Below are 72089 nucleotides of genomic sequence, written 5' to 3' on the forward strand. Positions count from 1 at the left end.
TGCCACGGTGTGTTATAAACCGTGCTGGTTAGATATGTGGCGTGTGTGTTGTAGTTAGACTAGGTTAGGTTGTTGTGATTAGATCTTGGTAGTTAGCTTGAAGACCAATCCACACCTAACCTAACCCTAACCTCCTTGTAATCTTGGCGCCGCATCTCTGGTCTTTATAAACACGCAATGCGCCCCTGCCCCGGTATGCGCTTCCAGCCTCTCTTTTAACATGGTATACAGAGCCTAGTTCTTTCACACATCTAGATCATGTCATCTTCCTCCTCCTCCCACGCCATGGCCATGCCCTCGCTCGCCTCCCTCGGCCACACCATCACGGAGAAGCTCACCCGTGACAACTTCCTGGTGTGGAAGGTCCAAGTCCTTCCGCACGTCAGGGCCGCGGCGATGATGGGCTACCTTGACGGCTCGATCAAGGAGCCCGCTGCTGTCATCGTCACCGAGAAGGAGACCAACGGGAAAAAGGAGACCACCGAGATGCCCAATCCAGAGCATGCAATCAGGGTTACTCAATATCAACAGGTCCTCACTTTTTTGCTCGCATCTCTGTCCCGTGAAGTTCTGATGCAGGTGTCCAATCACACCACGGCCGCGGGCGTCTGGCAAGCCCTGGTCGAGAGCTTCTCCGCGTAGTCCCGAGCATGCCAAATTCAGCTTCGCTCGGCGATCGGCAACGCCCGCAAGGGCGACCTCTCCGCTTCTGCTTACTTCATGAAGATGAAGGGGTTAGCAGATGAACTTGCTGCTGCAGGAAAGCCCCTCGAGGAGGATGATATCGTCTCGCACATCCTCGAGGGCCTCATGCATGAGCCCGACTATAACGGGTTCGTCACCTGCATCTCCACGCGCGCTGCCACCGATCGGCCGATCGGTCTCAGCGAACTCTTCTCACTGCTGCTCTCTGCGGAGGCCCGGATCACCGCCCAGCACGCCGCCTTCTCCGCTCATCACTCCGCCAACCTCGCTACGAAAGGTGGTCGTGGTGGCTACGGCGGCGGACGCGGTGGTCAGGGTGGTGGACGTGGTGGCTACGGCGGGGGCGACTACCCCGACAACTCAGGCAATGGTGGTGGCGGCGGTGCGCCGCGCCAGCAGAACGGTGACCGCGTGACCGTGGTGACCGCGAGCACTGTCAAATCTGCAAGGAGGAAGGCCATGGTGCGTGGCACTGCAAGAAGCGGTTCGATAAAGGCTTCAACAACAATGTACGCAACCCTGCAGGCAGCGGTGGTGGCGGACGCGGCGGTGGTGGGCGCGGTGGCGGCGGCGGTAGTGGTGGCAACCCACGCTCCGCCAACTCTGCCCACTCCTACGGCGTGGATACCAACTGGTATCTCGACACTGGCGCCACAGATCACGTTACCGGCGAATTGGAGAAGCTAGCCGTCCGTGATCGCTACACCGGCACCGACCAAATTCACACGGCAAGTGGGCAAGGTATGGACATAGCGCATATTGGTCATTCAGTACTATCTACTCCCTCTGGTTCCTTACATCTCAACAACATTCTTCATGCTCCTAGTGCCGACCAAAGCCTCCTTTCTGCCTATAATCTTATGCGAGATAATGATGTGTTCATTGAACTTCATCCTGAATTCTTTCTTGTTAAGGATCAGGCTACCCGGAGAACAATTCTGCAAAACAAGAGTAGATGGGGCTTGTTCCCCGTGACCGGACGGCAAAGTGCACCTCCACGCCAAGTTCTTGCTGCCATCAAGCCTTCCACATCTCGGTGGCACAAGCGCCTAGGGCACCCTGCCCTTCCGGTAGTTCAAAAGATTCTACGTGATTTCAATCTTCCTGTTTCAAATAAACAAGACCACCTTCTGGTGTGTGATGCATGTCAGATGGCCAAGAGCCATCAGTTACCTTATTCTCGTTCAACTAGTGAATCCACAGCTCCTTTAGAGCTGATTTTTTCAGATGTTTGGGGTCCTGGACCCGTCTCTGTAGGAAGACAGAAATACTATGTCAGTTTTATTGATGATTTTAGCAAGTTTAGCTGGATATATTTGCTCAAAAATAAATCTGATGTCTTCGAGAAATTTCGCCTTTTCCAAGCTCATGTTGAACGTCTCTTTGATCATAAAATCATTGCCATGCAAACCGATTGGGGTGGGGAGTACCAACGGTTGAGCTCATTTTTTGAACGCATTGGCATCACACACCACGTTTCGTGTCCGCATGCTCATCAGCAGAACGGCTCCGTAGAGAGAAAACATAGGCACATCGTGGAAGTTGGTCTCTCTTTACTTGCTCATGCATTCATGCCCCTTAAGTTTTGGGGCGAAGCGTTTCTCACTGCGGTCTATCTTATTAACCGTATCCCTAGTAGAGTTATCAAGAACTAAACACCTCTAGAACGACTCTTTGGCACCAAGCCCAACTACTCCTTTCTCCGCATTTTTGGGTGTGCCGTCTGGCCAAACTTGCGCCCTTTTAACAAGCACAAGCTTGAATTTAGGTCCAAGCAACGCGCCTTCTTAGGGTACAGTACCCTTCATAAAGGCTACAAATGTCTTGATATCTCTTCTGGTCGTGTGTACGTGTCCCATGATGTCATTTTTGATGAGCAAATTTTTCCCTTCGCAAGCCTTCACTCAGATGCCGGTGCTCAACTTTGCAAAGAGTTGCTTCTCCTGCCCTCTCACCTCTTGCCGTCTCCTGTTTTCGCTCAAGGGGGAGCTGATTTTACTGCTGATAATATGTCCTTGTCCAATGCTAATGACCCAGCTGAAAGTGTGCAGGAAACAGGGCAGCCAAACATTGAAGACTTTGGTGAAAATTCTTATGATTTTATGCAGCAAACTGAGGATTCTCATGCAGCCACAGAAGATCCGGTGGCCTCGAGATCAGCGGCTGCAGCCGCGCCAGGCGAATCGGCCGCGGGATCCGCGTCCGCAGCGGCGCCAGGCGAATCCTCGCCGGGATCCGCGCCAGCAAACAGGCGGCCAGGCGGGCGCCTTGTCCCGCTCTCTTCTGGTGGGCCAGCCAGGCGCACTCCCGCGCTGTCCCCGGCCTGGGAGGGCGTGCGGTCTCCTGGTGGGTTGACCAACCCGGCCGGGCGCGGCCCACCTGGCCCCCACGAGGCGGGGCGCACGGACTTTGGCGTGGCGTGATCTTCCTCGAGGGATGTGGCCGCTCCGGAACTGCCAAGTGGCAGTTCGTCATTGGCTGCCGCACCGGATCAGCCTGGGTCGCCGCAAGAGGGAGATTCGGGATTTTCCGCGTCTGACTCCGCGGTCTCCTCCACGCAAAATCGTCTACAACTTCTGCAAGCTCAACCAGCTCCGCCGCCTTCTGCCCGATCACATACTCGGTCGCAAAGTGGTATTGCCAAGCCCAAGGTATATAAAGATGGTTGTGTTCGTTGGGGCTCCTTTTGTGCCACAGGTGAACCCAAGAGTCTGCATGATGCTCTTGCTGACTCCAAGTGGAAGCAGGCTATGGACGAAGAATTTTCAGCCCTCATAGCAAACAAGACATGGCACTTGGTTCCACCGGCCAGAGGGAGAAATGTGATTGATTGCAAGTGGGTGTACAAGGTAAAACGCAAGTCTGATGGCACGATTGATAGGTACAAGGCACGTCTTGTGGCAAAAGGCTTTAAGCAAAGGTACGGAATTGATTGCAAGGATACCTTTAGCCCTGTGGTAAAAGCTGCTACTATTAGATTGATTCTTTCAGTTGCAATATCTAGAAACTGGTGCATGCGACAACTAGATGTAAAGAACGCGTTTTTGCACGGTGTTCTGGAAGAAGAGGTGTTTATGAGGCAGCCTCCTGGGTATGAGAATTCAGCTTTACCACGACATGTCTGCAAGCTTAATAAAGCAATCTATGGTTTGAAACAAGCACCCAAAGCCTGGTATTATCGTCTGTACTCCAAGTTACAGTCTCTTGGTTTTGCTGCTTCCAAGGGAGATACCTCGTTGTTTTTTTATCATCGGCATGGAGTGACCATTTTTATGCTTATTTATGTTGATGATATTATTGTCACCAGCTCCTCCACTAAAGCAGTTGATGCCCTTCTTCAGGATCTGCGCATGGATTTTGCTCTCAAGGATTTGGGTCATCTTCATTTTTTTCTTGGAATCGAGGTGAAGCATGTGGCTCGTGGAATCATTCTGTCCCAAGAAAAATATGTACAAGATATCCTTGAGCGAGTAGGCATGAAAGGTTGCAAACCCTCTCCAACCCCTTTGTCCACTACAGAGAAGTTGTCTCTTCATGATGGAGAGGCACTTGGAGCCGAGGACTCCACCAGGTACAGAAGTGTGGTAGGAGCTTTGCAGTATTTGACTTTAACCAGGCCAGATATATGTTTTTCAGTCAACAAAGTCTGCCAGTTTCTCCATGCACCTACTAGTACTCATTGGACAGCAGTAAAAAGAATTCTTCGGTATCTCCAGGCAACCAAGAGTCATGGTCTCAAACTTGCCAAGTCAGACTCTATACTTGTTAGTGCCTTTTCAGATGCAGACTGGGCAGGTTGTCCCGATGATCGGCGGTCCACTGGAGGTTTTGCAGTGTTCTTTGGTGGCAATCTGGTTTCTTGGAGTGCACGTAAGCAAGCCACCGTGTCCAGGTCAAGCACAGAAGCTGAGTACAAGGCCTTAGCGAATGTCACTGCTGAGATTATTTGGGTTCAAAATATGCTGACAGAATTGGGTATTCGTCATTTGCCTGCAGCCTCACTGTGGTGTGACAATCTTGGAGCTACTTATCTCTCTGCCAATCCTATCTTTCATGCTAGAACAAAGCACATTGAGATTGATTATCATTTTGTTCGTGAAAGAGTTGCTAACAAGCTTTTGAATATTCGGTTTGTTCCTACTGGTGATCAAGTAGCAGATGGCTTTACTAAACCATTATCGCTGCGGCAGCTGGAGGTCTTTCAACGCAATCTCAACTTAGATAGTTGTGATTGAGGGGGAGTGTTAAACATCATTGTATGCCACGGTGTGTTATAAACCGTGCTGGTTAGATATGTGACGTGTGTGTTGTAGTTAGGCTAGGTTAGGTTGTTGTGATTAGATCTTGGTAGTTAGCTTGGAGATCAATCCACACCTAACCTAACCCTAACCTCTTTGTAATCTTGGCGCCGCATCTCTGGCCTTTATAAACACGCAATGCGTCCCTGCCCCGGTATGCGCTTCCAGCCTCTCTTTTAACACGGCTCCGGTCCGTTCGAGGGCCGGGGCGCGTGCACACGACACACCGGCACGGGTGCCGCGCGCCATCCCGCCACCGCCACGCGCACCAACGGAAAGCCGGAGCCATGAAAGTTGCCGCCGACTGGTCCCCGACTCCCCGGCCGGACCACCATCCACAACTTGCACCAACGAAACTACCACGGCATTCGCTGGTGCTTTGGTAGAGCCGCAGCGCACCCACCGCCCCGTCCATCGGCGCATACCATATCAGGCACAGGCAGGGCGTGGTGCCATGCTGCCATCCATCACATCACAGTGAAACTGTGATGCCAAATAATCCATCTGCGTCAACGCTAGGCACTGTAATTATCTAACATGGCGGCCGGGGACGTCACTGTCCACCAGCCGAGATTCGGTTTGTTTCGTCCTAAACAAGAATGAGGCTGTGATCTTGAGCTTTTTGGCACGTAATTTGGACCTTGACCCCCTGCCCGCGAGTAGGGCCCTGCATAGCCTTTTGACTTGGGACATTTGTCACGCACGGCCACACGGGTGGGGTTAAAAGTGAGCTACTACGGCTCAAAGGTCGGCGACAAGGGGCACGTTCCGTCAACCATATATGCACGACACATGCACGCGCACAAAGTAACAAATGTGCATGTAGAGGCGGCGGCCCAAACACACACACAAGCATGGGTAAACTGCAGAAAGAAACATGGGTAAAATCTTTCCAACCGTTGCATCATGCTGCTTGATTTCTTCATTGTTATCTTTCCACGCTTACAGAAAGAAACCATTTTTTCCCCTAAAAAAGGAAGAAGACAGAAGAAATAAACTGCCTTTTGAGTTGTCGGAATTCGGTCTTGCCAATTTCAACCGGACTATGTTGGCATGAGTAAACTGTCCGGAATTATATTTCACTTGTTGTCAGTGCTCTTGCTTTCGGATGGCACCCTTGGCACCGGATCCGTATGGCAAGTGTTCCTTGTCATGGCAAAAGGCCCTTTCGATTTGGCATTCTTCCATGTTTTTAGGGTTCCTAATGACTTTTTAAGGACTTTTTCTAGTCTCTGGGACTAAAAAGTCCCTGAACCAAACACCCCTTTACCATCACAAGGCCAGCGCATTAGCCCATCAGTATTATTGTATCAGTTTTAATAAGGATGATGTCATGCATGCCCTGTGCCGTTACTCGGCAGCCCCATGCCATGCATCATGATTCATGCTCGCCGGCGCATCCACTGACCCAAGGCGGCCACTTTCGCAGCATTGAAGAGCTCCCTTCCTCCAGTTGGGAAACCAACCTTCTACTACTAAACCGTAGTGACCTAACAGCATGGGTATCACGGCCTAATTAATCCCTGATGATTACTCGACCATGTCGTGTTCCTGTAATAGTGCATACAAGGTTCAGTGCGCCCCGGAATTCAAATGGTTTCTTCCCCGCGAGCTCACGCTGACGCTGCCGAATCCGGGCCGTTCTTTTTCTGGCAAAGGCAAAGGGAAGACAGCTTTATGATATCACATGTCGGTGTGTACTTTGGTTGCCCTCGGTTGATTGATCGAGAGCTACCACCGAACACACCTAATTAATTTGGTTACAGGGACGCTTACTATACTTGCTCTAAAGGGAAGCTGTTGTGCTCGATCGACTCTAGGTGGTTGGTTTACAGGCATTGATTAACTCTGCCAAAGTAGGCAACTTGTAAGGAAGCTGTTGTGCGCAACATGGAATGGACTTGTCGGGTTGTTCAGCCCAGCTTGGGTCTGCATCTCACATCAACCTCTAAACACACAAGGGACTCGTAGGAATGACACACCTTGCATTGTAAAAAAAGGACCCAATAACGCCCACACGTGTGGCATATTAGATATCCGCCCATACACCGTGTATACACCGTGTGTGGCATGAGCATCAGGCAGCCCATACGGGCTGTGTGTGGGCGAATATTAGTATTGCACACACATATGGACACAGCTACTTCGTGACACACGTCCAACAAATACTACTCATCTTCACCCCGCGCGTGTGGCACAAAGCAAAAATGCCCACACGTCCTGCCGCAACTACGTTAGGTACCCCGCGGGATGACGATTTAGTTGCCATCCGGGATGGCAGATATAGTTATCTGGGATGGCAAATGTAGTTGTAAAATTATGGCAACTCTATCTGTTTTGGTTAACTATAGTTGCCATGTCTAATTTATGATAGTTGCCGCGTGTAATCAAACCATAGTTGCCATGTGTGATTAACTACTTGCCACATATGGTCAAACAGTAGTTGCCATGTGTGTTTACCTAGTTACCACGTGTGGTCCAACCATAGTTGCAATGTATGGTTAATCACAGTTGCCATGTGTGTTTATCTGATTGCCACGTACGCGCAACTGCAGTTGCCGTCTAGCAACGAATCATAGTTGCTATGTGTGTTTACCTAGTTGCCACGTACGCGTAACTGCAATTGCCATCCAACAACGTACACGTGTCGTGTGGGCGAAAAGCAGTTCGCCCACACGCACATGGACTAGGTGATGACTGTGTGGGCAGAAACTAGTTCGCCCACACAGCACAACCGACAAACCGCGTGCTGCAGGGCGTGTGGGCGAACTCCCCAATGCCCACACACCAGCCCCGTCCTACGTGCCATGCAAAATCCGCCTCAATGTGTCAAGATTCGTGCAAACTCGACTGGACGGTGATCCACGCGTGTGGGCGAGTTGCAAAACTGCCACACGTGTGGGCGTTAGTATTTTCAAAAAAAGAAATATATATTCCTTTACTTAAAGTCAGATCTAAGGAAAACTCTAGTCGAGCCCTCAAAAGGGTTTAACTCATCAAATGATTCATTTTTGAGAAGTTAAACCGGAATAGCTGAATCCCCAAAGTGTTCAACTCTCAAAAGAAAAAAATGCCGTGTCGGTCGAGTCTGAAATATGAGCGGTCGCAACAACTTCTCAGCAAAAATATTCCCCTTCCCCGTTGATAGCCGCTCTTCCTCTCTCGTCCGCATCCATGTTGGCACCGCCCTCCTTGCCTCCACCGGCCACCACGCACCCCCACTAACATCTCGTAGGCCCTGCCACCCTCCCACGCTACTTCGATTCGCTCGTCGGTCGACGTTGTGGCCGCAATCGACGCAACTAGGCCCGATGTTGGATTTGACGTATCTAGGCCTCAACACCGTCACATTTCCTTGGGATTTGTCAGGAACGGAACCGCGTAGCCACCCCGAGCGAAGGAGAGCTCCTCGCAGGATGTCTTCCTCCTCTGGCGGTCGGATCTCACCTATGCTCCAAATGTCGGCAGATCCTCGTCCGTTGGTCGACCGGGCTCAGCCGTCACCCAACAACTTGTCAGCTCGCCTCTGCCACTCAGAAAGTGTGACGATTGCTGGTCGCTGGTGCTGCCCTGGGTCTCCACAACGGAGAACCACCTTGGATGTGTCTTCCACAAGTGTGAAAAGGACAAAATAAGTGCAATATTATGCATGTGTCCTTCGGTTCAAGCAATTTGAGCACATTGTTGGCTTAATATTATGCAAAATGGTTGCAACGTTTGGTACTAAAAAGAAGTATACATTGGTCTATTCCTCAAGAGGGGTCTACTGGATGTTGGTGCACTAGTTGTTAGAGATCAGACCACGGAGGATGCAATGTCCAAGTTTCTTCATGAGAAGGTAGAGAAGAAACAAGCGTGCAGACTAGAGAAGTCAATAGAGAAGGGCAGAAGTGTTGGTAATGAACTAAGGGTCCTTATAAAAATATTCGAGGAGTTAAAATTTGAGAGGGCATATGAGGGGTCAAATTCCCGCTAGAGAAATAAAAAAAATGAGGGGACAAATTATACGAGCTCGGCTAGAGATGCTTAAATAAGTTTGTTTAAACGAAAGCATAAGATTTGCTGATATCTACTACGCAACCTTCTTCTTGTAGATGTTATTGGGCCTCTAACTGCAGAGGTTTGTAGGACAGTAGCAAATTTCCCTCGAGTGGATGACCTAAGATTTATCAATCCGTGGGAGGCGTAGGATGAAGATGGTCTCTATCAAGCAACCCTGCAACCAAATAACAAAGAGTCTCTTGTGTCCCCAACACACCCAATACAATGGTAAATTGTATATGTGCACTAGTTCGGCGAAGAGATGATGATACAAGTGCAATATGGATGATAGATATGAGTATTTGTAATCTGAAAATATAAAAACAGCAAGGTAGCAAGCGATAAAAGTGAGTATAAACGGTATTGCAATGCTAGGAAACAAGGCCTAGGGTTCATACTTTCACTAGTGCAAGTTCTCTCAACAGTAATAACATAATTGGATCATATAACAATCCCTCAACATGCAACAAAGAGTCACTCCAAAGTCACTAATAGCGGAGAACAAACGAAGAGATTATTGTATGGTACGAAACCACTTCAAAGTTATTCTTTCTAATCGATCTATTCAAGAGTCCGTAGTAAAATAACACGAAGCTATTCTTTCCGTTTGATCTATCCTAGAGTTCGTACTAGAATAACACCTTAAGACACAAATCAACCAAAACTCTAATGTCACTAGATACTCCAATGTCACCACAAGTATCCGTGGGTATAATTATACGATATGCATCACTTAATCTCAGATTCATCTATTCAACCAACACAAAGAACTTCAAAGAGTGCCCTAAAGTTTCTACCGGAGAGTCAAGACGAAAACGTGTGCCAACCCCTATGCATAAGTTCACAAGGTCACTGAACCCGCAAGTTGATCACCAAAACATACATCAAGTAGATCACGTGAATATCCCATTGTCACCACAGACAAGCACATGCAAGACATACATCAAGTGTTCTCAAATCCTTAAAGACTCAATCCGATAAGATAACTTCAAAGGGAAAACTCAATCCATTACAAGAGAGTAGAGGGGGAGAAACATCATAAGATCCAACTATAATAGCAAAGCTCGCGATACATCAAGATCGTGCCAAATGAAGAACACGAGAAAGAGAGAGCAAACACATAGCTACTGGTACATACCCTCAGCCCCGAAGGTGAACTACTCCCTCCTTGTCATGGAGAGCGCCGGGATGATGAAGATGGCCACCGGTGAGGGATCCCTCCCTCCGGCAGGGTGCCGGAACAGGGTCCCGATTGGTTTTTGGTGGCTACAGAGGCTTGCGGCGGCGGAACTCCCGATCTAGGTTATGTCCTGGGGGTTTATGTATATATAAGAGGTTTTGGCGTTGGGAACAAGTCAGGGGGGTCTCCGAGGCGGCCACGAGGTAGGGGGGACGCGCCCAGGGGGGTAGGGCGCCCCCCACCCTCGTGGGTGCCTTGGGACTCTTCTGGCCCATCTTCGATACTCCGTGGGCTTCTTCTGGTCCAAAAATAATCTTCATGAAATTCCAGGTCAATTGGACTCCGTTTGGTTTCCCTTTTCTGCGATACTCAAAAATAAGGAAAAAACAGAAACTGGCACTGGGCTCTAGGTTAATAGGTTAGTCCCAAAAATCATGTAAAGTAGCATATAAATGCATATAAAACATCCTAGATGAATAATATAATAGCATGGAACAATTAAAAATTATAGATACGTTGGAGACGTATCATTTGCCTCTTCCATTAATTAAGGGAATAGAGTTTGAATTACACATGCACATGCGGACATATGCCCCTTAATACAAAAATCGTCACTCTCCTGGTAAAATATTCTCTGGTTTCTTGGCTTTCGCGATGGCCCCAAAGTTTAGTTTCAAATTTCGTGTTGTTGAGACGGATTGGAGGAGTGCTCTCGAAGATATGTGCATTCAGTTCATTCAAAACGACCTAAAAATGAGCATTGTGAGGGAGGCCATGGCTTTTCTATTGGGTATGCATTTGGCGGATAGATTGACCCAACATTCCTTGAGGGAACACTCCAAGTGCCAAGTAGATGTATCAATGGCTCCAAGATGAAGCAATAGTGAAGCGACCCTTGAAAAAAAGATGCATTCCGGATTCTTGCTCCCTCTTGCAAAAAAAGGTAAAGATCACAATTTATCAATTCTCGCACGGCCAATCGATCGCTGGTCCAAAACCAATCTTCAATGGCTGGCCAAGTAAAGAGCTTGACCTTTGGTGGATCCCAAGTCTTCAAAACCATGTGCTTCATAGGCGAGTGTATGATTCCCAAAAATGCACTTGAGCGTGCCTTCCTTTGGTCTGGTTCAAACAAGACTGCGGGTCGTGGCGGAGCTAGAACAGATTAGGAGCTGGGGCAAGAAATACCAAGCAAGGCTCAAGAACTATTAGCCCGGTCTAGTCGTACTATATTTAGCTAATAACTACATCAAGTTGTAGTTATGTTTATATGGCAGCTCGCCGACGAGCCCGGGCAGTTACCCCATCTCGCCGGGTACTGGCTCCGCCACAGACAACCGTTGCAAGATGTAAGGTCAATTGGAGTAGTTTGTAGGCCCCTTAGCCATGGGACAAATCTTGATCGAACCCCTTTGATTCCCTCTTAATAGTACGTGATCCCTATAACTCAAGATTAAATGAAAAAGCGCTCGCTTCTTTTCTCATTACATTCACGCTTGAGTCATATATAGTTTGATGGGCCCATGATCCCTACACAATGATGTCAAAGGGACGAATATCATGTATACACTTAGCAAATACAAGTAGTCCTCTACATATATACTGTCATTAACATCAAAATAAATTAAGGGCATGATTGCACTTTCAGCTGCATCACCCCTACTAAAACAACCGACAGACAGCAAGCGGACACGCGCGTCCGTTTTTGTCCGTTGCAAACAAACGTACGATTTTGTCTGTTGCAGACCATTTATGGCCCATATTTGTGTCTAGTTTGGGTCGGGGCGGATAATAAACGGACAGCAAGCGGATACGCGTGTTCGTTTGGGTCGTCCCTTTAGGCCAAGTTTTCTGTCCGGATAACCCAAACGTACAAAATGAATCGTTACGTTTGATTTGCTCTTAGTTCTCAACTTGGGGCAATTGGTTTGTAAAACTGTTTTCTTATTTAACGATGAACGTGGTGAGTCTTTTACCACTTTTTTAAAAAATAGTACCTATGTTTTTAAATGTAAGATGTTTTGACGGTTCATGGGTTTTTCCCTAGCTTCCGGGTACCTAGGTGAAGCTCAACATTAACCGACGTTCGTAACTAGGTTGACCAGACCACGGCGTCACCATCCAATCTTACCGGAGCGCTGACATAAGCCGCCCCACTCTGGCACGCGAACCTTCCTCACACTTTTTTTTTCCGGAAAAACTTCCAATCTGTTCATCTTCAATTATGGCAGTACAACGAACACCAGAAATAAAAATTACATCCAGATCCGTAGACCATCTAGCGACGACAACAATCACTGAAGCGAGCCGAAGACGCGCCGTCATCATCACCCCTCCATCGCCGGAGTCAGGCACAACTTGTTGTGGTAGACAGTCAGAAAGTCGTCGCACTTTTACCCCCAAGATCGCACCTCGCACGCTAGGGCTCGACCGATCGATCACGATCACACTTCACACCGATGCCGTAGCGCGAGGTACCTCCAAGCGTTCGCGCTGCGCCGACGACGCGCCACCGTGCCGTGACGCCGTGTGCACCGGTGCATCATCCATCGGGCCTCTGCCTCTCTGCGTCGGTCACGGGGATCAACCAGAGCCCAAGTACGAACCAGAGAGCACTCCTTTCCTTGTGTCAGAGCGATCGCCATCCCGGAATCGGGAAGCCCCGGGCAAGGTGGCCACGGGCGAGAAAGCAGAGGACGTCGAAGCGGCGGCAGTTGCTTAAAGGCCACGAAGGGTTGAAATTTCCCGATGCCATTCGATGCGGACAGGAACGTCGCGCGCGACCTCCGTGCACCATGCGAGTTACGTCGGGGATCGCCCAAAAGAGGATACTACCACCGGCTAGCAGATAGCTTGGAATATGTAGAGAGCGCAGTGAATTTCTCTCCTAGGCTGCATGTGGTGACGGCCGAGAACAGTTTGCTTGAGCGGATCGATCTCCAATTATTTGCCAGCGATTTGTCGTTTGATTTGGGGTTTCGGGTCCAACCTCACCTCCCTTCGGGACGGCGTGCCGGGCTTGGCTCATCCAGGAAATCCGAGCTGCGTGGTCGCCTGAAGATCGTCCTCGTTGCTGCGGGGACGCGAACAGGGGATGTGAGCCAAGCTTTTGGGTCGCTTTCCCTCCCGAAAACTCCTAATCACTTCCTTTGGCCGCTCATCATTGTGTTGTCGAGGCATGATGATGCGTATGCCCTGGCAATTGCAAAGTGCTAAACCCTTTGCTTAGGAAGGCCCACTTTAATTTGATATACTACTTCAAGACTATGTAATGTTCCTTGTTTCAAAAAAAAAAACTATGTACTGTTTTCGTTTAGATCCTTTCTAATCCCTCCGTATCTAAATATATGTCCTTTTAGATATTTCAATAGGAAATACACACAGCATTTAGAGGAAGAGTTTTTTTTTTACTTTCCTGCTATTGATAGGCACTGATTCCCGAAAAAAAAATTGATAGGCTATGATTGCAACTCTAGTGGGGGGAATAAGCAAGATACTCGCTTCCTTTACAACCCCAATGGAGTAAATAGCAAAAAACCACGACAACCAGTATTAGGTCTTAACCAACCATCACTTTTATTTTTTTCTTAAAATCTATCAGTATTGGTAAAATTTAGCAAAAAAACAATGATGGCTTCTAAATTACTACGTTTATCTTGCACAATCAAATTAACTTCGAGCCACGGTAAAAATCAGGTTATAATCAAAATAACTTCTAAATTACTCTCTCCGTAATTTAATATAAGACGTATTTTGACACTATGACAGTGTCAAAAAACATCTTACATTAAGTTACGGAGGAATACTAAGTTTAAGATGGTACAAGTATCTGAAGTCGGGGGAGTTCCACTCCTTAACCATGAAAGACGATAATATGTATATTACTTTTTCGTTATACTGTATGCAAGTTTGAACCTACTCTGTAAAATTAATACCAGGAATATACTCCTTCTGTAGACAATTGTAGGGCGTCTTTTCATCTTAAATTAAATTGCAAAAATGTCTTATATTTATGTACAGAGGTAGTACAACCAAAGGAGAAAACATGTAACTAACAGTTAAACCTGTTCGAGTCGGACATTTTATCTTCCACGATCAAGTGATGATGATATAACTTAAGTGCCAATAGATTTGCTGCAGTGATCGAACCTAGCCTAGTAAGAGATATGTTGATCTTTTTTATCTTACCCATTTCATTTTCCATGTAACATATGAAGAAGAATCCAGTTACCTTCGTACTGCATTATCTTTGAGTTTGTGCAAGATGCATCATATTCCTTTTTTCTACTCATGTACTGATGTAAAATTACTTCTGCCACACCATGCAAGTTCCCCTCGGTGCCACAGTGAATTCGTTTGCCAACTGAACCTCGACAAATTTGGGTAGCTTTGCTCATAGGCATAAATTCAGTACTGCACTCATCTAGAAGGCATGTCCTTACAATGATTATTCAGTTTGTTACTGAAAATCACATGCACGCCTAGCTTAGCTAGTTGAACGATTATAGACTACTGTCTCGTGTCAGAAACCTTGTCGTTTGGCTACATTCTTGTACAAAAATCGGCGGAAATGAAGGATTTTGGGAGTTGGAACAGAGTTCAGTTAGCAGGCAGACGTTCAGAACATGAGAGCTATCTCCGCAGTTGTGCATACGGATCTATATATTCATGTCTTTTTCAGCAGTTTGTTACTGGTAAATCTTAACATGATCTGTGGAACAGGATACTATACTTCAATGATTAATCTGCAACCAACTTTGCGCAGCAGCTTAGAAGTTAAGCGCCCGAGGAGAATGGCTAGCTCAGCAAGCGTAAACCAGCTCCGAGGGACAAACACATTTGCACCAAGTGCAAGAATGGGAATACACCCACCGAGGATGACTCACTGTCACCATGATTGGAGCCACGTACCGGACGACACCTATGTGCGGGAGCATATATGTCCCGAGCCCTCGACAGCTACGCCCGCCTCGAAAAGACCCGGCTTTCCGCCCGCCCCGATCTCGGGACATATCCCCCGTAGCTAGCATCAGGATCAGGACACCGATCGCGCATACAGATCACCGATGCGTACAGGACACTTGCGACAGGCAGCCGCCCGTATATGCTGAAAATGTGTGCACCACCCAGCGGCTCACTGCTCATGTCGACCGTGGGAGTCGGAATCCGATGCCCTTTCCATGTCGACCAGCCATGCAAAGGGAGGTGCATGGACCGATCGGGTGATGAGTGCTGGGTGCACGCACGTACAGGGAAGGGAACCACTGGCTGGTGGATGGATGGATCAGTGCCGTGCCATGTAGCTAGCTAGTAGCTAGTGGGATCTATCCATCCATGTCCATCTCCACGTACGGATCCAATCGAATCGTCAAGTTAGAAAATTAGCAGCAATGAACTGAGGAATGGCTGAATTCCAGTACCAAGATCCATGCTGCTACCGAGGAGCAAGGCAGCGGGATACCTAGAACTAGAAACAGCATCACCTGATTAAGCAATTCCTCCTATGATTCGCTAGGTCTCATCAGTGACCAACAACGGCCGCTTTAAATTCTTTATTTATGCAAAGTTTTCTCATGAGAAAAGGCGGCAGTGCAAAGTACACTGGCAGTAGATTCTCCTATGTTTGGTTATTGTACAGTACACTGCTCTACGTACGATCAAGGCCGGAATAGTTTTTAAGACGGTGGTAAGTTTCGCGAAAAGGTTGCACCAACCAGGGAGGAGCATGTCTATCTACTCTACATACACACTTTATCATATTCGTGCCAAGGATAGGTATGCGATGGTCGACAGACGACGTTATATTCCCGCCCGCTTTAATTTGTACGCCACATCCTACAAAGCCCAGCTTTATACTGTCATGTGGCGCTTTGTCTGATTCTCCTCGGCCCATTTCCGCGGATGCCACACGAAATGAAAGGCGCTTTTAAGATTGCTTTGGCGCTCTGCCCGTTTTGCATGGCCGACTGTCAATTGCCTTTCTAAACCGGTCTTAAGCGGAGCGACAATCACCTCCCAGCAAGCTAGACAAGTACACGTGATTGGACAAACACACATTTGTAATCAAGCACAAATTACATGATCTTTTAAACGTAAAGTCTATCGTTCCTTTTCTGCAAGGCATAAAGTATGATTCGACGCAATATATACTTTTCATATCTGAGCTTAAAATGTGGTCGAGGTGAATAGGACATGCGGTGCTGTATATGGGTCGGTGCAGGATTTAATTTGGAGGTTGAATATTTGTTTTCTACGAGCGGTCAATTGCATGCGCATTATCTTGGGCATATAATGAATTGTAACCTCAACTCTCTCACAAATCGATGGGTGGACTGGTTGTTTGGAGCTAGTGAAACACGCTTCTCTTAGCAGTGTCACCATTGACCAACATATAAGCAATCTTATTGTTTTTGATTGCCACATTTGCATTACTTTGAGTATTCTCATCAATTTGAGCATTTATTTGTTTTAGGATAATGTAGCCTAAGAGATGTACTGCAGAATGGACAAGTTGAAGGGTTGTTTGGCCTTCAACAATGTTGCAATTTGTTGGAACGCCACAAGCAGTAGAAGTCGAGGATTGGCGACGACGGTCCGAAAAACTGGGAAGCGCAACAATTCCTCTCCAGAGATGGACGATGGTGAAGATGATGATAGTCATGGAGAGTAAAGTGTTCCTAGAATTCCCACTCTGACATCTAGCGTAGGTCGGCCTGACGGGAGAAAGAGAGGGAAGGAGAAGCTAAGAGAGAAGGAGAGGTGGAGACGACGAAAAAAAGGATCGATGAGTTGATGAGGACAAGAACGAGTACGCGAGGATGTAAGAAAAGATAGAGATGGAGGAGAAGAAGATTCAAGAGAAGAGGATGAGATGGGATGTTATGTTATGCAAGAGAGCAGACGACGTCGAGAGGAGATGGACACACATAGGCTCGAAATTGAGGAGCGTTGAGCGACAACTGAACGGATAGCCGAGGAGAATCGGTTCATCATGTTGGATGCAAACTCCATGGATCCAATGACGTGAGAATTTTGAGAGAAGTCGCAAATGAAGATCATACGATCTAGGGACGCCGTGGGAGGGGACAGTGCACATGCTGGCAACATGTGATTTGTACATGCTTTTGTTCACACAATTTCCTAAAAAATATGTGCATGGTTGCTTTTGAAATTGTGTGATAAAACCTTTGATTTTGGAGGCAAACAAAGTGTTTGAATGAAAAAATGGCAAAAATATTTTGAAGGACGACTGTGGATATGGCGACTCTACTAGAGTTGCTCTTAGGCTTCAACCCACCAGAAAAAAAGGCATACTGCTACTCCATTCTTATGCTTCATGGGGGCAGAGGGTGGGTAAAAATATGTTGTAAATGTCAAACAAACACATCCTATAATTAAGATCTCTTTGGCGCTCTGGCCATTTTTCATAATCAACTGTCAATTGCCTTTCTAAACCGGTCTTGCCTTTCTAAACCGGTCTTATGGGGAGCGACAATCACCTCCTAACAAGCTAGACAAGTACATGCTGATTGGACAAACACACATTTGTAGTTAAGCACAAATTACATGATCATTTAGACATAAAAGTCCATCGTTCCTTTTCTACAAGGCATAAAGTATGATTCGACGCAATATATACTTTTCAAATCTTAGCTAAAAATGTGATCGAAGTGAATAGGACAAATGGTGATGTATATGGATCAGTGTAGGATTTAATTCGGAGGTTGAATATTTGTTTCTACGAGATTGCATTGCATGCACATCATCTTGGGCATAAAACGAATTGTCCCCTCAAGTCTCACAAATCGATGGGTTATCAAGAGATTTGCAACCATTGGGCACGTTGTTTGGAGCTAGTCAAGCACACTCCTCCTAGCGGTGTCACTATTGACCAATATATGTAAGCAATTTTGTTGTTTTTTACTGTCACATTTTTATTACTTTGAGTATTCTCGTCAATTTGAGCCCAAGAGATGTATTGCATAATGGAAAAGTCAAAGAGTCGGTTGGCCCCGAACATTGTTGGAATTTGTTGGAAGGCCACAAAAAGTGGAAGTCGAGGAATGATGACGACAGCCAAAAACAGGGAAGTGCAACGAGTCCTCTCTAGAGATGGACGATTTTGAAGATGATGTTGGTGATGAAGAGCAAAGGGTTCCTAGAAGTCCCACTCCGACGTCTAGCATGGTTCAGGCTGACGGGGGAAAGAGAGGAAGAAAGAAACTCAAGGGAAAGAGAGGTGGATGTCGGTGTCGAAACCAGCGGATCTCGGGTAGGGGGTCCCGAACTGTGGATCTTGGATCAATGGGGAACAAGGGACGTGGGACATAGTATTTACCCGGGTTCGGGCCCTCTCTGGGAGGTAAAACCGTATGTCCTGCTTGATTATATTGCTTGTGTATATGAGGATTACATAGTCGATCTACCATGAGATCAGATGAACTAAAACCCTAGACTAATAGGATTAAGGATGTTCTCTAGCCTCTACGAACTAAGTCCCCTGGTTTATATAGACACCAGGGGTATTAGGGTTACACATAGTCGGTTACCATAAGAGAACAAGCACGCCGAATCTTTCTCCTGGCTTGGAGTACACACCAAGGCACAAAAGGTCTCCTGTCCGGATAAAATGCCACCCCATAGCTCGGTCCTCCAGCTGTCATAATGCGGCCCAACCGTCCGGCCCGTGAGAGACAGGCCGGCATTTCGAGGACCCCCTAGTCCAGGACTCCCTCAGTAGCCCCCGAACTAGCCTTCAACGTTGAATTCTTGCAACCTTCACATCTGTAATCTCCGGCTTGTAGGCGAGTTCTTCCGGAGTGTTTGAAATAATATCCTCTGGCCGAGCCCTTAGAGGGTATTCGCCCCTTATGCATATTTACGCCATGTCCGATGTCCGAACTATCGATTTTACTTAGCCTCGAAGGCCAACCGCTCCAATACCCGTTGCGCCTTCAACTGACAACTTTTCGGTGAAGGGTCGTGGCCAGTCATAAACATGAAAACGTGATGTGTGGTTCGAGGCCGCTCCTCTAATGGCACGTCCCATCGCGGCGGGGATCGTGTCTCGCTTTTCAAGGGATTTGATCAATGATTCCCAGTATCCCACTCGTGCATAACGTCGCGAGTATATCGGGAAGTGGTGAGGCCAATGGCGCGTTTAAAGGACTCTTGGTATTTCAACTGCTTATAAAAAGAGACCAGCCAGAGTTATCCCCTCACGCCTTCTTCTTCCTTCCGCCACAACCTCCCGCAAAGCACCAACGCCCAAGCTCAGCTTCCCTCGAAAGATCCCCCTTTCCCACACTCGGCCATGGCTGGATCCAAAGCGAAGGGAAAGTGGGAGGCCTCGTGCGTCACCAATAAGGACATCGAGGACCTGAAGCGAGCGGGCTACCTCTCGCCCAACATTGCTCACCAAGCCCCCGAGGAGGGTCAGGCCGTGTCGACGCCCCGCGCCGGTGAGCGGGTGGTGTTCATTCACCACTTTATCCGGGGACTGGGCTTCCCCCTCCACCCGTTTTGTTTGGGACTAATGTTCTACTACGGGCTCGACTTCCATGACCTGGTTCCCAATTCCTTCATCCACATCTCGACCTTCATCACCGTCTGCGAGGCCTTTCTTCGAGTCCAGCCACACTTCGGCCTGTGGCTGAAGGTATTCAACGTCAAGCTGAAGATCGTTGATGGCCAACACACGGATTGCGGGGGTGCTATGGTGAGCAGGCTCACCCGTCTTGGATGGCCGGAGGGTGAGTTCATAGACATAGTCAAGATCTGGCAGAAAGAGTGGTTCTACATCACAGAACCCCATGACGCGGCCTGGGTACCCGCTCTGAAATTCAGATCCAGACCCCCTGCGAGGTTAACCTCGTGGACTAAGAAAGGCATTGACTGGGGGTCTATGACCGAGGTGGAGGCGCTGCAAAAACGTGTTTCGAACATAATGAAGGCGGGGGTCACGCTGACCAGCATGGTCCAGATCATGCTCCACCGTTGTCTCCTACCTTTGCAACTCCGGGCCGCCCCAATGTGGTCCTGGAAGCCTGAAGACCCCCGCACCATGCAACACTTCTACGGCACCACCATGAGAAGTTGTGGAAGTTGTTGTTCAAGCCACAGAAAATGTGGCCAGCCGAGGGGGAGGACATTGGTCTCGACGACAAGAATCACCCTAAGGAGGTAATGTGGTATTTTCCGCTTTATGTTCGGATGCTTATGTTCCAGCTATGATCCTTGACCCTTTTGCCTTGCTTCCACAGGGCTGGCTTAAGAGGGCCGTGCAAATAAGCAATCCGGCCCCGCTGCCCGAAGACCCCAGGTCAGCTCAGCTGGAGGAAATGCTGATCGTGGCGCCTTACAAGGCGCCAGAGAAAAAGGAGAAGAAGAGGAAGAATCCCACGAGGGATACCCGGGAGGGCCTCCGCTCACAGGTCCCTCCGGACACCAAGTCCAGGGAAACCCACGCCCCCTCCGCACACGAGGGGGAGCAGGACGAGGAGGAGGAAGAGGAGAGCGACTCCTCCCGTACCAGAAAGAGAGCGGCATCGGCCGAAGCTGAAGAGGAGCACCCTTTTCCGGCTCCGAAGAGAAGGAGCCGGGGAAAGTTAATCGTACCCGATGATAATTCAGACTCTGATGAGGAGTCTGCAGCCTCCGAGAAGGTCCCGGAGAGGGTTCCAAGGGTCAAGCCCCGCGCTGAAAGGTGAGAATTCGAAGACTGTCTGGGCGCTGGTTTTACTAACCCGTTACTAAAAGTATGCGCATTCTTGTGTTGCAGCCTGCCGCGCGACCTCCCTACTGACCAGATGTCATAGGGCACTGATGTCTGTTAAGACTATGTCGGTATTTCCCCAAAGAGCAAGGGATGATGCATCACAGCGACGGTAGGTATTTCCCTCAGTGACGAAACCAAGGTTATCGAACCAGTAGGAGAACCAAGCAACACAACGTAAACAGCCCCTGCACACAAATAACAACCACTCGCAACCCGACGTGTTAAAGGGGTTGTCAATCCCTTTCGGGTAACGGCGCCAGAGATGGCAAACGGACGTGAGGAAATTGTAGTAGATTGATAGACCGAACGCCAAATAAAATAAATAATAATAAAAAGCAACAAGGTATTTTTGTATTTTTGGTTTAATAGATCTGAAAATAAATGCAAAGGAAAAGTAGATCGCAAAGGCAAATTATGAGAAAGAGACCCGGGGGCCGTAGGTTTCACTAGTGGTTTCTCTCGAGAAAAATAGCAAATGGTGGGTAAACAAATTACTGTTGGGCAATTGATAGAACTTCAAATAATCATGACGATATCCAGGAAATGATCATTATATAGGCGTCACATCCAAGATTAGTAGACTGACTCCTGCCTGCATCTACTACTATTACTCCACACATCGACCGCTATCCAGCATGCATCTAGTATTAAGTTCATGGAGAAACGGAGTAATGCAATAAGAACGATGACATGATGTAGACAAGATCTATCTATGTAGAGATAGACCCCATCATTTTATCCTTGGTAGCAACGATACATACGTGTCGGTTCCCCTTCTGTCACTGGGATCAAGCACCGTAAGATCGAACCCACTACAAAGCACCTCTTCCCATTGCAAGATAAATAGATCAAGTTGGCCAAACAAAACCCAAATATCGGAGAAAAAATACGAGGCTATAAGAGATCATGCATAAAAGAGATCAAAGAAACTCAAATACTTTCATGAATATAAAAAGATATAACTGATCATAAACTCAAAGTTCATCAGATCCCAACAAACACACCGCAAAAAGAGTTACATCATATGGATCTCCAAGAGACCATTGTATTGAGAATTCAGCGGGAAAGAGGAAGCCATCTAGCTACTAACTACGGACCCGAAGGTCTACAAAGAACTACTCATGCATCATCGAAGAGGCACCAATGGAGGTGGTGAACCCCATCCGTGATGGTGTCTAGATTGGATCTAGTGGTTCTGGACTCTACGGCGGCTGGAATTGATTTTCGTTGGGTCCCCTAGGGTTTTGGGAATTGGGGTATTTATAGAGCAAAGAGGCGGTCCGGGGGCACCCGAGGTGGGCACAACCCACCAGGGCACACCTGGGCCTCCTGGCGCGCCCTGGTGGGTTGTGCTCTCCTCGGAGCACCCCCCCAGGCGCAGCCAAGGCCCATTATGTGTCTTCTGGTTAAAAAAAATCTCCGTGAAGTTTCGTTGCATTTGGACTCCGTTTGATATCGATTTCCTGCGATGTAAAAAAACATGCAGAAAACAACAACTGGCACTTGGCACTATGCCAATAGGTTAGTACCAAAAAATGATATAAAATGACTATAAAATGATTATAAAACATCCAAGATTGATAATATAACAACATGGAACAATAAAAAATTATAGATACGTTGGAGACGTATCAGCATCCCCAAGCTTAACTCCTACTCGCCCTCGAGTAGGTAAGTGATAAAAACAGAATTTTTGATGTGGAATGCTGCCTAACATGTCATATCATATTCTTTTCTTTATAGCATGGACATTTGGACTTTTATGTGATTCAAAGCAATAGTCTAGTTTTGACATGATAATTTAAATACTCAAGCATATCAACAAGCAACCATGTCTTTCAAAATATCAACACTAAAATAAGTTATCCCTAGCCCATCATGCTCAACCATTGATCCATTCATGAAACACACTCGCATATTAGCTACACCCAGTACTCAAGTACGATCATATTGCCTCTTAGTTGGTGCTTTTATAAGAGAAGATGGAGACTCAAATTGAAAATAAAAATTGCATAAAGTAAAAGAAAGGCCCTTCGCAGAGGGGAGTAGGGATTTGTAGAGGTGCCAGAGCTCAAAGTGAAAAACTTAGAGATAAAAACATTTTGGGAGGTGTATCCTTCCCACCAACGAAAACGACTTAGAGTTACCAACACTTTCCATGCTAGATATATCATAGGCGGTTCCCAAACAGAAAATAGAGTTTATTCCTTTTTCCACCATACTTTCACTTTCCATGGCTAGCCGTATCCATGGTTGCCCTCCATACCAACACTTTCCAAGGAATTTATTATTTGACAACATAAAGTAAATTCATTTTTCATTTCGGGACTGGGCAACCCTAAAACCTTTGCCTTACTCTCGTGCAATAACAAGTGAATAAACACTCATCGTGAGAATAACACATCTAGCATGGAAAATATTAGCCACTCCTCACCGCTCCGCGAGCGAAACGAACACACAAAAGAGAAGTTTATTTTGAAAATTAGAGATGGCAGATACAAATTTGCTTAGAACGACAAAAGAATACGGCATATAGGTAGATATAGTGGACTCATGTGGCAAAATTGGTTTAAAGGATTTTGTATGCAGAAGTAGAGATCATACTTAGTGCAAAATGAAGGCTAGCAAAAGATTGAGAAGCGACCAACCAAGAAACGAATAATTTCATAAGCAAGCATTAAGCATAATTAACACCGAATAATACACCACAAGTAGGATATAATCTCATTGCATGACTATTGTCTTTCGTGCTTGCATAGGGAATCACAAACCTTAACACCAATATTCTTACTAAAGCATAATTACTCATTAGCATAACTCACATATCACATCATCATATATCAAAACTACTACTAAGAATCAAGTTTATTTTGTCCAATGATCTTCATGAAAGTTTTTATTATATCCTTCTTGGATATCTATCACTTTGGGACTAATTTTCATGTGTTTCTTTTCATAAGCTCAAACAAATATAAGTGAAGATCATGAGCATAATTTTTTCTTTCTCTCAAAATAATTTAAGTGAAGCAAGAGAGAATTTCTTTAAAATTTTACTAACTCTCAAATAAATCTAAGTGAAGCAAGAGAGCATTTCTTCAAAAATACTGAAGCACACTGTGCTCAAAAAGATATAAGTGAAGCACTAGAGCAAGTCCATAGCTCATAAAAGATTTAAGTGAAGCATAGAGAGCAATTCTAACAAGTCATGACATACTTTTGGCTCTCTCAAATAGGTGTGTCCAACAAGGGATCAAGACTTAAAACACAAAATAAAACAAGCAAAGACTCATATCATACAAGACGCTCAGGACATAACACATAGTATGTGACGGATAAAAATATAGCTTTGAGTAAAATATCGATGGTCGTTAGAAGAAAGAGGTGATGCCACTCGGGGGCATCCCAAGCTTAGTTGTTTGCTCATTTTTGGATAATAGCTTGGGATGCCGGGGCATCCCCAAGCTTAGGCACTTCTATGCTTACTCCTTCATCCATCGTAAGATAACCCAAAATTTGAACACTTCAATCACACAAAACTCAACAAAACCTTTGTGAGATCCGTTAGTATAAGAAAGCAAACCACTACTATAAGTACTGTATCAAACCAATTCATATTTTGTTTTTGCATTATATCTACTATATTTCAACTTTTCTATGGCAAAAAATCATCAAAGAAAACCATAGAGCCATCAAAATAAGCACACAACGCAAAGAAAACAGAATCTGTCAAAACAGAACAGTCTATAACAATCTGACTATTTCCAATACTTCTGTAACTCCAAACATTCTGAAAAATTAGGACGACCTGGGTAATTTGTATATCAATCTTATGCAAAAAGAATTGTCATTTTATCACGCTCTGGTGATTTTTAACAATTGTTTTCATGAGCGCAGAAGTTTCTGTTTTTCAGCAATTTCAGACAACCATCACCCAAGAAGATCCTAAAGGCTTTACTTGGCACAAACACTAATTAAAACACCAAAAACACAATCATAACAGTAGCATAATTGTGAAAACACACAAGAACATATATAAAAAAGCAAAAATAAATTTTATTCATTGGGTTGCCTCCCAACAAGCGCTATAGTTTTACGCCGTTAGCTAGGCATAAAGCAAGGATCTAAGTTTTGTCATCCTTGTTCTTAATTTTCTTAGAGGTGTTTTCATCATGGGGTTTTGTAAACACAACATAAAACATTTTATCCATGGAAACTTTAGCATTCCTAAGTTGGTTTTCATCCTAAGCCCTTTGATTTCCCGCAACAATCCAAGAGTAATGTTGATTAACATTATTGAAAACTTGTTGGATTATATCTAAAACGGGGACTTCCTTTTTTAGATTCTCATCAAAGATTTTATTGTCCCCAAACAAATGCCTTAGTGCATAGTCACTATTGTAAAGAATTTCATCTATCATGGGTTTTTCATGATTCATACCATAAAAATCAAAGATTTCCCTAGCTTCCCGTATTATGTAGTCAAACTCATTCATAAGAACGAGAGTGGCCAACTTTTTAGACCTAGGATTCCTTATTTCGGGAAGCTCAAAAAACAATCTTTGCAAAATAGGATGAGTACGAATAAATTTACTTTCAAGTTTCAGAAGTAGTGCTGAAATAGTATCCGCATAAGATCTAGTAGTTTTAAGTATAGGAGCATCATCAAGACTTAGATTTCCAACACAATTGGAAAAGTTTTGGATACGTTCTTTTCCCATAACGTTCCCTTGCCCCAAGATAAAAGTTTTAGCATCCAGATTGCCCGTACGTCCTATCTTAGGAGTTAGGCCATCATCTATTGGTTCCATACCGAAATCACTCATGATTGCAAGCAAAGAATAGATCTGACGAGAAAACGGTGAACGGAAAAGAGGAGCGAATAAAACGGCAAATTTTTGTGAAGTGGGGGAGAGGAAAACGAGAGACAAATGGCAAATAATGTGAATTGCGAGGAGATGAGATTTGTGATTAGGAACCTGGTATATGTTGAAGATCCTCCCCAGCAACGGCGCCAGAAATTCCTTTTGATGTCTGCTAGGACTACGTCGTTTTTCCTCAAAGAGGAAGGGATGATGCAGCACAACGACGGTAGGTATTTCCCTCAGTGAAGAAACCAAGGTTATCGAACCAGTAGGAGAACGAAGCAACACAACGTAAACAACCCCTTCACATAAATAACAACCACTAGCAACCCGACGTATTAAAGGGGTTGTCAATCCCTTTCGGGTAACGGCGCCAGAGATGGCAAACAGACGTGAGGAAATTGTAGTAGATTGATGATCAAACGCCAAATAAAATAAATAATAATAAAATGCAACAAGGTATTTTTGTATTTTTGGTTTAATAGATCTGAAAATAAATGCAAAGGAAAAGTAGATCGCAAAGGCAAATATATGAGAAAGAGATCCGGGGGCCGTAGGTTTCACTAGTGGCTTCTCTCGAGAAAAATAGCAAACGGTGGGTAAACAAATTACTATTGGGAAATTGATAGAACTTCAAATAATCATGACGATATCCAGGCAATGATCATTATATAGGCATCACGTCCAAGATTAGTAGACCGACTCCTGCCTGCATCTACTACTATTACACCACACATCGACCGCTATCCAGCATGCATCTAGTGTATTAAGTTCATAGAGAAACAGAGTAATGCAATAAGAACGATGACATGATGTAGACAAGATCTATCTATATAGAGATAGACCCCGTCGTTTTATCCTTTGTAGTAACGATACATACGTGTCGGTTCCCCTTCTGTCACTGGGATCAAGCACCATAAGATCGAACCCACTACAAAGCACCTCTTCCCATTGCAAGATAAATAGATCAAGTTGGCCAAACAAAACCCAAATATCGGAGAAGAAATACGAGGGTATAAGAGATCATGCATAAAAGAGATCAAAGAAACTCAAATACTTTCATGGATATAAAAAGATATAACTGATCATAAACTCAAAGTTCATCAGATCCCAACAAACACAACGCAAAAAGAGTTACATCATATGGATCTCCAAGAGACCATTGTATTGAGAATTCAGCGAGAGAGAGGAAGAATTCAGCGAGAGAGAGGAAGCCATCTAGCTACTAACTACGGACTCGAAGGTCTACAAAGAACTACTCACGCATCATCGGAGAGGTATCAATGGAGGTGGTGAACCCCATCCGTGATGGTGTCTAGATTGGATCTGGTGGTTCTGGACTCTGCGGCGGCTGGAATTGATTTTCGTTGACTCCCCTAGGGTTTTGGGAATATTGGGGTATTTATAGAGCAAAGAGGCGGTCTGGGGGCACCCGAGGTGGGCACAACCCACCAGGGCGCGCCTGGGCCTCCTGGCGCGCCCTGGTGGGTTGTGCTCTCCTCGGAGCCCCCCCAGGTGCAGCCAGGGCCCATTATGTGTCTTCTGGTCCAAAAAAATCTCCGTGAAGTTTCGTTGCATTTGGACTCCGTTTGATATTGATTTCTTGCGATGTAAAAAAACATGCAGAAAACAGCAACTGGCACTTGGCACTATGTCAATAGGTTAGTACCAAAAAATAATATAAAATGATTATAAAACATCCAGGATTGATAATATAACAGCATGGAACAATCAAAAATTATAGATACGTTGGAGACGTATCAGGCACCTCTCCGCCAATGGATCTGGCGAAAAGCGGAGGCGCATCACACTCTGCGCCTCCTCCGATCATCGGGGAGATCGGGGAGGTGTTGTCCTAAAGTACCCCTCCCGTGCCGAGCACGGGGGGTGATGGCGACATCGACATGGCCGAGGCTAACGCCTCGGCCGCCGAAGACCAAGAGAAGGAGCTTGGCCGAGCCGAACCCTCTCAGAAGGCGGCTCCGGAGCCCCCGAGGCCCTCTGAGGCGTGACATCCTCCTTCCACTGAAGAGGGAGCCGGGGCCCCGCCGCCCGCACTGAACACCAGCAGGCGTGTTACGGCCGAGTGGCTGGACATGATGGAGAAGGCTGTGAATAGCTCCTTCATAGTCGGCGAACAGCGCGCCCTGATGGGCGTCGTTTTACGAAGCGTTTGGTCCGTTAACAGCGGACTGAAAGAAGCTTTTGACGGCCTTCTGACAGGCTTTGAGGTAAGCAATGTAATGCTATTTATTTATAAAAGTGTGTTTTAAAGTTAAGATGTTAGCGGTCCTTATATACATAGCAGCCCCCGAGACTCCGGCAAGCTTTGAAAAAACCTAGCTGAGGATCAAGACCTCCATAATAATAGGCTAACCGAGGTGCTTGTTGTGTAATTGCAGGCTTCAGCGTTGGCGGCGGCAGCCAATACCGCCGAACTGGCTAAGATGAATCGGAAGCTTAAGAGCTCCGATGAGGAGCTCGACCTTGTCAACAAGCGGTTTGATGAGGCACAAGGTTAGTCTATTTGAAACATGGTCCTTGAGTTTCCTTATCGAGCAAAGTATCCGGAATTATCCCTAAGCAAGAGGTGATTTTGCAGCTGCCACCGTGGAGGTCGAGATCCTCAAGGTCGAGCTGCTGCAGGCCAAGAAGGAAGCGGCCGAACAGAAGGCAGCGGCTAAACAGGCGGCTGCTGAACTCGTGTTGGTGAAAACTGAACGCGAGAAGCATGAGGCCAGGGTGGCTGAAGTGCAGTAAGAGCTCAAGGATTCCATCACTAAATGTGAGGGACCTTGAGCAGAAAAATAAGGATCACGCCACCGAGCTAGCGAACATGAAGACGGAGATCCAAGAGCCGCGGTCGGAGACATGGTGCGCCCGGGAGGAGCTCCGACAAGTAAAGCAAATTGCAAATGGTAAGCAATACTTACTGCAAAGTGTCTTTGGTGGCCAGAGATTCGCGTTGCTCACCCGGGTCTGGCGTTAGGCAGGAGCATTTGCACAGCTCCCGAGGAGTGCGGCTGACGCAACAAGGTACTATGCGGCTCGGGAGGGTGGCTCCGAGTTGAGGCTATTCTGGGCGCAGTTCCAGGCGCCCGAGCACCCTTCCCTCCTTGTTAATCAAATGAAACAATTGATGGAGTTGCATCGTATGGAGGAGCCAGCCATGAAGGACCTTTGTGTTTGGTTGTGGCCCTCCGAGCCCATACCGAGCAGCTATTTTGATCTAGTGGCAAAGCTGTGTGACTCTGATAGCCGTGTTGAGACCGTTAAGCGCTCGGTGTGCATAGAGGGGGATCGGATGGCGTTCTCGAAGCCATGGTGCATTGGCAGAATATCAAGCTCGTCGAGATGGCCACCGGACCGCCTCCAGCGGAAAGGAGCACAAGCGCCCAGAGCAGTACTTCTCCGTTGTGATGGACGGTGCCCGGGCAGTAGAGGCGCAGTGTTTATGTTGGGGAACGTAGTAATTTCAAAAAATTTCCTACGCACACGCAAGATCATGGTGATGCATAGCAACGAGAGGGGAGAGTGTTGTCCATGTACCCTCGTAGACCGACAGCGGAAGCTGTTGAGGATATAGACCTTAGAGTCACCCGCCAGGAGGGGCCGGGTTACTCTAATGGTCATTGCCAGAAGCCCGACGCCAAGCTTAAAGACGGTGGGCCGAAGATGGGCTTAAGACCCGGATATGGCTTAAGGCCCGTAGTTACAATCATTATTATGGTAGAACTTGTAGTGTAAGGCAAGAATAGTTAAGAGTCCGAGCCGGACACTCTTATTAGCCGGCCGGGACTCTGAGGGCTGCAGGGCGTCAGCCTCCCTATATAAAGGGACGACCCGACAGCGGTTTAGGGAGAAGAACAATCTCGTCGAGAGCCAGGCATAGCAGTTAAGCTCCCTGGTCATCGAAACCCTAATCAATACCACCGCAAACTGGACGTAGGCTTTTACCTTCACCATAAGGGGCCGAACCAGTATAAACCCTCGTGTTCCTTGTCCCGCTTAACCCCTTCAAGCTTCCTAGTAGCGATGGCTCCACGACTAAGTCCTAGCTCGAGGACATCTGCCGTGACAATTCCACGACAGTTGGCGCCCACCGTGGGGCCAGCGCACGGTGGATTTGAGTTCTTGAAGGGCAGCTTCGAAGGGCTCAAGGGATACGCAGTGGGCCGGATGACCAAGAGTCGTCGCGGCAAGCTCTACATCGACGATGCAAACTGGGGCCCCGACGCCGGCTCAATTGAGTACGGGTACCGGGTCCCCTTCGGCGGAATTCATGTCTTCATTGGCAAGATTGGTGAGCCGGGCCCTGAGCCGGATCTCTGCGCCGATCCCATCGAGACGGCTCAGCGTGCACGACCCGCCCGGGCCCGGCCTGCCTTAAGGCATGCTTTTGTGGGGTGTATCCACGGAGGACTCTCTGATCGATCTGGATCTGGTGATGAGACGGCCGCCGGCTCTGACGGCGAGTCGGCCACCGATGAGTCAAACTTGTTGTATCAACTTCAAGATGGCAGGCTCATGGGTTGTTCCGATAGTGACAGTATTCCGGACCTATTTGAGCCGCCAAGCCGGGTGGGAATCTTTATGGCCGGTGCACAGCCTGTTCAGAACCCCGCTGCTGGAGCGGGAAACCCGGTGCCTTCTCCGGCTCAGGTACTGATGGATCTCACGGACAAGATGACGGCCCTGTTAACCGCCACGGTTGACCCGGCGGATCAAGCTCAGCATGATGCGGAGGTGGCACAGTTAAAATTGGATCTAGTGAAAGCTAAGGAGGACCTTGCAGCGGAAGGGATCAGGATGGCTGCGGAGAGGGCGGCTCTCGATGCCCAAACTCAGTTGATCCAGGCGCAGTCCTTCCAACTCACGATGGATCAGAACGCGTCCAATGAGGTCATGAGAAGGAGGCATCAAAAGACCCAATCTCGGCTCCCGCCGGTTTACGATCCACGCAACCTCTTCAACACGCCAGGTGCAGGGTCTAGTAACCCGCCAGGGGTCATAGCGCCCGGGTCTGGGCCCCCTATTCAGCCACGAGTGATGGGGCCTCCCCAGGTGCCCCCTGCCCCGCCTCAGTATGTCCCAACACCCCCGGGTCATTATAATAACCCGCTGGAGAACATGGTCGCTGCGGCAGCACGGCTGGCGGCTCTCCCAGTTGACGGCGACTCTCCGACGGCTATTGAAACCCGCCGGGTCAGGGAACTCCTTCAGACGGCACTGGCGCAGCAAGAGGCGTACTCCTACAGCCGGGATAGGATCCACTCGACCCCTCGTCCGGGCCGGAGCCCGAGTTACAGCAGGCACATGGTCTCAGCGACCGGCTCAAGTAACGTCCGACGCCATGACCCGCCCCTTGGCCATGGCCTGGCTTATAACGGAGCCTGTCACGCAGCAGACCAAGATAGAGCGCGGCAAGAGGCGGAGCAGGTGCCTCAATTGACGGCTTACCAGACCCCCCCGGCTTATCCGACGACTTCCGTCGACGTGGGTATCCCTACCAGGACGGGAGGTGTCCCCTGTTTAGTGCCAGCTATCCGCAATGAACGTTTACCCAAGGACTTCAAAGGCCCTAGGAAGGTGCCCAACTACACGACTGACTTACAACCCGCAGCCTGGATCGAGAGTTATGAGATGGCCATGGAACTACTGGAGGTCAGTGAGGCAGCAATGGCCAAGTACTTCACCATGATGTTGGATGGGACTGCCCGCACTTGGTTAAAAGGGCTACCACCGAATTCCATCGGGTCTTGGGCTGAGCTGAAAGCCCGGTTCATCCAAAACTTCAAAGATACCTGTAGGCAGTCTATGTCAATTGTGGATTTGACTAACTGTAAGCAGCAGGAGGGTGAGTCTACGACACATTGGGTTCGCCGGGTTAAGGAGATCATACACTCGTCAGACAAGATGGATGCCGGCTCAGCAGTTTTAATGCTGGAGCAGAATTGTCGTTTTGTGCCCCTGAAGATGAAACTCGGGCGGCTTAAGCGCGACTGCAGTGATATGGGTACACTAATGGCGGCTCTTGTCAAGTACGCCGATTCTGACGGTACCAAGGATCCCCCTTCAGATGATGAAAGGGCAGGGAAGGGAAAGAAGAATGGCAATGGCAAGGGTCCACAGCATAACCCGGGGAACCAAGGAGGAGGCAAGCGCAAGGCTGATGGCAGCCTAGAGTTTGTAGCCAACGCCAGCGCACAAGGTAATAACCAGTGACGCAAGGGGAGGCCCCCTCCCCAAGGCGGCGGGTCAGGACCGACACTGGAGCAGCTGTTGAATGAGCCTTGTCCAAGGCATGGCTCTAGAGAGAAGCCAGCGACCCATCTATGGAAGGATTGTGCAATCATGAAGGCCTTTAAGAACTACAATGGCCCGGGCGGCGGCTCAAATCCTGGTCCTCAGAACGGTCAAGGGGGCTTTCATCAACAGTCCGGCCAGGGTCATCAACAGCAGCAGGGGGGTTATCAGACCAATCCAAAGCAGCTTAGCGGTGGACAATATCATGTGTTTACCACCAGTCTGTGTAAGCGAGATCAGAAGCTTCATAAGAGGGCTGTGAATGCTGTTGAGCCGGCGGTTCCACGCTACTTGCGGTGGTCTGAGCAGCCTATAGTGTGGAGTAGGGAGGATCACCCTCCACGGGTGGATAATCCGGGTCACTTGGCCCTAGTGGTGGCTCCTCAGGTGGGAGGATATAAGTTCACTAAGGTGCTCATGGATGGAGGCAGCAGCATCAACATCCTCTATTATGAGACTTTCCGTCGTATGGGGTTGATTGATAAAAACCTCAGCCAGTCCAACACTATTTTCCACGGTGTGGTACCTGGTAAGTCGGCTTATCCAGTCGGCAAGATTGAATTGGAAGTGGCCTTTGGAGATGAGAACAACTACAGGGTGGAGAAATTGACCTTTGAGGTGGTCAAGATAAGAAGCCCATACCATGCTATATTTGGACGGCCGGCTTACGCCAAGTTCATGGCACGGCCGTGTTATGTGTACTTACAGCTCAAGATGCCAGGTCACAATGGGACCATTACGGTTCACGGCAGCCGGAAGGTGGCCTTGGAATGTGAGGAAGGCGATGCAGCTTATGCAGAATCTATTTGTGCAACAGAGGAGTTGAAGTTTTACAAAGACAATGTTGACCCAACAGATATGACCTCTCTGAAAAAGCCGACTACGGAAAATGAGCCGGCAATGAAATTTAAGTCGGCTGATGAAACTAAACTTGTTGATTTTGTTCCAGGAGATTCATCTCAGCAGTTTAGCATCAGTGCAAATCTGGATCCAAAATAGGAAGGCACGCTCATCGAGTTCATCCGTGAGAATAGGGACATCTTCGCGTGGAATCCTTCTGACATGCCAGGTGTACCTAGGGAACTCGCTGAGCACACTCTCAATGTTGATCCGAAATTTAAGCCGGTCAGGCAGTTCCTTCGGCGGTTTAATGAAGAGAGGCAGAAAGCTATTGGTGAAGAGGTGGCCCGGCTCTTGGCGGCCGGGTTTATTGTTGAAGTCTTTCACCCAGAGTGGTTAGCTAACCCGGTGCTCGTACTCAAGAAGAACGGCACTTGGCGGATGTGTGTAGACTACACGGACTTGAACAAAGCGTGTCCGGCTGATCCTTTTGCCCTTCCCCGTATTGATCAAATTATTGATGCTACGGCCGGTTGTGCACGTTTAAGTTTCCTGGACGCTTATTCCGGATATCATCAGATTAAGATGGCAGTTAAGGACCAGGAGAAGACGGCGTTCATCACTCCGTTTGGAGCCTTCTGCTATGTGTCCATGCCCTTTGGACTCAAGTGTGCACAGTCGACTTATCAGCGTTGCATGCAGAACTGCCTTCATAAACAGATTGGGCGCAATGTTCATGCTTATGTGGATGATATTGTGGTTAAGTCCATAAAGGAGGAAACCCTGATAGATGATTTGAGAGAAACCTTTGATAATCTCCGGGTCTACAAGATGATGCTTAACCCGGCCAAGTGTGTCTTTGGTGTTCCTGCAGGCAAACTCTTGGGTTTTTGGTTTCTGACAGAGGCATTGAAGCTAACCCAGAGAAGATCAAGGCCATCACCTCCCTGGCTAAGCCGGCGTGTATAAATGATGTTCAGCGCTTGGCGGGTCGCATCGCTGCTTTAAGCCGGTTTATAAGCCGTTTGGGTGAGAAGGCCATGCCATTATACCAGTTGATGAAGAAAACTGATAGCTTTGTCTGGAATGATGCAGCTAATACTGCCTTTGAGGATTTGAAGAAACAGCTGGCAGAGCCTCCAGTCCTTGCTGCTCTGGTTGATAAGGAGCCCTTATTATTATATGTGGCGGCGAACACACGAGCCGTCAGTGTGGCTATGGTGGTGGAGCGCAAGGAGGAGGGTAAGGAGCATCCGGTTCAGCGGCCGGTTTATTATGTCAGTGAAGTGCTCATTGAGTCCAAGCAGCGGTATCCGCATTGGCAGAAGCTTGTGTATGGTGTGTTCATGGCGAGCCGGAAACTTAAGCATTATTTTCAGGGTCATCCCATCACTGTGGTCAGTTCTGCCCCTCTTGGTGATATCATTCAAAACAGAGAGGCCACAGGGAGAGTGGCTAAGTGGGCTATAGAGCTTGGACCTCATGGTCTCAAGTACGTGCCATGCACTGCTGTTAAATCTCAGGCCCTGGTGGATTTCATCAATGACTGGACAGAGTCACAAGTGCCCGAGCAGAAGCCGGATAACACATATTGTACTATTCACTTTGATGGGTCCAGGCAGTTGGAGGGCTCGGGGGCTGGAATCGTGTTAGCTTCCCCTAAAGGTGACAAATTCCATTATGTGCTACAGCTGCCGTTTCCTTGCACTAACAACGCGGCTGAGTACGAGGCCTTGCTCCATGGTCTTCGGCTGGCTAAAGAGATGAGCTTAAGCCGGGTAAGGTGCTTCGGCGGCTCAGACTTGGTGGCTCAACAAGTATCAGGAAAGTGGGATTCCAAGGACCCTCTCATGGCGGCTTATCGCCGCGAAGTTGATGCCATTGCTGGGCACTTTCAGGGATACCAAGTGGAACACATCGATCGCAGGAAGAATGAGGCGGCTGATGCTTTAAGCCGGCTGGGCTCTCAGCGAAAACCGGTGCCGCCCAACACTTTCCTGGACGTCCTATATAGCCCTTCTGTTAAGTTGCCTACAGAGGAAGACTTGGCTGTCCCTGACCCGGAGGCACGACTGGTGGCGGCGCTCCATATCATACCGGACTGGACAATGCCCTATCTGGCTTACATGACCCGGGGCGAGTTGCCCGAGGACGAAACTTTGGCCAGGCAAATAACCCGGCAGGCTAAGTCAATGATTGTTATCAATGGTGAGTTGCATCACCGCAGTGTTACGGGAGCGTTTCAGCGTTGTGTTTCCCCTGAGGAAGGTCAAGAGATCTTGCGTGAGATCCATGAAGGGGATTGTGGCCATCACGCCGGCTCAAAGACTCTTGTGGCCAAGGCTTTTCGTCATGGTTTTTATTGGTTGACAGCTCATGCTGATGCAGAGGACTTGGTCAGTAAGTGTGATGGTTGCCAGAGGTTCTCGCGACGGGCTCATGTACCGGCTCAAGAGCTGAGGATGATCCCAATTACTTGGCCCTTTGCGGTCTGGGGGCTTGATATGGTTGGGCCTTTCAAAAGGTCCAAGGATAAGAAGACCCACCTTTTGGTGGCAGTTGACAAGTTTACCAAGTGGGTTAAAGCGGAGCCAGTTAGCAAGTGCGATGCAGCCACGGCGGTTCAGTTTATGAAAAAGGTGATCTTTCGCTTTGGTTTTCCGCACAGCATTATCACTGACAATGGCACCAACCTCTCCAAAGGCGCCATGGAAGAGTTCTGTCAACGAGAGCATATCTGACTTGATGTTTCCTCAATGGCTCATCCTCAATCCAATGGTCAAGCTGAGAGAGCTAATCAGGAGATTCTGAAGGGCATCAAGCCCCGGCTTTTGGTCCCTTTGCAACGGACGCCGGGTTGTTGGGTGGAGGAGTTGCCCTCCGTGTTATGGAGCATCAACACTACTCCTAACAGGTCTACAGGTTTTACACCTTTCTTCATGGTTTATGGGGCAGAAGCAGTCCTCCCCAGTGACATCCGTCATGACTCACCTCGAGTGGCGGCTTACGTTGAGGCGGATAATGAACAGGCACGCCAAGATGCTCTTGACTTGCTGGACGAACAGCGTGATGTGGCAGCAGCCCGTTCAGCGATTTACCAACAAGACCTGCGCCGTTATCATAGCCGCCGGGTTAAATCCCGGGTCTTCCAGGAAGGGGATCTCGTGCTCTGGCTCATCCAAGATCAAACTGATGCGCACAAGCTATCCCCGCCTTGGGAAGGGCCCTTTGTGGTCAGCAAGAACTTGCATAACGGGTCGTACTACCTCATTGACATTCGGGAGCATAAAGATTCACGTAAGTCGGAGGAAGAGACCCGTCGGCCGTGGAACATAGCTCAGCTTCGGCCTTACTACACTTGAGCCACCGGCTCTCATAATGTACATATTTCTCTCAGCCATGTATATATTATGATAAGCAATAAAGCAGGACCTCTGTCCTTTTTCTCCTCCAAATGTGCACGTGTTTGTTTTCTTTGCAAGACTAACATGATAACTTGAAGGAGGATCCAGCTTATGATCGTATTTGAATCTAGCCGCAGGTAATAAGGTCACTTGGGGGCTTCCTGTTCAAACATGGGTCGTATTCGAACCAAAGAGAACATAGCTTTCGATACCCATTTGATTGGCAAAGTGCCGAGCTCATTGGGAGGTTTCTTTGATCATATTTGAATCATAGTTTAACCCCTTTGAGAACCGACGTGGATCGTATTCGAATCAGCGTCGCTAAACAATTCTTAAAGTCACTTGGGGGCTTCCTGTTCAAACATGGGTCGTATTCGAACCAAAGGGAACATAGCTGTCGGTACCCTCTTGATTGGCATCGCCACACCCACTGGGGGCTATATGATCGTATCCGAATCTTAGCTTAACCCCTTTGGGCCGGGTCTCTGGTTGTATTCGAACCGGAAGCCCCTAAGTTGTTCTGCTTCATCGAAGAGTTCTTCTGATCATTTCAAAGTGTGTACAGCCGGGTCTCGCTTGGCCGGTTTAAATTTTGATTTTCAGTGTTAGTTGAACACAATGGGTGTTATTAAGACAGGTACACCGGAGTTGAGGTACCAACCTTATTACCCGGGTTATCTAAACCGGAAATATGCTTGCGGGCCGCTAAGTGTGTTATCATGGCTATATTAAGGACATGATTAAGGGTCAATCTTTTTTGATTCATATCCGGGTTATATATCTAAAACCTATGATTCTCAGCGCGGTAAGCCGCCTAGAGACTTACGTTTTGTCTTTTTATGCAGGATAGTTCAAGGCAATTATTTGAGACTAAGGAGAATGAATGACCCGGAGAAATATCAAAAGACAACTTCAATAGACTTCAGCATTCAATAAGTGCACGATGGCACGGCAAAGATAAAGTGTTGCACCTACTCTATTACAAGACTCATCGAGTCCAAAAGGGTGGAGCATTGTTTGGTAAGCCGGCTGCAGAAGTTAAGACGCTTGCTGGGTGGAAGTCTCCGGCTCATCTCTTTCTTCTCCTCCGGCTGTTCCCAAGGTCTGGAAGGTCGACGACTTCCAGTCGATGCCGCTCAGCGCTTCGAATTGGGCCTCCTCGTCAACTAACCCGGCCGGGTCAATCTCCGGGGCGAAGGTGTGTTGACGAGCCGGTGGGATTAAACTCAGGGCTTCATAGCGAGGGGTCGGGATCCTCTAATTTTCCGCATTATAACCCGGCTGGTACTTGGTCAGATCCGTATCGTTTCCAATAAGAGTTGCCACCGGGCGCACGATCTTCACGCAGGCAGCGAAGTCTTTTTGGTCAAAAGCCGTGCCGTCTTCCTTCAGACTTGGATAGCCGAGGGCGATGTCTGCCGGGTCTAACTCCGGCAAGAAAGCCTTGGCCCGGCTCAGCATGGCGATCGCTCCGGATCTTGCAGAGGCCCGTCGCAGTTCTTGGATACGTTGAGGCAGAACAGCGAGCCGGCGAAGAACCTCCGCCAGGTGAGTCGGCACCTCGTTGGATAAGGCCACCACAGCTAAGGCACGCTGTGACCCAGTGTAGAGTTGCTCCACCAGGGTGTACACGGCCTTTAGCTTGATTACCACACTCTGGTTGAGGTTGGCACTTCTGGAACCTGTTTCATAGAACAGGATAAGCCGCCGACAAGGGTGAGTTATGAGGCATCAAAATTTTAAACTGGATGAAAGCCGGTGGATGACTTACCGAAGATTGCAGCAACCATTTGAGACACTTGGCGCTTTAGGCCGGAGAGCTCGGCGGTCTTCTCGGAGAGAGCCTTCTCCGCCTGTTCAGCCCGGTTCACCAATGCGGCCTTTTCTTCGGCCCACGCCTTCCGCTCAGCGTCAAACTCCGTCTTCAGCTTCTCTTGCGCGGCGATGCTGGACACGAACTTGGCATTTGCCTTCCGGGCCTCCATCTCTTGCATCTTCAGCCGGTTCTTGAGATCAGCGAGGTCAGCCTCAAGCTTCTTGCCAGCAGCCTGTATAAATGTCCGGGTTATGGCATGAACAGTTACTATACAAATTTAAAGTCCCAAGTGTTTTCCAAGCAAAGACACTTGGCACTTGGGGGCTAATGCATGTTCAACTTTTCTATTTACCAATTTCCGGTTCAGGCGAGTAAGCCGGAAGATAAGTCCCAAGTGTTTTCCAAGCAAAGACACTTGGCACTTGGGGGCTAATGTGTATCGACTGTTCCTATCTACAAATTACCGGTTCATGGAAGCAAGTCGGAATCTAAGTCTACAACATATTCAATCATAAGTCGTCGACTTGGGGGCTAGCATGGTAAAGGTAACTATGCAGTAAGTAAGAGGACAGAAGGATAATACCTCAGATTTCTGCTGGATCTGGGTCACCATGGCAACCTCTGCGTCCCGGCTCTTGTGCACTTGGCTGACATAGCCGGAGACGAGCTCTCCGATGCTCAGGTTGGCATAGTCAGTTAGATCCAGACTGACCCGGCGGGGCTGCAGTAATTCCCCCTTGGCAGAGCACTTGGCCAGTGCCGTAGGCCTCCCCGGCTCAACAAATTCCGTCCGGGTGATTTCCACGTCTGGGTCATTTGCTGGCTGAGCCGAGCCGGAGGCCTTCGGGTCAACAGAAGCTTCTACAGGTGCCTTGTCGATTGGAGCGGTGGTTTCGGGGGCGGAGGCAGCTGGCGGTTCTTGAACCGCCACCTCCGGTTCAGGCAAATCCGGCTCTCCGGCCGACTTGGTTTTCTTCGCCCTCTTGGTGAGCTTTGCCTGGGCACTGAAAGAACAACAAAGGTTAGTACAAAAAGTATGAGTAAAGATCAGAACAACATGAGATGATTATCATTACCCGGGCACGGTCTTGAAAGCCGGCAGATTCGACTGCATAGAATCGCCGGAAGAAGGGGAAAAGTCTCCTGATAATTTGAGTCAGAAGAATTAAGCGGTTGGCGTATAACACCCGCAAAAGGATGAAAAGGGTACAATTTTGCGATCACCTCGGTCCGGCGTTTCCTTGATGCATCAGGTAACCCGGAGGAGAGGTCAGTGTCCTTGTTGGTCCGGGTATGCCGCCGGCTCTCATGAACCTATCGCTTCAAAATAAATTGAGGATCTTGGTAAGCTAAAGGATGGGAAAAGCTTACTTTCCGGGTTACTCTTCGGGTTTTCAGCCTTGGCAAGGGCTCCGAGTCGGGGGAAAGTATTGTTACCTCTTCAACCACCGGGTTACTGGCTCCGGTGTCCTCCTGTTGATAAACAGCATTGATAAGGCGGACAGAAATAAACAACAAGTATAACAAGAGCTTACAGGTTTAGGAATTACCTCAGACTCGGAGCTGTCACTTAGCTGCAACAGCTCCGAAGCAGTGGGCCTACTTCCCTTCTTACGGGGAGCGGCTTTCTTGGCGGCTTTCTTCGCCTTTCTGGCCTTCTTGGCCGCGTCATGGTCATACTTGACCCGCCAGAACTTGTCGTCAGCCTGAAAAATACAATGATGATTTCTTAAAGATTTGGATGAAGGTTATCTGTGGTCAAAGATAAAATGTTTAAATCAGTGGCTTACCGCTGGGGCTGGGTTGGTCTTGCAGAAGGGGGCTAACCCGGTCCTCCCGCAGTCTGCCAGGCTCTCGTTCAAGAGAGCCTTGGTCATCTCCTCTGCAACATCTTCCGGAAGATCGTTGCGGCTGTGTCTCTGGGGGTCATCCTTTCGTCCCGTGTACTCGCACATTAAGCCGGGGCGGCGGCTTAATGGGATCACCCGCCAGGAGATGTAGACCCGGACCAGATCGATTCCGTTGAGACCATTGCCCAAAAGAGCCTTGATCTTGTTTATGGTGGGGAGCAGAGGCTGGCGCTCCGCTTGCGTCAGTTTGTCAGACAGTGGGTGTGTTGACTCCAGACGAGAGGGGCGAAAGCCGGGCAACGGACTTTCGTCAGCCGGCGACGTGTCTTGGTAGTAGAACCACGTCAGATTCCAATCTTTGGGGTGGCTTGGCGGCTCTGCGTATGGGAAAAGGCAGTCCCTTCGCCGCTGGATGGAGATGCCACCTAACTCCAGACTTGGCCCATTGGCGCACTCATTCTGACGGTTCAAGTAAAAAAGCTCTCTGAAGAGCAGCAGACTAGGTTCTTCTCCAAGGTAAACCTCGCAGAACACTTGGAAATTGCAGATATTGGACACTGAGTTGGGTCCTATGTCCTGAGGCCGCAGATCGAAGAAATTCAGAACGTCTCTGAAAAACTTTGAGCCGGGCGGTGCGAAGCCCCGGCTCATATGATCCGCAAAAATCACTACCTCCCCGTCTTTTGGCTGTGGTCTCTCTTCTGACGGGTCAGGGGCACGGTAGGACATGACGTCCTTCTTGGGCAGATATCCAGACTTGACAAAATCTGCTAGGGTCTCATTGGTGACGTTGGACCTCATCCAGTTGCAAGTGATGGAGGCTTTAGGAGCTTTGGGAGGCATGGTGAAAGTTGGCAGTCTATGATAAAAGGAAAACGTCCGGATTAATTATAAGCCGGAGGAAATCTACAGTTCAATGTCAAAGTGGCGGCTTATGAAGGGGACTAATGGTATACACCTAAGTGCATCGGGTTATTTAAGCCGCCGAGGGATTGAGAGTAATTTGATTGTCTACGGCCTTATCACAGCTAAGCCGGAAAATTTTATGGCACATGGTTTTCTTTAAGCTGGAAGGTTCTACGGCGCGTGGTTTCTTTAAACTGGAAACATAAACCGCCGTGATTCAATAATTGCAGTTTTTTACTAAGTGTGGTAAAACAGGTTTCACACATTGCAGTAACTATTTTGGATCAAAATGGTCAGGCAAAAGAAAAGTTTCTAGACCTAGAAACAGACGCGAGGAAGTTCTTGAGCTCGAACAAGGCTCTTATGCAGTGAAAAGAGGGCTATTTGCATGTGAAATGGGTCTTAAACATCTACCGTAGTGATTCTATACAGAGCTAAGATAAAAAAAGGGCAGTAAAAACCAAATCTACCAAGGGCCGCCACGAACTACGAAGAACAGAGGATGAACTACGGAACCCTAATGTGGATCAGCCCAATGGAGTATCGAGGACTTACTGGTGCAGGAGAGATGCGGAGATGGCCGCCGTTTGTCTGGACCAAGTCAGGGTGATGCAGCGGCCAAGGTTGATGAAGACCGGGGGCGCGGCGGCGGCGGCGGAGTTCGAGCTCGAGCAGAGGAACAGTGGCGCGAGGAGGAAGAAGCGTGGCTGAAGGCCCGTCGGGCCGGCCTATTTATAAGGGCGAGCTCATAAGTGGGCGCGAGAATCAAGGAGACCACGGCGTGGTTATCTCCCCATGAAACGCCTCGATTTTCGGGATGACAGTAAAGGTAAAGATCCGTTGCGGATCTGGCAGAGTAAAAAACGGGCTTAATGGAAGATGACGTCACGGCGGATTATCCGGAGTCCAGAGGAGGATGTCACGCCGGGTTATGGCCTTCACACAATTGTAAGCCGGCGATTTTCTGTCGAAAGGATTGAAGATTGACATGAGCCGGCTCAAATCAATCTGGGGCCTAATGTTGAGATATAGACCTTAGAGTCACCCGCCAGGAGGGGCCGGGTTACTCTAATGGTCATTGCCAGAAGCCCGACGCCAAGCTTAAAGACGGTGGGCCGAAGATGGGCTTAAGACCCGGATATGGCTTAAGGCCCGTAGTTAGAATCATTATTATGGTAGAACTTGTAGTGCAAGGCAAGAATAGTTAAGAGTCCGAGCCGGACACTCTTATGAGCCGGCCGGGACTCTGAGAGCTGCAGGGCGTCAGCCTCCCTATATAAAGGGACGACCCGGCAGCGGTTTAGGGAGAAGAACAATCTCGTCCAGAGCCAGGCATAGCAGTTAAGCTCCCTGGTCATCGAAACCCTAATCAATACCACCGCAAACTGGACGTAGGCTTTTACCTTCACCGTAAGGGGCCGAACCAGTATAAACCCTCGTGTTCCTTGTCCCGCTTAACCCCTTCAAGCTTCCTAGTAGCGATGGCTCCACGACTAAGTCCTAGCTCGAGGACATCTGTCGTGACAATTCCACGACAGAAGCGTTATCACAACGCGGTTGATGTAGTCGTACGTCTTCACAATCCGACCGATCAAGTACCGAACGTACGGCACCTCCTAGTTCTACACACGTTCAGCTCGATGACGTCCCTCGAACTCCGATCCAGCCGAGTGTTGAGGGAGAGTTTCGTCAGCACGACGGCGTGGTGACGATGATGATGTTCCACCGACGCAGGGCTTTGCCTAAGCTCCGCAACGGTATTATCGAGGTGTAATATGGTGGAGGGGGGCACCGCACACGGCTAAGAGATCTCAAGGATCAATTGTCGTCTCTCTGGGGTGCCCCCCTGCTCCCGTATATAAAGGAGCAAGGGGGAGGCAGCCGGCCAAGGGGAGAGGCGCGCCATAGGGGGGAGTCCTACTCCCACCGGGAGTAGGACTCCTCCTTTCCTTGTGGGAGTAGGAGAAGGGAAGGGGGAAGGAGAAAGAAGGAAGGGTGCGCCCCCCTTTCCTAGTCCAATTCGGACCAGACCATGGGGAGGGGTGCGGCCACCTTTTGAGGCCTTTCTCTCCTTTCCCGTATGGCCCATTAAGGCCCAATATGAATTCCCGTAACTCTCCGGTACTCCGAAAAATACCCGAATCACTCGGAACCTTTCCGAAGTCCGAATATAGTCGTCCAATATATCGATCTTTACGTCTCGACCATTTGAGACTCCTCGTCATATCCCCGATCTCATCCGGGACTCCGAACTCCTTCGGTACATCAAAACTCAATAAAACTGTCATCGTAACGTTAAGCGTGCGGACCCTACGGGTTCGAGAACTATGTAGACATGACCGAGACACGTCTCCGGTCAATAACCAATAGCGGGACCTGGATGCCCATATTGGCTCCCACATATTCTACGAAGATCTTTATCGGTCAGAGTGCATAACAACATACGTTGTTCCCTTTGTCACCGGTATGTTACTTGCCCGAGATTTGATCGTCGGTATCTCGATACCTAGTTCAATCTCGTTACCGGCAAGTCTCTTTACTCGTTCCGTAACACATCATCCCGCAACTAACTCATTAGTCACAATGCTTGCAAGGCTTATAGTGATGTGCATTACCGAGTGGGCCCAGAGATACCTCTCCCACAATTGGAGTGACAAATCCTAATCTCGAAATACGCCAACCCAACAAGTACCTTTGGAGACACCTGTAGAGCACCTTTATAATCACCCATTTACGTTGTGTCGTTTGGTAGCACACAAAGTGTTCCTCCGGTAAACGGGAGTTGCATAATCTCATAGTCATAGGAACATGTATAAGTCATGAAGAAAGCAATAGCAACATACTAAACGATCGAGTGCTAAGCTAACGGAATGGGTCAAGTCAATCACGTCATTCTCCTAATGAGGTGATCTCGTTAATCAAATGACAACTTATGTCTATGGCTAGGAAACATAACCATCTTTGATCAACGAGCTAGTCAAGTAGAGGCATACTAGTGACACTCTGTTTGTCTATGTATTCACACATGTATCAAGTTTCCGGTTAATACAATTCTAGCATGAATAATAAACATTTATCATGATATAAGGAAATAAATAATAACTTTATTATTGCCTCTAGGGCATATTTCCTTCAGTCTCCCACTTGCACTAGAGTCAATAATCTAGTTCACATCGCCATGTGATTTAACATCAATAGTTCACATCACCATGTGATTAACACCCATAGTTCACATCGTCATGTGACCAACACCCAAAGTGTTTACTAGAGTCAGTAATCTAGTTCACATCGCTATGTGATTAACACCCAAAGAGTACTAAGGTGTGATCATGTTTTGCTTGTGAGATAATTTTAGTCAACGGGTCTGTCACATTCAGATCCGTAAGTATTTTGCAAATTTCTATGTCTACAATGCTCTGCATGGAGCTACTCTAGCTAATTTCTCCCACTTTCAATATGTATCTAGACCGAGACTTAGAGTCATCTAGATTAGTGTCAAAACTTGCATCGACGTAACCCTTTACGACGAGCCTTTTGTCACTTCCATAATCGAGAAACATATCCTTATTCCAGTAAGGATAATTTTGACCGCTGTCCAGTGATCTACTCCTAGATCACTATTGAACTCCCTTGCCAAAATCAGTGTAGGGTATACAATAGATCTGGTACACAGCATGGCATACTTTATAGAACCTATGGCCGAGGCATAGGGAATGACTTTCATTCTTTTTCTATCTTCTGCCGTGGTCGGGTTTTGAGTCTTACTCAATTTCACACCTTGTAACACAGGCAAGAAACTCTTTCTTTGACTGTTCTATTTTGAACTACTTCAAAATCTTGTTAAGGTATGTACTCATTGAAAAAACTTATCAAGCGTCTTGATCTATCTCTATAGATCTTGATGCTCAATATGTAAGCAGCTTCACCGAGGTCTATCTTTGAAAAACTTCTTTCAAACACTCCTTTATGCTTTGCAGAATAATTCTACATTATTTCCGATCAACAATATGTCATTCACATATACTTATCAGAAATGCTGTAGTGCTCCCACTCACTTTCTTGTAAATACAGGCTTCACCGCAAGTCTGTATAACACTATATTCTTTGATCAACTTATCAAAGTGTATATTCCAACTCCGAGATGCTTGCACCAGTCCATAGATGGATCGCTGGAGCTTGCATATTTTGTTAGCACTTTTAGGATTGACAAAACCTTTTGGTTGCATCATATACAACTCTTCTTTAATAAATCCATTAAGGAATGTAGTTTTGTTTATCCATTTGCCATATTTCATAAAATGCGGCAATTGCTAACATGATTCAGACAGACTTAAGCATAGATACGAGTGAGAAACTCTCATCGTAGTCAACACCTTGAACTTGTCGAAAAACCTTTTTGCGACAATTCTAGCTTTGTAGATAGTAACACTACTATCAGCGTCCGTCTTCCTCTTGAAGATCCATTTAATCTCATTGACTCGCCGATCATTGGGCAAATCAATCAAAGTCCGTACTTTGTTCTCATACATGGATCTCATCTCAGATTTCATGGCCTCAAGCCATTTTGCGGAATTTGGGCTCACCATTGCTTCTTCATAGTTCGTAGGTTCGTCATGGTCTAGTAACATGATCTTTAGAACAGGATTACCGCACCACTCTGGTGTGGATCTTACTCTGGTTTACCTACGATGTTTGGTAGTAACTTGATCTGAAGTTACATGATCATCATCATTAACTTCCTCACTAATTGGTGTAGGAGTAACAGGAACAGATTTCTGTGATGAACTACTTACCAATAAGGGAGCAGGTACAGTTACCTCATCAAGTTCTACTTTCCTCCCACTCACTTCTTTCGAGAGAAACTCCTTCTCTAGAAAGGATCCATTCTTAGCAACGAATGTCTTGCCTTCGGATCTGTGATAGAAGGTGTACCCAACTGTCTCCTTTGGGTATCCTATGAAGACACATTTCTCCGATTTGGGTTTGAGCTTATCAGGATGAAACTTTTTCACATAAGCATCGCAACCCCAAAATTTTAAGAAACTACAACTTTGGTTTCTTGCTAAACCTCAGTTCATAAGGCGTCGTCTCAACGGATTTTGATGGTGCCCTATTTAACGTGAATGCAGTTGTCTCTAATGCATAACCCCAAAACGATAGCGGTAGATCGGTAAGATACATCATATATCGCACCATATCTAATAAAGCACGATTACGACGTTCGGACACACCATTACACCGTGGTGTTCCAGGTGGCGTGAGTAGTGAAACTATTTCACATTGTTTTAACTGAAGGCCAAACTCGTAACTCAAATACTCTTCTCTACGATCAGATCGTAGAAACTTTATTTTTCTTGTTACGATGATTTTCCACTTCACTCTGAAATTATATGAACTTTTCAAATGTTTCAGACTTATGTTTCATTAAGTAGATATACCCATATCTGCTCAAATCATCTGTGAAGGTGAGAAAATAACGATATCTGCCACGAGCCTCAATATTCATTGGACCACATACATCTGTATGTATGACTTCCAACAAATCTGTTGCTCTCTCCATAGTTCCGGAGAACGGCGTTTTAGTCATCTTGCCCATGAGGCACGGTTCGCAAGTATCAAGTGATTCATAATCAAGTGATTCCAAAATCCCATCAGTATGGAGTTTCTTCATGCGCTTTACACCAATATGACCTAAACGGCAGTGCCACAAATAAGTTGCACTATCATTATTAACTTTGCATCTTTTGGCTTCAATATTATGATTATGTGTATCACTACGATCGAGATCCAACAAACCATTTTCGTTGGTGTGTATGACCATAGAAAGTTTTTATTCATGTAAACAGAACAACAATTGTTCTCTAACTTTAAATGAATAACCGTCTTGCAATAAACATGATCAAATCATATTCATGCTCAACGCAAAAACCAAATAACACTTATTTAGTTTCAACACTAATCCCGAAAGTATAGAGAGTGTGCGATGATGATCATATCAATCTTGGAACTACTTCCAATACACATCGTCACTTCATCTTTAACTAGTTTATGTTCATGCAACTCCCGTTTCGAGTTACTGCTCTTTAGCAACTGAACCAGTATCAAATACTGAGGGGTTGCTATAAACACTAGTAAGTACACATCAATAACATGTATATCCAATATACCTTTGTTCACTTTGCCATCCTTCTTATCCACCAAATACTTGGGGCAGTTCCGCTTCCAGTGACCAGTCCCTTTGCAGTAGAAGCACTTAGTCTCAGGCTTAGGTATAGACTTGGGCTTCTTCACTTGAGTAGCAACTTGCTTGCCGTTCTTTTTGAAGTTCCCCTTCTATCCCTTTGCCCTTTTTCTTGAAACTAGTGGTCTTGTTAACCATCAACACTTGATGCTCTTTCTTGATTTCTACCTTCATCGATTTCAGCATCGCGAAGAGCTCGGGAATTACTTTCGTCATCCCTTACATACTATAGTTCATCACGAAGTTCTACTAACTTGGTGATGGTGACTAGAGAATTCTGTCAATCACTATTTTATCTGGAAGATTAACTCCCACTTGATTCAAGCGATTGTAGTACCCAGACAATCTGGGCACATGCTCACTGCTTGAGCTATTCTCCTCCATCTTTTAGCTATAGAACTTGTTGGAGACTTCATATCTCTCAACTCGGGTATTTGCTTGAAATATTAACTTCAACTCCTGGAACATCCCATATGGTCCATGACGTTCAAAACGTCTTTGAAGTCCCGATTCTAAGCCGTTAAGCATGGTGCACTAAACTATCAAGTAGTCATCATATTGAGCTAGCCAAACGTTCATAACGTCTGCATCTGCTCCTGCAATAGGTCTGTCACCTAGCGGTGCATTAAGGACATAATTCTTCTGTGCAGCAATGAGGATAATCCTCAGATCACGGGTCCAATCCGCATCATTGCTACTAACATCTTTCAACATAATTTTTCTCTAGGAACATATCAAAAATAAACACACGGAAGCAACAAACGCGAGCTATTGATCTACAACATAATTTGCAAAATACTATCAGGACTAAGTTCATGATAAATTTAAGTTCAATTAATCATATTACTTAAGAACTCCCACTTAGATAGACATCCCTCTAATCCTCTAAGTGATCACGTGATCCATATCAACTAAACCATGTCCGATCATCACGTGAGATGGAGTAGTTTCAACGGTGAACATCACTATGTCGATCATATCTACTATATGATTCACGCTCGACCTTTCGGTCTCCGTGTTCCGAGGCCATATCTGTTATATGCTAGGCTCGTCAAGTTTAACCTGAGTATTCCGCGTGTGCAACTGTTTTGCACCCGTTGTATTTGAACGTAGAGCCTATCACACCCGATCATCACGTGGTGTCTCAGCACGAAGAACTTTCGCAACGGTGCATACTCAGGGAGAACACTTATACTTTGATAATTTAGTGAAGGATCATCTTATAATGCTACCGACAAACAAAGCAAGATAAGATGCATAAAGGATTAACATCACATGCAATCAATATAAGTGATATGATATGGCCATCATCATCTTGTGCTTGTGATCTCCATCTCCGAAGCACCGTGCTTGTGATCTCCATCTCCGAAGCACCGTCATGATCACCATCGTCACCGGCGCAACACCTTGATCTCCATCGTAGCATCGTTGTCGTCTCGCCAACTTATTGCTTTTACGACTATTGCTGCCGCTTAGTGATAAAGTAAAACTATTACATGGCGATTGCATCTCATACAATAAAGCGACAACCATATGGCTCCTGCCAGTTGCCGATAACTCGGTTACAAAACATGATCATCTCATACAACACATTATATCACATCATGTCTTGACCATATCACATCACAACATGCCCTGCAAAAACAAGTTAGACGTCCTCTACTTTGTTGTTGCATATTTTACGTGGCTGCTACGGGCTTAGCAAGAACCGTTCTTACCTACGCATCAAAACCACAACGATAGTTTGTCAAGTTGGTGATGTTTTAACCTTCGCAAGGACCGGGCGTAGCCACACTCGGTTCAACTAAAGTGAGAGAGACAGACACCCGCCGGTCACCTTTAAGCAACGAGTGCTCGCAACGGTGAAACCAGTCTCGCGTAAGCGTACGCGTAATGTCGGTCCGGGCCGCTTCATCTCACAATACCGCTGAACCAAAGTATGACATGCTGGTAAGCAGTATGACTTATATCGCCCACAACTCACTTGTGTTCTACTCGTGCATAGCATCAACGCATAAAACCAGGCTCGGATGCCACTGTTGGGGAACGTAGTAATTTCAAAAACTTTCCTACGCACACGCAAGATCATGGTGATGCATAGCAACGAGAGGGGAGAGTGTTGTCCACGTACCCTCGTAGACCGACAGCGGAAGCGTTATCACAACGCGGTTGATGTAGTCGTACGTCTTCACGATCCGACCGATCAAGTACCGAACGTACGGCACCTCCGAGTTCTACACACGTTCAGCTCGATGACGTCCCTCGAACTCCGATCCAGCCGAGTGTTGAGGGAGAGTTTCGTCAGCACGACGGCGTGGTGACGATGATGATGTTCCACCGACGCAGGGCTTTGCCTAAGCTCCGCAACGGTATTATCGAGGTGTAATATGGTGGAGGGGGGCACCGCACACGGCTAAGAGATCTCAAGGATCAATTGTCGTCTCTCTGGGGTGCCCCCTGCCCCCGTATATAAAGGAGCAAGGGGAAGGCAGCCGGCCAAGGGGAGAGGCGCGCCATAGGGGGGAGAGTAGGACTCCTCCTTTCCTTGTGGGAGTAGGAGAAGGGAAGGGGGAAGGAGAAAGATGGAAGGGTGCGCCCCCTTCCCTAGTCCAATTCGGACCAGACCATGGGGAGGGGTGCAGCCACCTTTTGAGGCCTTTCTCTCCTTTCCCGTATGGCCCATTAAGGCCCAATACGAATTCCCGTAACTCTCCGGTACTCCGAAAAATACCCGAATCACTCGGAACCTTTCCGAAGTCCGAATATAGTCGTCCAATATATCGATTTTTACATCTCGACCATTTCGAGACTCCTCGTCATATCCCCGATCTCATCCGGGACTCCGAACTCCTTCGGTACATCAAAACTCAATAAAACTGTCATCGTAACGTTAAGCGTGCGGACCCTACGGGTTCGAGAACTATGTAGACATGACCGAGACACGTCTCCGGTCAATAACCAATAGCGGGACCTGGATGCCCATATTGGCTCCCACATATTCTACGAAGATCTTTATCGGTCAGACCGCATAACAACATACGTTGTTCCCTTTGTCACCGGTATGTTACTTGCCCGAGATTTGATCGTCGGTATCTCGATACCTAGTTCAATCTCGTTACCAGCAAGTCTCTTTACTCGTTCCGTAACACATCATCCCGCAACTAACTCATTAGTCACAATGCTTGCAAGGCTTATAGTGATGTGCATTACCGAGTGGGCCCAGAGATACCTCTCCGACAATTGGATTTACAAATCCTAATCTCGAAATACGCCAACCCAACAAGTACCTTTGGAGACACCTGTAGAGCACATTTATAATCACCCATTTACGTTGTGACGTTTGGTAGCACACAAAGTGTTCCTCCGGTAAACGGGAGTTGCATAATCTCATAGTCATAGGAACATGTATAAGTCATGAAGAAAGCAATAGCAACATACTAAACGATCGAGTGCTAAGCTAACGGAATGGGTCAAGTCAATCACGTCATTCTCCTAATGAGGTGATCTCGTTAATCAAATGACAACTTATGTCTATGGCTAGGAAACATAACCATCTTTGATCAACGAGCTAGTCAAGTAGAGGCATACTAGTGACACTCTGTTTGTCTATGTATTCACACATGTATCAAGTTTCCGGTTAATACAATTCTAGCATGAATAATAAACATTTATCATGATATAAGGAAATAAATAATAACTTTATTATTGCCTCTAGGGCATATTTCCTTCAGTTTAAAGGATGTACTCCTTGAGTTGTTGCACCCTGATGTACAAACTCGTGGTCAAACCTTATGCCTTATGATGCAATGGTATTTTGTATGAGTTATCATACTTTTGTGAGTTAATTTTGACTCCTGTGTGGCCGTTTCATTTTGAAAGCTACCAGTCGTCGGCTTCAGCCCCTCGTAGCATCCGTCCTCCGCACTATAACCCATAGCTGACGTCTCGGTGCCCAGGGGCAGTAGTGTAGGAGGGAAACAAGGTAATCGGACTATGCAGCTTTATTGCTTTCACTTAGCCATAGGATCTTGACTACGGGGGCTGGTGACTAGCCCCCAGTGTGTTTGTGATATTCGGGAGATCCGAGGTGTACACCTTTATCACTTAGTTTGGCCGAAGATACAGGGTCACAAGCTTACGGTAATCATGATCTGCTGAGTGTTAGTAGAACGGTAATAATGATAATATATTTGCGAAATAGTTTCACTAATAATCAAAATAGTTTCGAGAGGAACTAGAAGCCTTTCGGGGTCATCGAAAGGGTTCGGAGTTTATCGGGCAATACCAGGTATTTACGATAAATAATATATAGGTGAAAAATATTTCCGGTGATCTTAAATTAATAATAGAAGGCTCTAATAATAGTTAGGAGGCTTTTATATTTAACTTAATATCAACGGGTCTAAAAAGGCCAAGTGGTGGAAAGCATACTGGGCCACAAGGGCCCAATATAGGTGGTGCCCCTTTTCCCCTTGGAGAGGGAAAAAGGAGGTTGAATTGTAGGGGAATTGAAAGTGCTAGTTATCAATTAGAGGGGGGGTGAATAGGCGATTTTTATGAAATTCTTCAAGACAGGCAATGTCTTCGAAGACTGACAACCAAATTCAACCTAGACAGTATGCAGCAGAAGATAAACTACACTAGCCATGCCATAGTCAAGGATAAAGTACAGAGTAAGCACAAAGACAAATAGCAGCTAGATAGAGTGGATCAAAATAGGAAGATAGTATGAAGCCAAATATGCAAACAAGGACAATGTCTTCACACAGTGAAGTCAAACAAAGCAAGCAAGTAATGACTTCACGAAGCTAAACAGTAAGTAAAGGGTGAAACGATAGAACCAGTTGCTTGACGAAGACAAGGATTTGGTAGACCAGTTCCAGTTGCTGTAAAAACTGTACGTCTGATTAGGGAGGCTGAGATTGAACTCAAAAGACCACGCCTTCACCTTATTCCCCTTGAGCTAAGGTCACTTAGTCCTCGCCCAATCACTCTGGTAAGTCTTCAAGGTAGACTTCCAAACTTTCACACACTTCGTTCACCGGCGATCCACATGACTCTTGGATCCTCAGAACGCGATGCCTAACCGACTGGAAGATACACAGTCTTCAAGTGTAATAAGTCCTCAAATCACGCAGACAGAATGACTTCAGTGATGCCAACGCTCTTTGGGCTTTGGGTGTTTTGGGTTTTGTCCTCGCAAGGATTCTCTCTCAAAGGCTTCTGTGGTGGGTTGCTCTCAAACGACAAAAGCCATGCACTAACTATGAGGAGCCACCAATTTATGGTGTAGGGGGTGGGATATTTATAGCCAGGAGGTAACCCAACATGATATGTCCGAAATGACCGTGGGTCACTAAGGAACTAACATGTGTCCAATGGTCGGATTCCAGACACACGCAGCAGCTTGACTTGGGCTACAAGTAAAGCTGACTTATCCAATCACAGGATAAGATTTTCTCTCATTTGTCTTCGCTCGAAGACATAGGATTTGGGTTGAGCATCATGTCAGTTTTCTGACTTTGTTCACTTGGACCCCACTTAACAGTTATGTGGTTCCTATGACTCAAGAATGAAGAAAATGAAACTACGAAAGAAACTACGTCTTCGCCCCTCGATTTTCTTCAAGTGAATGTCTTCACACATCATTATCTTCGACGTGAATGTCTTCATGAACCACCATTGTCTTCATACATGTTTAGGGGTCATCTCTGATAGGTAAACCGAATCAATGAGGGACTTCTACCTATGTTCTCCTGTGAATCTCACAAACACATTAGTCCCTCAACCACGTTTGTCGTCAATACTCCAGAACCAACTAGGGGTGGCACTAGATGCACTTACAGGGATTGCTCCCTCCTTGGCCGGCCAAAGGGGAGTTTTTCCTTCCCTTGTTGCGCCCCCTCTCCCCTCGCTCAAACCTATATATACTAGAGGTTTTGGCCCTTTGGACACACAGGTTTTGGAGCCTCCTCTAGTTCTCTAGTTCTAGTTCTAGTTGGTGCTAGTTGATCTAATTAGAGCTAGATCTAGATCCTCTAATCCTCATAATTAGAAGCCCGGTGTGTTTCTAATCTCCTCCCTCTAATTCTCCGGCGACGATTAGCTCTAGACGGCGAACCGCTGCCAGATCGTGAAGACGGTACGCTTGCAATCTGTGGAGAGGCCGTGCTTTTAGTCTTCCGTTCGAGGGACTGTTCATGGGCGGTTCGCTAGATCGTTCATCTATGGTTTGAGGAACTCCAAGTACGATCTACACCAACTCACCTTATTCTGCTGTAACCTAGAGTCAGTAACGATCTGATCCAAACCGTCTATCCCATCTTCATAGTGTTCCTGGTTGATACATAGGGTGAATTTTTTCTACTATGTTTCCCAACACATTCTACACATGACATGATTACCACTGACTGTAGGATTACAAATTAACTAGGGTGATGGGGTGAGTAGAAGATTTTATTCTTGGACAATCAAATCTCTCAAAGAAGCACAGTGGAAAAATAACTCTTAGGCAGAAATTGGACAGAGATAAATTTAGTAGTAAATGACCTAGAGAAACAAATAGGCAGAAGTACAAAGATAAATCTATCAGGGCCGAAGGTAGAGGGACTTCTATGAATAGACAAATTAAACAAATAAGCATGCAAGCGAACTAGAGATAAATCTAAGATATCCATGGTGAACAACACAGAGGTAAATACATAGCAATTTCGAAGAACCGATCACAGAGAAATATGTAGAGGGAGAAGTTCTTCGACAAGAGTGAGCGTAAACGGTATTGCAATGCTAGGAAACAAGGCCTAGGGTTCATACTTTCACTAGTGCAAGTTCTCTCAACAAAAATAACATAACTGGATCATATAACTATCCCTCAACATGCAACAAAGAGTCACTCCAAAGTCACTAATAGCGGAGAACAAACGAAGAGATTATGGTAGGGTACGAAACCACCTCAAAGTTATTCTTTCTGATCAATCTATCATAGAGTTCGTACTAGAATAACACCTTAAGACACAAATCAACCAAAACCCTAATGTCACCTAGATACTCCAATGTCACCTCAAGTATCCGTGGGTATGATTATACGATATGCATCACACAATCTCAGATTCATCTATTCAACCAACACAAAGAACTTCAAAGAGTGCCCCAAAGTTTCTACCGGAGAGTCAAGACGAAAACGTGTGCCAACCCCTATGCATAGGTTCATGGGCGGAACCTGCAAGTTGATCACCAAAACATACATCAAGTGGATCAATAGAATACCCCATTGTCACCACGGGTATCCCACGCAAGACATACATCAAGTGTTCTCAAATCATTAAAGACTCAATCCGATAAGATAACTTCGAAGGGAAAACTCAATCCATTACAAGGGAGTAGAGGGGGAGAAACATCATAAGATCCAACTATAATAGCAAAGCTCGCGATACATCAAGATCGTGCCAAATCAAGAACACGAGAGAGAGAGAGAGAGAGATCAAACACATAGCTACTGGTACATACTCTCAGCCCCGAGGATGAACTACTCCCTCCTCGTCATGGAGAGCGCCGGGATGATGAAGATGGCCACCGGTGAGGGTTCCCCCCTCCGGCAGGGTGCCGGAACAGGGTCCCGATTGGTTTTTGGTGGCTACAGAGGCTTGCGGTGGCGGAACTCCCGATCTATTCTGTTCCCCGAAGGTTTAGGGTATATGGGAATATATAGGCGAAAGAAGTCGGTAAGGGGAGCCACGAGGGGCCCACGAGGGTGGAGGGCGCGCCTAGGGGGGTGGGCGCGCCCCCTGCCTCGTGCCTTCCTCGTTGATCCCCTGACGTGCACTCCAAGTCTCCCGGATTGCTTTCTTTCCAAAAATAACTCTCCCGAAGGTTTCATTCCGTTTGGACTCCGTTTGATATTCCTTTTCTTCGAAACACTGAAACAAGGGAAAAACAGGAACTGGCACTGGGCTCTGGGTTAATAGGTTAGTCCCAAAAATCATATAAAAGTGCTTAGTAAAGCCCATAAAACATCCAAGATGGATAATATAATAGCATGAATACTTCATAAATTATAGATACGTTGGAGACGTTCAGCATCCCCAAGCTTAATTCCTGCTCGTCCTCGAGTAGGTAAATGATAAAAGAAAAAATTTATGAAGTGTGAATGCTAGCAGGTGCACAAGTTTGATCAATGATAATTTCAATAACGTTTTCTAGCATCATTATATGTCATAACAGTAGCTCAACTCATAAAACTTTTCATGATCAAGTAACAAGCTATTCACATGTTAAAGCATAGACCATAAACTTTCTTGGAAACTAACAAACTATGTTCTCAGTCATCAAACAATTGCAATTCATCTTATTTTCAGGAAGGGTCTATGTAAGAGCTTTGATTTAGCAAATCCCACATACTCAACTATCATATAGTCTTCCATGATTGCTACCACTCAAAGCATATTTTTAGAACAAATAGCATCCATCGAACACAGAGAAAGATAGGGGCTTAATGTTTCGCCTCCCAACTTATTTATCATATAGATAATTGTCAACAATAATAATTCATGATCAAATATATTTGAATGGCCATATATGCTTAGATCTTTCTCCATCACATGATGCTTGCCAACTAAAAAGTAGGTTGGAATGAGAAAGAATACTACTGACTCTTGCATAAAAGTAAAAGATAGACCCTTCGCAGAGGGAAGCAGGGATTTGCAGAGGTGCCAGAGCTTGAAGAAAAAACGGAGATGAAAATAATTTTGAGAGGTATGCTTTCATTGTCAACATAACGACCAAGAGTTCCCAATATCTTCCATACTAGATACATTATAGGCGGTTCCCACGCAGAAAGGTAAATTTTTTACTCCCCCTCAACCAACAATCATCAATCCATGGCTTGCCCGAAACAACGGGTGCCTCCAACTAACATCAATCCTGGGGGAGTTTTGTTTGCAATGATTTTTTATTTGATTTCGATCTTTTGATCATGGGACTGGGCATCCCAGTTACCAGCCATTTTCTCGTGAATGATGAGCGGAGTCCACTCATCGTGAGAATAACCCACCTAGCATGGAAGATACTGCTAGCCCCTACTCGCTACATGAGCGATGCGGGCATACAAAACAGATTATTATTTGAAGGTTTAGAGTTTGGCACATGCAAATTTACTTGGAACGGCAGGTAAATACCGCATATAGGTAGATATGGTGGACACTCATGGAAGAAACTTGGTTCAAGGAGTTTGGATGCACAAGCAGTATTCCCTCTTAGTACAGATATTTTGGCTAGCAAAGGATTCTAAATAGCAAGCACCACATGTTAGAGGATCCATAACAATATAACTTCTATACAAATATACCCAAGCATAACTCATTATGTTGTCTTCCTTGTCCAACTTCAACTAATTTGCTCAGGTTTGAAAATAATTAATGGGGCTCACAATCATAGAAGATGTCCAAGATAGTATATATATATATATATATATATATATATATATATATATGTGAAATCTCTCTTCCCTCAATATTTTTTCATGAATTGTTCAAGTGACCAATACAATGTTTGCTAACCTTCAATAAATTTACCACCTCTACTTCTTATAAGTGAAGGCATTACCCCCCATGGGAAAGGCATAAGAAACATATATAATTTCAGATTTATGACATTCAAATCATTCAACCATTTACTCATAGGATATAAGTGAAGCGCATGAGTAAATGACAAACTACTCCAAAAAGATATAAGTGAAGATCAATGAGTAGTTAAATAATTACGTAGCTATGTGAAGACTCCTTCTCATTTAATAATTTCAGATCTTGGTATTTTATTCAAACAGCAAGCAAAGCTAAAGAAAATAAAATGACGCTCCAAGCAAGACACATATCATGTGTTGAATAAAAATATAGCTCCAAGTAAAGTTACCAATGGACGAAGACGAAAGAGGGGATGCCTTCCGGGGCATCCCCAAGCTTAGGCTCTTGGTTGTCCTTGAATATTACCTTGGGGTGCCTTGGGCATCCCCAAGCTTAGGCTCTTGCCACTCCTTATTCCGTAGTCCATCGAATCTTTACCCAAAACTTGAAAACTTCACAACACAAAACTTAACAGAAAATCTCATGAGCTCCGTTAGCGAAAGAAAACAAAACACCACTTGTCGTGGAATTATCACGGCAGATGTCCTCGGGCTAGGACTTAGTCGTGGAGCCATCGCAACTAGGAAGCTTGAAGGGGTTAATGCGGAACAAGGAACACGAGGGTTATACTGGTTCGGCCCCTTACGGTGAAGGTAAAAGCCTACGTCCAGTTTGAGGTGGTATTGATTAGGGTTTCGATGACCAGAGAGCTAAACTGCTATGCCCGGCTCTCGATAAGATTGTTCTTGTCCCTAAACCGCTGCCGGGTCGTCCCTTTATATAGAGAGGCTGATGCCCAGCAGCCCTTAGAGTCCCGGCCGGCTCATAAGAGCGTCCGGCTCGGACTCTCAATCATACTTGCCTTGCACTACAAGTTCTACCATAATAACGATTGTAACTACGGGCCCTAAGCCACATCCGGGTCTTAAGCCCATCTCTGGCCCACCATCTTCAAGCTTGGCTCCGGGCTTCTGGTAATGACCATTGGAGTAACCCGGCCCCTCCTGGCGGGTGACTCTAAGGTCTATATCCTCAACATTAGGCCCTAGATTGACTTGAGCCGGCTCATGTCAATCTTCGACTCTGCCGACAGAAAAAATTTCCGGCTTACCATTCATGTGAAGGCCATAACCCGGCGTGACGTCATCCTCCGGCCTCCGGATAATCCGCCGTGACGTCATCTTCCATTAAGCCTGTTTTTTACTCCACCAGATCCGCAACGGATCTTTGCTTTTACTGTCATCCCGAAAATCGAGGCGCCGTGGGGGGGGGAGATAACCACGCCGTGGTCTCCTTGAATCTCGCGCCCACTTATGACCTTGCCTTATAAATAGGCCGGCCCGACGGGCTTCTCTGCCACTCTTCTTCCTCCTCGCGCCGCTGCCTCTCTCCCTGAGCTCGCACTTCGCCGCCGTCGTCTCGCCTCCGGTCTTCGTCAACTTTGGCCGCTGCATCACCCTGACTCGGACCAGATAAACGGCGGCGACTCCCGCACCTCTTCAGCTCCGGTAAGTTCTCATTACCCCGTAGAGTAGATCTGCAGTAGGGTTCATCCACGTTCTTCGTGTTCGTCACCATTGCCCGCAAGTTCGGTAGTTCTCCTAGTTGTTGCTCCTGCTTGATCTTAGGCCTGCATAGAACTAGTGCAGTAGTTGTTTTAAGATCCATTTCACACGCAAGTAGCCTTCCTTGTACTGCATAAGAACCTTGTTCGAACCCAAGAACTCCCTCACTTCAGTTTCTAGGTCTAGAAATGTTTTCCTTTACCCGACCATTTTGATCCAAAAAAGTTACTGCAATATGTGAAACCTGTTTTACCACACTTAGTAAAAACTGCAACCATTGAACCTTGGCGGCTTTCAATTCCGGTCTAAAGAAACCACGCGCTGTAGAATCCTCCGGCTTTAAAGAAAACCATGCTTCGTAGAATCCTCCGGCTTAACTGTGGTAAGTCCGTAGATAACCAACTTACTCTGAATGCCCCTGTGGCTTAAATAACCCACTGTACCAGAGTATATATCATTAGTCCCCTTCATAAGCCGCTACCTTAGTTGTGAATTGTAGATCTCCGGCTTATAATTAACCCGGAAATTTTTCCTTTTTGTCATAGACCGCCAACTTTCACCATGCCTCCCAAGGCTCCCATCACTTGCAACTGGATGAGGTCCAACGTCACCAACGAGACCCTAGCCAATTTTGTTAAGTCCGGATATCTGCCTAAGAAGGAAATCATGTCCTACCGTGCCCCTGACCCGTCAGAAGAGAGACCACAGCCAAAGGATGGGGAGGTAGTGATTTTCGCGGATCACATGAGCCGGGGCTTCGCACCGCCCGGCTCAAAGTTTTTTAGGGACGTGCTCAACTTCTTCGACTTGCGGCCTCAAGATATAGGGCCCAACTCTGTATCCAACATCTGCAATTTCCAAGTCTTCTGCGAGGTTTACCTTGGAGAAGAACCTAGTCTGCTGCTCTTCAGAGAGCTTTTTTATTTAAACCGCCAAAATGAGTGCGCCAACGGGCCAAGTCTGGAGTTAGGTGGCATTTCCATCCAGCGGCGTAGGGATTGTATTTTCCCTTACGCAGAGCCACCGAGCCACCCCAAGGACTGGAACATGACTTGGTTCTACTACCAAGATACGTCCCCGGCTGATGAAAGCCCGCTGCCCGGCTTTCGCCCAACACGTATGGAGCCGACTCACCCACTGTCGGACAAGCTGACTCAAGCGGAGCGCCAGCCTCTGCTTCCTACTATCAACAAAATCAAGGCCCTCCTGGGCAACGGTTTGAACGGAATTGACCTGGTCCGGGTCTCGATCTCCTGGCGGGTGATCCCATTGAGCCGCCGCCCCGGCTTAATGTGTGAGTACACAGGGCGAAAGGATGACCCTCAGAGGCACAGCCGCAATGATCTTCCAGAAGACGTTGCAGAAGAGGAGACCAAGGCTCTTTTAAACGAGAGCCTGGCAGACTGCGGAACGACCGGGTTAGCCCCCTTCTGCAAGACCAATCCAGCCCCAGCGGTAAGCCGCTGACTTTAACTTTTTATCTTCGTCTGCATATAACCTTCATTTGAACCGTTTTAAGAATTCGTCATTGTATTTTTCAGGCTGATGATAAGTTCTGGCGGGTCAAATATGACCATGAGGCGGCCAAGAAAGCCAGGAAGGCGAAAAAAGCCGCCAAGAAAGCTGCCCCTCACAAAAAGGGAAGCAGGCCTACTGCTTCGGAGCTGATGCAATTAAGCGACAGCTCCAAGTCAGAGGTAACTCCTGAGCATTTAAGTCCTTATTATATTCACTGTTTGTTGCTGTCCGCCTTATCAATACTTGCTCATTGACAGGATGACACCGGCGCAAGTAACCCGGTGGTTGAAGAGGTAATGTCGCTTTCCTCCGACTCGGAGCCCTTGCCACAGCTAAAAGTCCGAAGGGTAACCCGGAAAGTAAGCTTTTCACATCCTTTAGCTTACCAAGACCCTCAATTTATTTTGAAGCGACAGGTTCATGAAAGCCGGCGTCACACCCGGACCAACAAGGACACCGATCTCTCCGCCGGGCTACCCGACGCAACAAGGAAGCGTCGAACTGAGGTTTTTTCTCACTTGTACCCTTTTCATCCGTTGGCGGGTGTCATCCGTCAGCCACTCAATTCTTCTGACTCCAATTATCAGGAGACCTCCCCTTCTTCGGGCGACTCTATGCAGTCGAGCCTCCCGGCTTTCAAGACCGTGCCCGGGTAATGACAACCATCTTACATTATATTTGTCTGTACTTACTCTTTGTGTGCTTAACACTTCTGTATTTTCAGTGCTCAGGCAAAACTCACCAAAAGAGCAAAGAAGACCAGATCAGCCGGAGTGCCGGATTTGCCTGAACCGGAGGTGACGGCTCAAGAACCGCCAGCTGCCTCCGCCCCCGAAGCCACCACTCCAATGGACACGGCACCTGAAGCCGCTGCCCCAACTACCAAGGCAACAACCGAAGCATCGGTTAACCCGGAGGCCTCCGGCTCAGCTCCACCAGCAGACGACCCGGACGTGGTAATCACCCGGACGGAGTTTGTTGAGCCGGGGAGACCGACCGTGTTGGCCAAGTGCTCCGCTAAGGGGGAGCTTCTTCAGCCCCACCGGGCGAATCTGGACCTCTCCAACTACAGCAACCTGAGCATTGGAGAGCTCGTCTCTGGCTACATCAGCCAAGTACACAAGAGCCGGGACGCCGAGGTCGCCATGGTAAATCAGATCCAGCAAAAATCTGAGGTATCCTTCTGTTATCTTCTTACTTACTACATAGTTATCTTTGCCATGCTAGCCCCCAAGTCGACGACTTATGATTTGAATATGTTGTAGACTTAGGTTCCGTCTTACTCAATTGAGCCAGCTGTATGTAGATAGATACGTTCAATATGCATTAGCCCCCAAGTGCCAAGTATCTTTGCTTGGAAAGTGCTTGGGACTTATATAGTAACTGCTCATGTCGGCTGTTGGTAAGAAACTAGAGTCAGACCTTGCGGATCTCAAGAGCCGGCTGAAGACGCAGGAGATGGAGACCCGGAAGGCAAATGCCAAGTTTGTCTCCAGCATCGCCGCTCAAGAGAAGCTGAAGACAGAATTTGACGCCGAGCGGAAGGCCTGGGCTGAAGAGAAGGCCGCACTGGTGACCCGGGCAGAACATGCGGAGAAGACTCTTTCTGAGAAGACCGCCGAGCTCTCCGGCCTAAAGCGCCAGGTTTCCCAAATGGTGGCCGCCATCTTCGGTAAGTCGCCTCATCGGCTTTCATCAATGTTATAATGTTTCTAGCTCATGATTCATCCTTGTCGCCGACTTACTTGATTCTGTTAAACAGGTCCCAGAAGTGCCAACCTCAACCAGAGCGTGGTCACCAAGTTAAAGGCCGTGTATACCCTGGTGGAGCAGCTCTACACCGGGTCACAGCGTGCCTTAGCTGTGGTGGCCCTATCCAACGAGGTGCCGACTCACCTGGCAGAAGTCCTGCACCGGCTCGCCGTTCTGCCTCAGCGGATTCAAGAACTGCGACGGGCTTCTGCGAGAGCCGGAGCAATCGCCGCGCTGAGCCGGGCCAAGGCATTCCTGCCGGAGCTAGACCCGGCGGACATCGCCCTTGGCTATCCAAGCCTGAAGGAAGACGGCTCAGCTTTCGATCAGAAGGACTTCGCAGCGTGCGTGAAGGCTGTACGCCCGGTGGCCACCCTCATCGGGAATGACACAGATCTGACCAAGTACCAGCTGGGTTATGACGCGGAGAATCAGAGGATTCCAACCCCTCGCTATGAAGCTCTCAACCTGATCCCGCCGGCTCGTCAGCACACCTTCGCCCCGGAGATAGACCCGGCCGGGTTAATTGACGAGGAAGCCCAATTCGAGGCTCTCCGCGGCATCGACTGGAAGTCATCAACCTTTCAGGTCTTGGGATCAGCCGGAGGAGAGGACAGGAACGAGCCGGAGACTTCCACTCAGCGGGCATCGTAACTCGGCTGGCGGGTTACCAAACAATGCTCCACCCTTTTTAGACTTGATGAGTTTTGTAATAGAGTAGGTGCAACAGTCTATCTCTTCCGTGCCATCGTGCACGTATTAAATGCCAAGGTCTTATGAAATTGTCTATTTGATGTTTCTCCGGGTCATAATCATCCCTTTGTTTTTCTCCACCTGAAAGAGGTGCCTTTAAGTATCCTGCATAAAAAGGCAAATCACAAGTCTCGAGGCGGCTTACCGCCCTGAGAATCAGGTGTTTCGGATAGATAACCCGGAATATGAATCAAAAAAGACTGGTCCTCAATTATATCCTTAACACAGTCGTAATAACACCCTTAGTGGCCTGTAAGCATACTTCCGGTTTAGATAACCCGGGTAACAAGGTTGATATCTTAACTCCGAGTTACCTGTCTTGATGACACCCATGGTGTTCAACTAACATCGTAAACCAAAGTTAAGCCGGCAAAGCGAGACCCGGCCGTACACACCTTGACATAATCAGAGTAAACTTGTGATAGAACATAGGAACTTAGGGGCTTCCAGTTCGAATACGACCAGAAACCCGGCCCAAAGGGGTTAAGCTAAGATTCGGATACGATCACATAGCCCCCAGTGGGTGTGGCGATGCCAATCAAGAGGGTACCGACAGCTATGCTCTCTTTGGTTCGAATACGACCCATGTTTGAACAGGAAGCCCCTAAGTGATTTTAAGAAATTGTTTAACGACGCTGATTCGAATACGATCCACGTCGGTTCTCAGAGAGGTTAAACTATGATTCAAATGTGACCAAAGGTAACCTCCCAATGAGCTCGGCACTTTGCCAATCAAATGGGTATCGACAGCTATGTTCTCTTTGGTTCGAATACGACCCATGTTTGAACAGGAAGCCCCCAAGTGACTTTACTGCTTACGGCTAGATTCGAATACGATCATAAGCCGGATCCTCCTTTAAGTCATCATGTAATCTTGTAATAAAAACAACACGCGCATATTTGAAGGAGAAAATAGGACAGAGGTCCTGCTTTATTGCTTTATCATAATATATACATGGTTGAGAGAAGTATGTACATCACGAGAGCCGGCGGCTCGTGTAGTAAGCCCGAAGCTGAGCTATGTTCCACGGCCGACGGGTCTCCTCCTCCGACTTACGTGAATCTTTGTGCTCCCGAATGTCAATGAGATAGTATGACCCATTGTGCAAGTTCTTGCTGACCACAAAGGGCCCTTCCCAAGGTGGGGATAACTTGTGTGCATCTGTTTGATCCTGGATCAGCCGGAGCACTAGGTCGCCTTCCTGGAAGACCCGGGTTTTGACCCGGCGGCTATGATAACGGCGCAGGTCTTGTTGGTAAATCGCTGAACGGGCTGCTGCCACATCACGCTGTTCGTCCAACAAGTCAAGAGCATCTTGGCGCGCCTGTTCATTATCCGTCTCAACATAAGCCGCCACGCGAGGTGAGTCGTGACGGATGTCACTGGGGAGGACTGCTTCTGCTCCATAAACCATGAAGAAAGGCGTGAAGCCTGTAGACCTATTAGGAGTAGTGTTGATGCTCCATAAGACGGAGGGCAACTCCTCTACCCAACAACCCGGCGTCCGTTGCAAAGGGACCAAAAGCCGGGGCTTGATGCCCTTCAGAATCTCCTGGTTAGCTCTCTCAGCTTGACCATTGGATTGAGGATGAGCCACGGAGGAAACGTCAAGTCGGATATGCTCTCGTTGACCAAACTCTTCCATGGCGCCCTTGGAGAGATTGGTGCCATTGTCAGTTATGATGCTGTGCGGAAAACCAAAGCGGAAAATCACCTTTTTCATAAATTGAACCGCCGTGGCTGCATCGCACTTGCTAACTGGCTCAGCTTCCACCCACTTTGTGAACTTATCAACTGCCACCAAGAGGTGGGTCTTCTTATCCTTGGACCTTTTAAAAGGCCCCACCATATCAAGCCCCCAGACCGCAAAGGGCCAAGTGATTGGGATCATCCTCAGCTCCTGAGCCGGCACATGAGCCCGTCGTGAGAACCTCTGGCAGCCATCACATTTAGTGACCAAGTCTTCTACATCAGCATGAGCCGTCAACCAATAAAAACCATGACGAAAAGCCTTGGCCACAAGTGACTTTGAGCCGGCGTGATGGCCACAATCCCCTTCATGGATCTCCCGCAAGATCTCTTGACCTTCCTCAGGGGAGACACAACGCTGAAACGCTCCTGTAACACTGCGATGATGTAACTCGCCATCAATAACAATCATTGACTTGGCCCGCCGGGTTATTTGCCTGGCCAAGGTTTCATCCTCAGGCAACTCGCCCCGGGTCATGTAAGCCAGATATGGCATTGTCCAATCTGGTATGAGATGGAGAGCCGCCACCAGTCATGCCTCCGGGTCAGGGACAGCCAAGTCTTCCTCCGTAGGCAACTTAACCGAAGGGCTATACAGAACATCCAGGAAAGTGTTAGGCGGCACCGGCTTCCGCTGAGAGCCTAGCCGGCTTAAGGCATCAGCCGCCTTGTTCTTCCTGCGATCAATGTGCTCTACTTGGTAGCCCTGAAAGTGCCCAGCAATGGCATCAACTTCGCGGCGATAAGCCGCCATGAGCGGGTCCTTAGAGTCCCACTTGCCTGATACTTGTTGAGCCACCAAGTCTGAGTCACCGAAGCATCTTACCCGGCTCAAGCTCATTTCCTTAGCCATCCGAAGACCGTGGAGCAAGGCCTCGTACTCAGCCGCATTGTTAGTGCAAGGAAACATCAACTGTAGCACATAATGGAACTTGTCACCTTTGGGGGAAGCCAATACAACACCAGCCCCCGAGCCCTCCAACTGCCTGGACCCATCGAAGTGAATAGTCCAATATGTGTTATCCGGCTTCTGCTCAGGCACTTGTGACTCTGTCCAATCATTGATGAAATCCACCAAGGCCTGAGATTTAACAGCAGTCTGTGGCACATATTTGAGACCATGAGGCCCAAGTTCTATAGCCCACTTAGCAATTCTCCCTGTGGCCTCTCTGTTTTGGATGATGTCACCAAGGGGGGCAGAGCTGACCACAGTGATGGGATGACCCTGAAAATAATGCTTAAGTTTCTGGCTTGCCATGAACACACCATACACGAGCTTCTGCCAATGCGGGTACCGCTGCTTGGACTCAATGAGCACCTCGCTGACATAATAAACCGGCCGCTGAACCGGATGTTCCTTACCCTCCTCCTTGCGCTCTACCACAATGGCCACACTGACAGCTCGTGCGTTTGCTGCCACATACAGTAGTAAGGGCTCCTTATCAACCGGAGCAGCAAGGACTGGGGGCTCTGCCAGCTGCTTCTTCAAATCCTCAAAGGCGGTATTAGCTGCATCATTCCAGACAAAGTTATTAATTTTCTTCATCAACTGATATAAGGGCATGGCCTTCTCACCCAAACGGCTTATAAACCGGCTTAAAGCAGCAACGCGACCCGCCAAGCGCTGAACATCATTTATACACGCCGGCTTAGCCAGGGAGGTGATGGCCTTGATCTTCTCCGGGTTAGCCTCAATGCCTCTGTCAGAAACCAAAAAGCCCAAGAGTTTGCCTGCAGGAACACCGAAGACACACTTGGCCGGGTTAAGCATCATCTTATAGACCCGGAGATTATCAAAGGTTTCCCTTAAATCATCTATCAAGGTTTCCTTTTTTATGGACTTAACCACAATATCGTCCACGTAAGCGTGAACATTACGCCCAATCTGTTTATGAACACAGCTCTGTACACAACGCTGGTAAGTCACCCGTGCACACTTGAGTCCAAAAGGCATGGATACATAGCAGAAGGCTCCAAAGGGAGTAATGAACGCCGTCTTCTCCTGGTCCTTAACTGCCATCTTAATCTGATGATAACCGGAATAAGCATCCAAGAAACTTAGACGTGCACAACCTGTCGTGGCATCAATGATTTGATCAATGCGGGGGAGGGCAAAAGGATCAGCCGGCCACGCCTTGTTCAAGTCCGTGTAGTCCACACACATCCGCCAGGTGCCGTTCTTCTTGAGTACGAGCACCGGGTTAGCCAACCACTCTGGGTGAAAGACTTCAACGATAAACCCGGCCGCCAAGAGCCGGGCCACCTCTTCACCAATAGCTTTCCGCCTCTCTTCATTAAACCGCCGAAGGAACTGTCTGACCGGCTTAAATTTAGGATCAACATTGAGAGTATGCTCAGCGAGTTCTCTAGGTAGACCTGGCATGTCTGAAGGTTTCCATGCGAAGATGTCCCTATTCTCACGGATGAACTCGATGAGCGCGCTTTCCTATTTTGGATCCAGATTGGCACTGATGCTAAACTGCTGAGAGGAGTCACCTGGAACAAAATCAACAAGTTTAGTCTCATCAGCTGATTTAAATTTCATTGCCGGCTCTTGTTCTGTAGTTGGCTTTTTCACAGAGGTCATATCTGTTGGGTCAACATTGTCCTTGTAAAACTTCAACTCCTCTGTAGCACACACAGATTCTGCATAAGCCGCATCGCCTTCCTCACACTCCAGAGCCACCTTCCGGCTGCCGTGAACCGTAATGGTCCCATTGTGACCCGGCATCTTGAGTTGTAAATACACATAACACGGCCGTGCCATGAACTTGGCGTAAGCTGGCCGTCCAAATATAGCATGGTAGGGACTTCTTATCTTGACCACCTCAAAGGTCAATTTCTCCACCCTGTAGTTGCTTTCATCACCAAAAGCCACTTCCAATTCGATCTTGCCGACTGGATAAGCCGACTTACCAGGTACCACGCCATGGAAGATAGTGTTCGACTGGCTGAGGTTCTTATCAACCAACCCCATACGGCGAAAAGTCTCATAATAGAGGATGTTGATGCTGCTGCCTCCATCCATGAGTACCTTTGTGAATTTATATCCTCCCACTTGAGGAGCCACCACTAAGGCCAAGTGGCCCGGGTTATCCACCCGGGGAGGGTGATCCTCCCTACTCCACACTATAGGTTGCTCAGACCACCGCAAGTAGCGTGGGATCGCCGGCTCCACAGCATTCACAGCCCTCTTGTGAAGCTTCTGATCTCGCTTGCACAAACTAGTGGTAAACACATGATACTGTCCACCGCTAAGCTGCTTTGGATTGGTCTGATAACCCCCCTGCTGCTGTTGATGACCCTGGCCAGACTGTTGATTAAAGCCCCCTTGACCGCTCTGAGGACCAGAATTGGAGCCGCCCCCCGGGCCATGAAAGCCGCCGGCGCCTGAGCCGCCGCCCGGGCCATTGTAGTTCTTAAAGGCCTTCATGATTGCACAATCCTTCCATAGATGGGTCGCTGGCTTCTCTCTAGAGCCGTGCCTTGGACAAGGCTCATTCAACAGCTGCTCCAGTGTCGGTCCTGACCCGCCGCCTCGGGGAGGGGGCCTCCCCTTGCGTCGCTGGTTATTGCCTTGTGCGCTGGCGTTGGCCACAAACTCTAGGCTGCCATCTGCCTTGCGCTTGCCTCCTCCTTGGTTCCCCGGGTTAAACTGAGGACCCTTGCCATTGTCGTTCTTCTTTCCCTTCCCTGCCCTTTCATCATCTGAAGGGGGATCCTTGGTACCATCAGAATCGGCGTACTTGACAAGAGCTGCCATTAGTGTACCCATATCGCTGCAGTCGCGCTTAAGCCGCCCGAGTTTCATCTTCAGGGGCACGAAACGACAATTCTGCTCCAGCATTAAAACCGCTGAGCCGGCATCCATCTTGTCTGACGAGTGTATGATCTCCTTAACCCGGCGAACCCAATGTGTCGTAGACTCACCCTCCTGCTGCTTACAGTTAGTCAAATCCACAATTGACATAGACTGCCTACAGGTATCTTTGAAATTTTGGATGAACCGGGCTTTCAGCTCAGCCCAAGACCCAATGGAATTCGGTGGTAGCCCTTTCAACCAAGTGCAGGCAGTCCCATCTAACATCATGGTAAAATATTTGGCCATGGCCGCCTCACTGACCTCCAGTAGCTCCATAGCCATCTCATAACTCTCGATCCAAGCTGCGGGTTGTAAGTCAGCTGTGTAGTTAGGCACCTTCCTAGGGCCCTTGAAGTCCTTAGGTAGACATTCATTACGGATAGCTGGCACTAAGCAAGTGACACCCCCGGTCCTGGTAGGGATACCCACATCAATGGAAGTCGTCGGATAAGCCGGGGGGTCTGGTGAGCCGTCAATTGAGGTACTTGCTCCGCCTCTTGCCGTGCTTGGTCTGCTGCGTAAAAGGCTCCATTATGAGCCGGGCCATGGCCAGGAGGCGGGTCATGGCGTCGGACGTTGCTTGAGCCGGTTGCTGAGACCATGTGCCGGCTGTAACTCGGGCTCTGGCCTGGACGAGGGGTCGAGTGGATCCTGTCCCGGCTGTAGGAGTACGCCTCTTGTTGTGCCAGTGTTGTCTGAAGGAGTTCCCTGACCCGGCGGGTTTCAATAGCCGTCGGAGAGTCGCCGTCAACTGGTAGAGCCGCCAGCCGTGCTGCCGCAGCGACCATGTTTTCCAGCGGGTTATTATAATGACCCGGGGGTGTTGGCACATACTGAGGCGGGGCAGGGGGCACCTGGGGAGGCCCCATCACTCGTGGCTGAGTAAGGGGTCCAGACCCGGGCGCTATGACCCCTGGCGGGTTACTAGACCCTGCACCCGGCGTGTTGAAGAGGTTGCGTGGATCGTAAACCGGAGGGAGTCGAGATTGGGCTTTTTGATGCCTCCTTCTCAGGACCTCATTGGCTGCGTTTTGATCCATCGTGAGTTGGAAGGACTGCGCCTGTATCAGCTGAGTTTGGGCATCGAGAGCCGCCCTCTCCGCAGCCAGCCTGATCCCCTCCGCTGCAAGATCCTCTTTAGCTTTTATTAGATCCAATTTTAACTGTGCCACCTCTGCGTCGTGCTGAGCTTGATCTGCCGGGTCAACCGTGGCGGTTAGCATGGCCGTCATCTTGTCCGTGAGATCCATCAGCACCTGAGCCGGAGAGGGCACCGGGTTTCCTGCTCCTGCAGGGGGGTTTTGAACAGGCTGCGCGCCAGCCATAAAGACTCCAACTTGACTTGGCGGCTCAAACGGGTCCGGAATGCTGTCACCATCGGAACAGCCCATGAGCCTGCCATCTTGAAGTTGATACAATGAGTTCGACTCATCGGTGGCCGACTCGCCGTCAGAGCCGGCGGCCGCCTCACCACCAGCCCCAGACGGATCAGAGGGCCCTCCGTGGATGCATCCCACGAAAGCGCACCTTAAGGCAGGCCGGGCCCGGGCGGGTCGTGCGCGCTGAGCCGTTTCGATGAGATCGGCGCAGAGATCCGGCTCAGGTCCCGGCTCACCAATCTTGCCAATGAAGACATGAATTCCACCGAAGGGGACCCGGTACCCGTACTCAATGGAGCCGGCGTCGGGGCCCCAGTTTGCATCGTCGATGTAGAGCTTGCCGCGACGACTCTTGGTCATCCGGCCCACAGCGTATCCCTTGAGCCCTTCGAAGCTGCCCTTCAAGAACTCAAATCCACCGTGCGCTGGCCCCACGGTGGGCGCCAACTGTCGTGGAATTATCACGGCAGATGTCCTCGGGCTAGGACTTAGTCGTGGAGCCATCGCAACTAGGAAGCTTGAAGGGGTTAATGCGGAACAAGGAACACGAGGGTTATACTGGTTCGGCCCCTTACGGTGAAGGTAAAAGCCTACGTCCAGTTTGAGGTGGTATTGATTAGGGTTTCGATGACCAGAGAGCTAAACTGCTATGCCCGGCTCTCGATGAGATTGTTCTTGTCCCTAAACCGCTGCCGGGTCGTCCCTTTATATAGAGAGGCTGACGCCCAGCAGCCCTTAGAGTCCCAGCCGGCTCATAAGAGCGTCCGGCTCGGACTCTCAATCATACTTGCCTTGCACTACAAGTTCTACCATAATAACGATTGTAACTACGGGCCCTAAGCCACATCCGGGTCTTAAGCCCATCTCTGGCCCACCATCTTCAAGCTTGGCTCCGGGCTTCTGGTAATGACCATTGGAGTAACCCGGCCCCTCCTGGCGGGTGACTCTAAGGTCTATATCCTCAACACCACTCAAGGTACTGTATTGAACTCATTCTTTATTTATATTGGTGTTAAACCTACTGTATTCCAACTTCTCAATGGTTTATAAACTATTTTACTAGCCATAGATTCATCAAAATAAGCAAACAACACACGAAAAACAGAATCTGTCAAAAACAGAACAGTCTGTAGTAATCTGTAACTAACGCAAACTTATGGGACTCCAAAAATTCTACCAAAATAGGACGACCTAGATAATTTGATTATTGATCTGCTGCAATTGGAATCAGTATTTTATCACGTTCTGGTGATTTTTAACAATTGTTTTCGTGAATAGAAAGTTTCTGGAATTTTCAGCAAGATCAAATAACTATCATCCAAGAAGATCCTATAGGTCTTGCTTGGCACAAACACTAATTAAAACATAAAACCACATCTAAACAAAATCTAGATGGATTATTTATTACTAAACAGAAACAAAAAGCAAGGAACAAAAATAAAATTGGGTTGCCTCCCAACAAGCGCTAACGTTTAACGCCCCTAGCTAGGCATGATGATTTCAATGATGCTCACATAAAAGATAGTAATTAAAACATAAAGAGAGCATCATGAAGAATATGACTAGCACATTTAAGTCTAACCCACTTCCTATGCATAGGGATTTTGTGATCAAACAACTTATGGGAACAAGAATCAACTTGCATAGGAAGGTAAAACAAGCATAACTTCAAGATTTTAAGCACATAGAGAGGAAACTTGATATTATTGCAATTCCTACAAGCATACATTCCTCCCTCATAATAATTTTCAGTAGCATCATGAATGAATTCAACAATATAACCAGCACCTAAAGCATTCTTTTCATGATCTACTTGCATAGAAATTTTACTACTCTCCACATAAGCAAAATTCTTCTCATTCAGAATAGTGGGAGTATCATAAGAGACTTGAATACTATAAATTGTTTCCACATTAAAAGAGTAATGTTCAGAAAAATGGTAATCATAATCATGACAAGTTTTATAAATATAATCATCACTACTTTTTATAGCATAAGTTTCATCACAATAATCATCATAAGTAGCAACTTTGTTCTCATCATAATCGATTGAAACCTCTTCCAAGATAGTGGATACATCACTAAATAAAGTCATGACCTCTCCAAATCCACTTTCATAATTATCATAATAAGATTCAACATCCTCCAAAATAGTGGGATCATTACTTCCTAAAGTTGACACTCTTCCAAACTCACTTTCATCAATGTAATCATCATAAGTAGGAGGCATGCTATCATCACTATACATTTGCATATCAAAACTTGGGAGACTAAAAATATCATCTTCATTAAACGTAGCATCCCCAAGCTTGGGACAAACATTAATTGCAGCAAATATATTCTCAAATATGTCATTCTCATCAAACATAGCTTCCCCAAGCTTGAGCCTTTTCATATCATAAGCATAATCACTCTCATCATTAATAGTATGGATAGCACCAATAGTATAGCAATTATCATATTCTTCCAAGCAAGTGCCAAAAAGATTTTCAAGATCATAAGAAGTGTCATTATCTTCCCAATCATAATCATCACAACAAGCAATAGGCATAACAAGATCATCATCAAATGCATCATCTTCCACAATTATTTTTGATTCATTTTCATGAGGCACAACAATAATAGGAGCAACATTATTTGGGAGAGATATCTTTTTACCTCTCTTCC

Source organism: Triticum aestivum, chromosome 1D (genome assembly GCF_018294505.1).
Source record: "Triticum aestivum cultivar Chinese Spring chromosome 1D, IWGSC CS RefSeq v2.1, whole genome shotgun sequence".
Classification (NCBI taxonomy): Eukaryota; Viridiplantae; Streptophyta; class Magnoliopsida; order Poales; family Poaceae; genus Triticum; species Triticum aestivum.